Here is a 72,089-nt window from a genome sequence, read left to right on the forward strand (position 1 = left end):
CCAGAGAAGCTTCTGTTGGACAGGATAGACAACCATGGATGACAACCACAGCCACTCCCACAATGAAGTAAGAGCCCCAGGACTGTGCAAGGGAAATGGCAAAGAAACACTGGGCAGGGGTCTGCAGGTTTCATTTGTGGTAGTCGTGAAACATAGGCTCTAGACAGACTCCATCAAGACACAGAGCAGCTGCCTCCGGTGACAACATTCCTTGGCTACAAGCTCAAGATCTGCCAAGTCTCAAGCTACAACTTCATATGATATCCAGTACAGTGGAGAGGCATTGTCAGTGGATGGTTAGCCCCAAGGCTGAATATGGGAAACTTCAGAAGTCCACAGATAGCAGGATAGTCTTGCAGGATACAAGACTTGTAAGGTTCACCAGGCCAAGGGGGAAGGCACCAATGAAGGTCTTCCATGGTTGCTGGAGATAAAGTAGAGGATACCCAGTGAATGGCTTGGGTTATGTAGGTTCCTTCAGCTACAATCCTCCAGGTCTACACAGTTCAGACGTTTTGGTTTGGAATCAGGACTCCAATGAACATCCTCCAGTATCGCTCTAGGCCATTTCTCTCTCGTTCTTATCCAAAATCCATGCTACGGGCCCCCCAGCCCGCCAATGAAAAGAATCTACACCATTCAAATAGGTAATGGTTGTCTTATCAAGGACAGTCTCCTACGCCAATTCTGCCCAGCAAACGACATCCCTTGGGAGAAATGAGAATTGGGACCGGATATTCCCAAACCACATTCCAACCAGTTTCAGTCACTCAAAGCACTGACCAGGAACCCCAGAATCATTCTCCTGAAAGTTCATAAATTCATGTCTCTATTTGTGCGTTTCCAGCCATACAGGTTAAGAAGGGGGGCAAAAGCAAAATGGCCAAAAAACAGATATTTAAATGTAGGGAATGGCCATTTTAAGTATGCAGTAAAAAGGATTCAGTCCTGAGTAAGTGAAAGCAGCAGGAAAAAACTGCTTTGCACATATTTTCACTCCTCATGTTGCTCTAGGACCAACTCAGAAGCAATTTGCTTTGCATCACTAGAGCCATATGAAAGGCTACTTTAGAACTTGTCTGCAAGAGGTTCACTCTCATCTTCATCCCAACCTGAAGCCAAACATAGGGCCCTCACTTCAACTCGCATGATGAAGGCCCTTAATCTTTTCATATGAAAGTCTCTGGGAGCCTCTTTGGCATTACCAAGGTCCACAAAATAGTTAACCTCATCAAGACTTGCAACAACTCTGTAAAACCACTTCCGCTTATTATGTAAATCCCCAAGCCTTACAGATTTCATTACAAGGAACTCCTGTCCAGGACAAAAAGTGATATATGAGGAATTCTGGTGATAACAGTGCTTGGCCAAAGGTATACATGCCTGCAACCTATCATCTGCTGCACCATCGGTAGCGCCACCCTTTTCTTATAAACACTAACATATAGGCAAGCACATAAGGATCAAAGTTGCCATGTCATACTTATGGGCCCATCATGGCTTTTATGACCTGGTTAAATCTCTCAACTAGCTATTTATCTGTGTATGGTAGGCAGAGGAAATGTTATGGTAAACACCATACTCTTCCCACATATCATGCATATAGTTCGACATAGCACTTGTCTTCCTCTCAGGGAATCCAAACCTAGAAAAAGTACTAGTCAGGCCCAAAGCCACTGGCTTTGCAGTCACTCTTTTAAGGGGGGTTGCCTTAGGATGTCGTGTGATGTGGTCAACAACCACCACCATAATAAACCTATTGCCTGGGGCTGAAAGACTGTCAAGAGAAACCAACAATATCAATCCCTACCTTCTCCAATGATATCCCTACAACAGGGCGACTTATCACAGGTGCCGGGATGTTCACACCTGCTTTACTAGATAGTTGGATAGTAGTATACATTCACCAACAGCCTTTCATTTGAACTCCCATCTTGGCTAGATAGAAATACAAGGATAACCTCTCTTTGGTCTTCCTACTTCCAAGATGACCTGCAAGTGGGACCTCATGAACCAGTTATAAGAGGAAGTGTCTCAAAGACGGGGGAACCGAAAACCTTGTATGATCACCAGCTGGGACTCTGTGGCTTCATTATAAAGTTGCCCATCTTCCCAATACATCATCTGCTTTTTATGGGGGATGCCCTCCTACTGGGAAAAGGTCTGCCTTCTAAGACCTTCAACGGTGGGACACTCTTTTGACCCTTACTAAATTCCTCAGAGGAGGTCCAACCCTCTGCAAACAAACTCTGCAGCTTTGGTTGGTCATCACTTTTCTGGTTCCCAATGAGTACTTCCTTTAGCTTCAGGTTTAGGAGTATGGTCTGGCCCCTCAACAACAGTTGGTACTGGCTTAATGACAGATGTCTTATTACCTTTCTTGACCATGGGTTTCCCCTTTGCGATAGTTAATTACCTTTTTAGGGGAAGTTCAGCTGTATATTAACAAGACCTAAGCTATTAAGGTAATTTTCTAACAGTACCCTCCCTAGTTCAGAACACTCACAGGTAAAGGCACAGTCATCCCACTTACCAAATGGGCTACAGAGCCGTTAGCCAGGTCACTGTGTCACAGAGGAGCCCTAGTAAGTGCCATGGCCACTGGTCATGGGGCTAGTCCTTCCTCATCTCCAGTGTCCCATTGGACGCAGTCCTGGCGCCTCTGGCACCAGGCTCATGTTAAAGTGTGCTCTGCACACTCTAGGCCTAGGGCGTGTGCAACTGGGATGGGCGTGGCCCAAGGAACAACAAAAGGCACGTGCTACAGTCCCAAAGAAGGACAAGGTGGAGTTTGTAGGCAAAAGCTATGGGAGGGGCCTGAAACAGCCTATTTAAGGCCAGCTCATCCATGTGCCCTCGCTTCTCGTTATTCTGCTTCCAAGCAGCGTAACGCTCTCTGCTGTACCTACCTGTGCCTCGCTGGATTACAGCATCATCTTCGAGATTTGCTGTGAACGCTTCTTACCAGCAGTCTTCTGCCTCATCTCCACGCGCGTCTTCTCTCCAGCGACTCCGTCGCTGCAGACGTGTCTTACCTGCTGCCAGTCGCCCCATCACTACCAGCCTCTACATCGCTGAGCGCGCCTCTTACCTACTACCAGCCTACACATCGCTGAGTGCGCCCCTTATCTGTCGCCAGCCGCTACATCGCTGAGCACGCATCTTACCAGTCGCCAGCTGCTGCATCACTGAGCATGCATCTTACCGGTCGCCAGCCGCTACATCGCTGAGCACGCATCTTACCTGTCGCCAGCCGCTACATCGCTGAGCACGCTTCTTACCTGTTGCCAGTCTCCACTTTTCTAGCGCTTCAGCTGCTGCTTCACTGAACGTGCCTCTTAACTGCAACTCATTGTGGCCTGTGCCAGACTCTTCTTGCCTCCATTCCATTACGGCCTGAGTTGAGTCTTCTTCCGAGCCAACATTCCACCACGGTCGGAGCCGGAGACGCCCTCTTGCCATCACGACTCTTCATCGAAGGCCCGGACACTGTTCTTCATCGTCGGCTTGCACCTACGAGGGAAAAGAACAAACGGGTTAGAATTTATACACGCTTACATGGCTGTATATATGCATGAGACATTGCAAGAATTACCGCTAGACGGAATACAGTCATTCCAACCATTATCTTACTAAAGACTTACCTCATACTTGGATTGATCGCAGCTGGCCTGGATCAACCTTCCCACGGACCAGTGAAGTTAACTCAGTCCGTTCTACGTCCCCCTGCTAGGAAAGGCAGGATGGATAGCTCAACATTACAAAACTACAGGTGAGCATCTAGGAGAAAGTGCTTTCCCACCATATTCTGGCACGAAAAGGCTGGGTGAGGTCACGGGGCCCCACTCCGTTCTCATTGCCTCTCCTCATCACACAGGGGCAACATCCATCTCCTGAGCCACAGGTCGACCCACTCTTGGAGGGGGAAGGTGATTTTGAGGAACCAGACCAAGAGAGGGCTCCAACCGTTCCCCAATGCCCCCACGGAAACCAGGTGAGCATTACAGTAAGTTAATCTTTAACCACGAAGGTGGAATCTACTGCTGTCCTTCAGGTACAAATATCTCTGATGCCAGCGCTTTCACAATCATCAAACAGCACACTATCCTTGAGGTAGGATTTTATAATATTAAGGATGGAAGTATAAGTGTCAGCTACCTGTTGCTTTCATGACCCAAGAGCCATTAAAGCAAGCTCAGTTATGACACCTGTGTATGCAGTCAGAGAGAGGATGGCTTCTTTGAGAATGTTTCCCTTTTTTCGAGAGAATTCCATGTTCACAGAGTGAACTCCCATTTTCCTTCAATTACATATGGGGTCCCCCTTCCACGGTCAGATGATTCTCAACCTACAGGTTCCAAAATACATGAAGAATGGAGTCTTACATTGACAAGACCCCTGTTTGGCACCAGATGCCCCAAAACCTTTATCAGCGCCAACATGTCATTTACTCCCTGTTTGTAGGCTTTATATGACTGATTATTTTCACTACTACCATCCTCCCTCTTTGACTTTCGTTCTTCCACTCTTCATGTTTCTGTGAGTCTTCTGTGTCCTTGTGGAATACCCTATGAAACACCCACAAGTAAGCAGCTATGGCAAATACCTTGGGAAGTAACTTCTTGGAGTCAGCCAACTGCTGCTTCCACTCTGGGGAATAAGAGTTAAACATGTACTCCAGCAAAAGAAAACTGATCATACCCTCAAAATTGGTTACCTTATGACCATTAACTCACTGAGACACATTCTTAAGGGAGTCATTCATGAAGGCAAGCCATGTTACAAAGGCATCACCATCCATTGCACCCTCACCTTGCTGGGTAAGGATTGCTTCCTCCTCTGCAATTGACCCAGATCAGACAGAAACAGTCTCAGTGCACTCCTGCAAGGTTTGTTTTTGCAGCAACTGCCCAATCCTGTCACATTAGGATTATGTCAATATCCTCCACCTACACCACATGTGTTATTCACCTGCATCATCTCCTTCTTCCCCTCAAACAGGCTGGATTTCCTTGCCTCGGTGGGGCCCTACGCCTAAGGCTCTGCCACCCCAGCCTTTGTGAGGGACTCAACATCAGGCCCTGCTTGCACTAGCCCCCATCTAGGGCCAGATCCACCATGCCAGTCATGCCTCCTCTCTTCATCTTCTTCTGAGACAATCCCCAATTACTTAGAATCGCAGACAAAGATTTCCATGGAGTCATCATCCTCCTCCAGCCAGCAAGGGGAAATTCATCTCCTTACCTTCTCCACTCATCTCATTCTCTCCCCTGCACCATAAGTGCAGCATTATGCCCCTTATCCTCATTTGTTATGAAGAGAACCCTACACAACTAGAGAACTAGGTACTGGAGAACAAACAACACCCAGAGAATGAATTCAACACATAGGGAACTTCCTCCAAAGACTAAGGCTACACAACAAGAATGAAAACCAGCACAACAAATAAGTGGGAGATGAAAACAAACATGCATGGAAAACTGTGAACGCAAAACCACTTATTTTAAAATGTTTATTCAGCAAAGGAAAGGGAACATGGAAGTTTATTTTTGGCTTTGATGTTTTATCGGGGAAACAAAAGTTAAAAGGGACAGGAGGAAAGGACAGTGGGTGGTTTCTGTTAACTTCTTTTGCTGGGGGACACTAAAAAAACACAAAAAAACACAGAGCAGAAAAAGGGGTAAAAAACACCAAATAGAGACAACAAAACCTCACCAAACTACATAGAGGCCTCCAGAGATGGTGAGGAAGGATAAGCCTTTGTTTTTCATAGCCTTGTATGTGATGCATGCTGTTTTGAAGGTAATATGGGGTTGGAGGATGTGTGCTTGTGCCTGGAGGTGGTGGATGTGTTGGTCATGGGGGCTAGGTACCTGTACCTGATGTGAGATGATATACTATAGGAAGTACTCAAGGAATCCCATCGACTACCCGGACCCCCTACCAGGGCTAAGGAAATGGATTGTCACTGTCAACCTACAGTGAATGCTGCTGCCTCTTTAAAGAAGCATCAGGCACTGTGAGTGAGACAAAACACGGATGACCTTGTAAACTGCAGTTCCACTTCATTGCAGCCTGGATAGTAAATTACAACTAACACTCTTACTAACACTGCTGTACTAGCAGTAGCATGCCACAGACTTTGGAAATTCAGCCACTGCAGCAATACATAGTCCAAGAAAGAATGCACAAGGAAGGTCTACTGAATGTGCATATGTCTTGCAAGATTGCCGCCAAGTCTGAAGTCAAATCAGACAATATCACAGCGCACCACAATAAAAACACATTGTCAACAGGTTAAACCAAACCAAGGACATCTCAAAACCAATACCATACTAGCGATCAGAAGTGTCCTCACTAACTACTTAGATAAAATGGCAAGGCGGAGAGGCTATTGGTAGTTGGGACATGACATTTGTGAGGTAACAAGTAATTGGTGAGCGAGTTGCAAGTGGAGAGAGGTAGAGGAAGCACCACAGAAATATGAAAGATGGAGAGGGAACTGCAGGAAGAAGAATGAGTAGAAAAAGAGAGCAGTGGAAAGAGAGAGAACAATAAGGGAGGGAGAAAGAAACATCATAGGGGGAGGTGGGGGTGATCCGAGAGCAGCAGAAATGGAAGTAGTGAAAGACGTGTTTGGAATAAATATTCAGGCGGAAGAGAGGGAGAACATCAAGAAGGCGTTTGGAGGAAATAATCAGAAGGAAAAGAGAGGAAAACACACAGGACGAGGTAAAGAGACACAAAGAGGATTGGTATCAGGAGTTTGGAAGAGGCATTAAACAGAGAAAGAGAGAGATGAGGGTGGAGAAGACAATCAGGAGGAGAAGAATAAGAATAACAGTGATGTGCCCCTCCTTGACTTTCTTTCTCTCATCCTGCTAATCATCCAAGTAGAAATATAGAGAAGGTGGGAAATAGAGAGATGGAGGATTTACCCCCACTTGATATAATTGAGCCTGGGAGGAGCGAAAGAACAAGCATGAAACAAAGCATCGAGGAGATGCATGTAGAGAGATGGTTTGGAGAGGAGAGAGCAGGCGGTGAAAAAGGGGTTTCCTTAGGCATGAGACTATTGCTGTTCATCATGGAGGAAATCAAGGAAGAGGCTTTGGGAAATCAGATGAGGACAGGAAGATAGTTAAAAAAGAAGATAATAAGCCTTCAGGTTGATATAGCCATCCAGCCTCTTGGTCAAATTTCTTTGGGCTCATTCATCATTTCATGGCATGATTTTCTATGCTTGTGCAGGTGTGGCAGGTGAACTCATTGATGGCTGAGGCCCAGGACCAAGGGCTTACTAATACACAGTAGGAGAAAAAGACATCCTATTGCTCAACCAAGTAGATAAGAAAGAAGTATGGGTACACATACAAAGGAACCTGGATTAAGACTAGATGAACACATGCCAGCGAAGAGCCAAATTGCTAACCCAGAGAAACACCATCCTGTTGTTTTTGTTAAAATGTTCTCTTTTGTTCCAAATCTGTACATAGCTCAATTGAACTTGACATTAAATACAAGAATAACCAGTAATTGGTCAACCAACCTTATAACCCATCCTTGGCAACCTTCATTCAACACATTTCTTTTTTCTCTATTCACACTAATGTTTGGACGTATACCACTTCTTTCTTTAAGGAAAAAAATATAATAATAATATCAGTCCTATATTAATGCATATTAATATTATTAAACTCCATATAATAGAAACGTTTTTCAGTCTGTTTATAATGACATTATCCTGCAAAACACCCCCTCATTCTTCCCGTGTTGATCTTCTATAAAACCTTATTGCTGAGAAAAAAATGAATGAGAGTTGATGTATACTCCCCATCACGTTGAGCCCTGCTCCTCTTCTCCAGGGGAGCTGCTGCTCTTGTCCCTGTGCACTTTGGTGAGATTAACCCATCCTTGGCTTCCTTCAACCTTCACCGCTGTTGTTGTTGAGTATATTATTATTGTATGCAGACCAGTTAATGTTCTCTTTCCATTTCTGACATGGTTATTTTATAAAAAATCTTCGTTCACCTGCTTGCTCCATCTGTATAATTGAATTTGTCTGTTGGGATATATAGGCAAGTGATCTTGTAAGTGCTGTGAGGTACATATGGAACTCCTCCTTCAGAATGTTAGAAGAATGGTTAGCAGCAGAAATTGTACATGCCGGTGAAATAGGCACATGCATTCTCTGACCAATAACAATTTCATGAGGAGTGAGCTGGTGGTCTCCTCCAGGGAAATTTCGCAAATCAAAGAGACCAAGAGGTAAGCAGTACAACCATGTCTTATCAAGCCACAGTGATAGCTTAGCCAAGCACTCTTTTGGTAAGCCATTCATTCTCTCAGCCACACCATTGCCATGTGGGCGGTAAAGGGTACATAGCTTGTGCCGTATTCCCAGAAGGGCAGTTATTTCCTCAATAAAATTATTGGCAAAATGCTGACCATTGTAGAGCAAATTTTCTCTTGGATCCCCCACCTGAGCTGAGTGGGCATCATTACAGGCGCATTGACCAGCCTCAAGCCAACATGAAAATGGACATACCACAGTAAGCATGTATCTATAAGAAGTACATCTATCTTGCATATCAACATAGTAATGTATATTCCTTGTATCACTCTCAAAGTGTAACCAGATAACATTGTTTCACAAACTATACAATTTTTCACAAATTCAGACACACATTCATGTAAATTTGGCACAAACCAATCCTCACTTATCCCTGCAGTCGCATGATCTTTTGATACGCAGGCAGTGAAGCTGTTCCAGGGCCACATTCAACAGCTTGTTTTGGCATTACCACCAAGGCGGTGCTGTCTTACCACCAAATCAAATATGTTGGAGAAAGAGAGCACCCCCTTTTCTTCCAAAGCTATTTTTCATAATTCAGTGCTTCTCCCTGTAATTCTATCATCTGCACTATAGGTGTTGCATTGAAGCCCTCTGGAAGTATATTTTCTTCTTTAGTTGTTTTCATCAAAACTATAAGTGGTATTTTTTCCTTCTCGCCAGGAAAAAGTATGTGTCCCTTCTGAAAAATATGCTACTACTTTTGCTGCTCTGTCTGTTCTTTCGTTACCCAATGACAATCTTGTCCCCCAGTATGGGCCTTGCACTGTATTATTGCCAATTCTACTGGGAGTAGAATGTATTTCCAATAAATTACTCAGAAGTGCTGCTTGTTGTACATGTGTGCCATCACTTCTCCTGAACCCTCTCGTTTCCCATCTTGCTAATCCTGAATGTACTGTAGATGTTACGTACCCAGAAGCAGAAAATATATTTACCACCTGTTCTTCTGACATGTTTGTAGCCTCAATTAATGCCACCAATTCTGCCACTTGGGCCGAGTAGTGTGCTGGCAGTCACATTTAGGAGAAAACTGTAAATTCCCCTTCCTTGTGTATTCCATGTTTGTGTCCTACTACTGCTGAACCAGAATGCCTTTGTCCTGAATATGGGTTGATACTTGAAAATCCATTAATAAAGATCATGTCCCCACCTCAATTACTTCTTCTTTTACCTGGGGAGTTCCCTTCGTTCCTGTCTGTGCATACCACGCAATCAAATTATTATCTCCCTCCTCTATTGGTTCTGCAATGAATTTTGCTGGGTTTACTGTCCTGAATTTTACAATTTCTATTACAGGGTTTGTCAGTATAACTTCAGAAACTGATACTCTCTGTGTTGTCAACGTTGATTTGGACCTTTCCAGTACTGTAAACATTGCATGCTCCAGGTACAAAATGACTGGGATGCGATTTTATTTTTGATGTATTCACAATTGTGAATGCAGTGGTATCCAATGCATGCTCACAAGGAAAGTGTCCCTGCATCACTAGGTCTAATTACCCACTGTAATATGTCAAAGGATTAGGTCCCTGTCCCTTCTTTTGTGCCAGAGCGGCTGTCATTACTTTACCGTCTGAGTGAGAAAACACATGAAACTTCTCTTTGCATTTGGGTGTGACCAATGCTGGTGCATGTGCCAGCTCATTTTTCAGCTCATCAAAATGTCATTCATCTCAGCTGTCCACTTTATGTGGCTTTTGTTTTTCTGTGCTTCCTTAAGTGCCTGGAGAGTGGCCTGGTATATATGGATTAATCAAAGACCCATGTTCTGCAGTAATTGCATAAACCTAAGAACTGTTGCATTTCTTTCACTGTCTTAGGTCTGGGTATTTTATGTATTGCTTCTACCCTTGCTGCTGTGATTCTTCTCCCATCTTCTCCCATCTGCTGATACAATCTACCCCAAGTAAGCCACCTCTGTTTGACAAAACTGCAATTTTTCTTTATCCTATGTATTCCCCTTGTCAGCCAGCAACATTAGTAGTGTCACTGAGTCCTCCCTGCACTCATCTTCTGTTATGCTACACACTAAAAGGTTATCCATGTATTGTGTCACCATACTTGCTACTTGAAATTGCTCAAATCCATTTGTATTACTATGTTGAATATGCTGGGCCCCTCACAGTACCCCTGGGGCATTGTTGTGTGTTTGAATCTCATCCCACGATACGTGAACACAGTGAGATACCTGGAGCCTGTATGCAGGGCAATGGAAAAGAAAGCATTCTTCGAATCCACTACTGTGAAGTAGCGTGCCTTTGCTGGGATGCTACAGAAAATTGTCGCCGGATTTGGATCTAGCAGAAATTCTGCTTTGATTAATTACATTGTTAAGAGAACAGAGATCTTGTATGAATCTCCAGGCCCCACCCTTTGATGTTTTAATTAGATAGAGTGCCATATTGCATGGTGATGTAGATTCCTGTGTGATACCTTGCTGCCATAAGGCATGCAGTGTCTCTCATATATACCCTCATCTCCTTTTCGTGAAAGGGGTATTGCTTCACTTGCAACAGCAGTGCTCCTTTCCGTTATCTTAATGTGCACTGCTCCCACCCCCTTCAAAATTCCCATATCATGGGGTCTTTTGGTTCATACATTCTTTGGAGCTTTTTCCAAATTCTCCTGCATGTATTTTGTCTCTTTCTCTTACTAACTGTATCATCTGGGGCACTGCTTTTTCCTTCATCTGTACTGGACAGGGTATGCTCAACTGAAAAACTATCTCCCCCACCTCTTCATCTTTTTTAGCAAACAAATCTATGTTGTTACTCCTGTCAGTCTTAGTGTGGGATCGATACACAGTATTGATCACCACTCCATGTTATTGGTATCTGTCGCAACCAGTATGACCATGGGCCTCTCATTATGAGTGTGGCGGTCCAGAAACAAGGGTACGTTTACGGCACCCTTGTTCCCAGACCTCCACACTACAAGCCTGACTACCGGGACCTTCACGCCCGGCAGCTCTCACCTTCCGAGAGCAGCAGTCCCGGTAGGCAGACTCGTCACGCAAGCACCGGCGTCATTAGAAATCGTGCTGGTGCTTCCATCTCCCCACCCCCATAGAGTCCCATATGGGAATGGGGAGTTACAAAGTCTGGCACCTGACTTCCTGTGCCACCGGGACTTGTAATGTCCCAGTGGCACTGGAAGTCAGGCCCCTAGATTCAGTGTTACGGGGTTACCGCCAACCTCATAATGAGGCCCATGTTGTAAATAGTGTCACGAGAACGCTGCGTACCTGTTCGTCCGGTTGGGTTCCTTGGTGATGAGGCCAGGCTGTCAGATGATCCGAGGGGACGTGAACGATGGCGCGGGGAACCAGCCCAACACCAGCCCGAATGGAACCGGATTGGAGGTGAACCGGCTCCCAAAGCCACGGGTTGGCTCACCCCTGATTTGCGTGGCATCAGGACAGTGCAAGCACTGGCAGGGGGAGCCTCTGAGTAGAAGGTTCAAGGTCCACAGGAGGCAGTGGGATCTCGGCGGAAGCTGATGAAGATCAGGAGACCAGAAGCTGAACAGTACCTCCAGGAGCGAAGACTAGGCAGCAAGAGGAGCAGGCCGGACAACGAGAAGAGCACGGGAACCAGAAGGAGCAGTGAGAACTCAGAGCCGGATGGAATCAGGGAGGACTGAGCCGGACAGGCGGGAAAGGAGGACAAGGACCAGAACCAAGGTAGGCCAGCGGGAACTCAGAATCAGGGAGGAAGCAGGAGGAAGGGAGCGAGGCAGAACAGGTAGGAGGGCAGGGTGCCCCAGGAAGAACAAGGGTAGGTGATGGTAACAGGATAACGGGAAGGCAACACAAGGCAGCGAAGACACGATCCGAACAAACCGTGTTGAGATGCGGTTTGAAAAAGGATCAGGGCTCCTTAAATAGGCCCACCAGCACCTGGGAGGCTTGAAACGCAAGCTGTGCCGTCTCCCAGGCATTGAATACCCCACTACGAGGCTTGAGCCGCATATCTCCCTGAATCGAGCATCCTGCGCACCGCGCATGCGCGGAGAGCGGAGAGCGGACGCCCGTGCATGCGCAAAGCAGTGCGCACAGGAGACCCGGAAGCGCCGAGACCCAGGACAACCCCGGACCCCGAAGCCGAAAGCGGGAATACAATCTCCAAGACGGGGAGCGCCGTAGTGGGTAAGGAGACCCATGGACAGGCGGCGTGACAGCCCATAACTTTTCTCACTACTACTTCCTCTAGGTATAGTGAGTGTGTGTGCCTAGTTTAATGATTGAGGGGCAACGTGGCCTGAATACAAATTCCTTTGATTGCCAAAAGACCTTCCCTGGACTCCTGAGACCCATACTAGCAGTTCTTGCACTCCATACAAGAACATCTCTGTGTGCGTGGGTATCTCTCTCAATGTGCTGTGTGCATAGTACACTTGTATCAATACTGCCACCCTGTCTGGGTACATCTCCAGTGTGGTGAAAATGCAATTGTGGTGTTCAATTTCCTTAACAAATCTCTTCCTAATATATTAATAGGTGTGTCTTTTTAATGCAATAATGATGATACAATAAGTTGCATCCCTATTGTTAGTGGTAAATGTTTTGTTAGAGGAACCGCTCTGATCATCCCCGAAAAGCCTTGCATGTCCAATTTCTTTTTGGATAATGGGAACCCCACCTCTTTTATACAGGATCTAGTTGCTCCAGTATCTATTAGAAAGGGAAAGTCCCTCTGTCCTATTTAAACTGCTACCTCGGGTGCCTCTTCTGGGTCTTCAGTTACTGCTAGGATAGGGCACACTAGTCCTTCCCACGGGCACCCCTATTAGGAAAATGTGTTGATCCAAGATGCAAATGGATTTCCACCCTCCACTGTGACCCCAGTGTAATGAGTCACCTCATTTTGTCCCAATATTGTCACCTTCTCTTGTGCATGTGTCTGCGCTGGTGCCTGCAGTGCACTTACTGTACCCTTCGATCCAGCTATCATTCCTCCATGCACTGATTCTTGTCCGTGTGTTGGTTCCACCTGTGTCTGTTTAGGTTGTCTTTGCATTTGTTGCTGCAGTATTATTTGCATCTGTTGAGGTTGTGTGGATGTCTACATATATTGCGGTTGTGGCTGCACTCATCCTTGCTGTCCTGTTTGCTGAATGAGTGGGCATGTTCAGGCATAGTGACAAAAATGTCCACAAACAAAACATTCTCCTCCAAACAGAGGCCCCTTACACCTCTATCCAAATCCCCTTTCCCTTGCATAATATCCCCTTCCTATCTGATATTGTCCCATGTACAGTTTTACTCCCAATGCATGTGCAAATCCAGACAGCACTTCCCCTTCCATGCTTATTTTGGCCAGTTTTTCTGCACTAGTTTGTTTTCCACATTTAGCGCATTGTCTAATATTTCCGTGTCTTTTTTCTGCTTTCTTTTACAATAATGTACAATTGTTACTTGTATCCCGGGCCATCCTTTTGCTTTTATCCCCACATGTTTATCTAAGGAAGCCGGTACGTATGTGGGGAGTCTCCTCACTAGAATGTGATAGAACAAAGGTATTTTATCGTCCCATGATTGTTTATACTCTTGCATGCACAATTCTTGTATTGATCGTATGTAATTGTAAGTGTAATTGTCTATTTGTAAAGCGCTTATGTACAAGTGAAGTGCTTCAAAGTGTTGCAAGGTCGGAAGACTGAGCAGAGTTTGGGAGGAAAGAGGAGAAAGGGGGTTAGCAGGGGAGAGGGAGAGAGAAAGAGGACGAGTAGAGGAAGGCCTTGAGGAGTTTCCGGAACTTGAGGAGATCTGGCTCAAGATTGAGAGAGGCAGGGCGGCTGTTCCAGAGGGAGGCATCTGCAGAGGATAAAGTTCTACCCTCAAATCTCTGTTTGGAGAAACAGCTCACTCGCAGAGAGTTGGAAGAGGCTGAGTGAGGGCTCTAGAAGGAGAGTATTTTGGGAGAAAGCATTGTAGGTAGTGCTGGCCCCAGCCCCATAAAGCCTTGTGGACTATGCAGAGGTACTTGAACTTGGTCTTTGCAGCCACTGGGAGCCAGTGGAGAGATGTTAGTGCCAGAGAGATGCAATCCATGGGCTTGAGGCCAAGTATAAGTCTTTTGGTTCTGTTCTGGATATGTGGAAGAGGTTTGAGAGTAGAAGTAGGATGGTTGAGAAAGAGACTGTTGCAGTAATCTACTCTAGCGAGAACGAGGGCTGGGAGACGGTGAGCCTCTGTGGGAAAATGAGAAAGGGTATAGTACCTTTCAGGAGGTGCAGCTGGTAGTGGGACTTTTTAGAGATGTTCGAGATGTGGCAAGAGAAGGAGAGAGTGGAGTCGAAGATGACCCCCAGATTTTTTGCCTCACTGGTGGATGAAGGTGCAGGACCAAGGGAGGCCGGCCAGAGTGCAAGTGGGAAGGTGGGAGCAGGGGTCCCAATGAGGAAAATCTGTGTCTTACTGGCATTAAGGCAGAGATCATTAGCAGCATACCAGGACTGAATTACGGACAGTCAGGGATGAGCGTCAAGGAGGAAGACGCCGAGAGTATCCTGAAAGAGATGTGTGTCATCTGCATAAAATTGAAAGCTGGAGGTGAAAGAAGAGATCATGTGGGCTAAAGGGGCCATGAAGACATTAAAGGACCAGGGGGATAGATTAGAGCCCTGGGGAACACCACAAGTAGAGAGAGTGATAGCAGAGAGAAAGGACCCAAGTTCCACCTGGGAAGGACGATCTGAGTGAAAGGATGCTAGCTACGCCAGGGAATACTCTGTGATGCCCAGGGTATCACCTAGATGGTAGATCAGGATGTTGTTGTTTACCGTATTGAAAGCAGAAGAGAGGTCAAGAAGGAGGCTGACAGAAGCAGAGTTAGAGTCAAGATTTGAGAGCAGGTCTTCACAGGTGTTTAGAAGTGTAGTTTCCATCCCTCTGGATTCTCTAAAGCCTGACCCATGGTCATGGAGACAGCCATCAGATTCAGTGTGGAGGGTAAGCTGAGGAATATGCAGCTTCTCCAAGAGTTTTCCCAGGAAAGGGGTGATAGAGATAGGTTGATAGTATGCCAGCATGGAATGGTCGGCAGAGGGTTCACATAAGAGTGCTTAAGAGAAGTGGGGAAAACTTCAGTGGCGAAGGAGAGGTTGCAGAGGTCTGCCAGGGCCAGAGCGAGAGAGTCAATGTTGTCCTTGATGGTTTTGAAGGGGCAGGGGTCCACCTGATTGGAAGAGGCTTTCATAGACAGGACTTGTCTGGAAACATCCTCAAGTATTCTGGGATCAGGGTTAGATGCCTGTGACGGAAATGTTCGAGGGAGAAAAGACTAAAGATAATTTTCCTGGAAATAACCTTTGGTCTTTTCTCCCCTGAGCATTTCTGAGCTGGCCCCGTCACCCCACCCCACCTACTTCGCTGTGTGCCGCTGACTCGCAGTGTCCCAGCAACGCCTGTTCCCTTTTACTTCTGTGATCGGGAACCAGCGCCACATGGTCCTTTCCTTTTTATTTTATTTTTTTACTTTTTGCGATCGCTGCTGGTGACACCCCCGCTTCCCCCTCTCACAATATAGTGAACAAGGGTGCGGGGGACACCCCTGCTGCCCCCGCAGCACTTATCACCGAATGAGGATTTGGTTGAATCTCCCATTCAGGATTTCTTTCCAGGCTTTTTGGACTTTTCCGTATTCTGCAACGTCCTCATCTGGCTTCATTTTGCATGCTAATATTTATCCCATATCTGATGTATCTGGATACAGCTCTCTCTGAGCTTTCCACACATTTGCTCAATAATTGTTAAAAGGTGCTCTGTCATGCATATTAGTGCTTAATTTTACCTCAGCATATCCTGCTTGCTACCAAATCCTGTCAATTTGTTCCCCTACCAAAACTGCCAATAAACTCTTGATGCCCCTATGGCCAATGGTATCCCTTCTGTCTCCTTCTCGAATACATATATCCACTTGCTGACACCTGACATTAGTGAAGGTAAACTGTAGACCAAATGATCCCTATCCATCGTCTGCCAGGGTACGTAATATACTCCCTTTTTGCCTTCTGTAGATGGGGCAACTGAGTTTGTGCTCTATGCTTATCCTCCCTCCATTGTCTTTTTGATACTGGCATCATTGCTTTTCTGCTTCAAAGCCTATTTACCCAGTTACCTGTTTATTCCTCTCTTTCTTCTTCTTCCCCTTCTTTCTTCCTCCTTCCTCTACCCACACTTGTTAAATCGCAAGGGTCAAATTCGTCCACCTGACTGTCATTGTCACTACTCAACACCCAGATTGATGCAGTATTATCACTGTCTGTCATATTTGGCCTGTCTTCTTCCATGTCCTGTCCCCAGTTATCAATTTTAAATTGCATACATCCTGCTGTCCAACCCTGCTGGTCCTCTCCTTTTCCTTGTTTCTTCCTTTTTTTCTCTATCTTCCTCTCCATTACCTTTTTTGCTTCTTTTAATATTGAGCCCAATTGCTGTTGTGTGCTTTCCTTAATGTCTGCTAAATAGTTCTTACTTTCTTTCTCTTTCTCATCCTTCAAATGAGGTTCTGACTCTGCCTTATTTTTCTTTGTCTTCTCCCTGTCTGGAGATGCCTGTCTAGGATTTGTATATCCTGTAGCCGGCTTTAATCATGGAAACAATCCACAAACAGGGGGTGGAGCACTAGCCTTCTCCTCTTCCCGATCTCCCTTCTTTTTCTCTACTTTAGTTTCTTTGTAAAGTTTCCAGAGATCTAAAATGGCCTGTCTCTTTTTAAGCTTAGCACCTTTATATGTTGCTAACAAATATGAATGCATACTGTCAATTATATCCTTCTGAAATGTTCCCTATCCGGGCCATTCCTGATAAGAGTTCCCCACTGTGTCATTCATCCACTGAAAGTGATATTTTAATAGTGCATCATAATATTGGGGCAATTTCTTGCACATATGATTAAGGGGTGAGTCCATCGAGTGGGATGACATTACTGCACACTTTTCCCCATTTGTAGAGTACTCTTTCTCCCCCTTTTATTCTTGGCCCTTCTTACTTATATCTCAAAACACTTTTACCCCTTTCTCACCCCTACGTACTAACTCACACACTTTTGTACTTACCATCTTTCTCGTTCACCCTATTTCATTCACACTGGGCTTCTCCGCAGACCCTGCCCTTTTACACCACTCACACACAATTGCCTTCTCCACAGGCCCATCCTGTTAATTTCAGTTAAAACACAAATGGCCTTTTCCAAAGGCCCACCACCTTAAAAAATTATGATCTATGTTAATGTGCCTAGGGTTCGGTTGCTCCTCCCTTCATTCAACCGTGCCCCTGCCCATGCTACATAGCTCCTCCAATATTTACATATTAGTTTGGCTCTGGCCCTTCTGTGATTTCCGCAGCCACAATTAACATGAAACACAATAAATCCACTTCATCACAAGAAAATACTGCTGCTATATCAAACACTGATACATATCTCCTTTGTCTTTCTCTACACAATTTTGATACTTCTTAGCCCGTAAATAAAAAATAACGCAACTATGCCAATTGCCTGCATTATGCGCAATTCTTGTCTAACAAGGTCCGTCACTTACTTCACAACCCTCTGCTCTAATGCAGATTCTGCCACCGCCCACTCACTCCCTGTCAGATAAAATGACCTGCAATCTACCCCTGCTACAGCCAATCGTTCTCCACTTCTGGAGGGTGCATTTTATACAACATAAAAATAATCCCTCCCCACAGTGTGTTAATGCACGGGTACTCCTGCATTTCTCTGGGAGCACGGCTGGAATTCCCACGTCAGGTCAGGAAAGCTGACTTCTCTATACGGGCCGCCAAAAATGTCCTGAGGGATGCATCAGAACTCACCAATCAAAATTACAAAGTTATCCAAAGTGTACACCAGGCAAGGAGTAACACAATTCATTCTGGCCCAGGCACAGCTGGGAAAGCAAAATTCACACAGAATGCGGAACAGCACTGCAGGCGCTGTGAAAGATACACCCCTAAAACAAGAGCTTATCATAAAAGCTAATTACCCTCAAACCATATTGCAACATTAGGTTAATCCTCCATGTGAGGCTAATTGGTAGAGCTACGTCATTCCCCGATAGTGGGACATACATCTTCCTGAAATTATTGGGTCCTGGAAACCTTTCCACACCACCCTTGACGACATCTGTGACGTCATAGTCCAACCCTTAACCCCACATCATAGTGCCAAAACATTGAGACATTCGAGATGACCAGCAGATCTTTATTCATCTGCTGCCGGTCATCTCCATCCGTTTCTCATGGGAAAGCAACCAATCATGAAAAAGGAGGTGCCTTGAACCATTGACAAGTTACCTTTTTAATGTTGCATTTTAGGAACTCTTCAAACCTCTTCCCAGGCTCACATGTGCAAGGGGCAATTTGAAACTGCTATGTTACATTTTGAAACCGTCAGTAGACCAGTTTCATTAACTAATAAGCCAAATTATAAAATGATTGTGGAGCCACTGCCTTTCACCAGCACCCATGAGCTTAGCTTCTTAAACTCGAAAGTATCAACGGCTGTTTGTTTCTTACTGTATGATCCTCGGGACATGTAACTTGCAATGTACTTCCAGCCTCTGAGGCTACCGAGCAAGTTAATGATATGTGAATTCATTTCTAGTGAAAAGCATGCTCTGAGGCCTGTTTACAGTGCCTCGGTCTAATGTTAACCCCCATATACTTACGTGTAACCCATCTTTATCGTCTATATCTCAGAAGATTGAAACTGCACTATGTCAGCCTAAAACTCTCTTCTGTATCATGAATTCACTACCCTCTTCTGAGACGCTTACTTCTAGGGTTAAACCCTCCCAAAAGTTGTGCAATGATCTTTCCTGATTGAAGCTATCCGCACAAGTATTGCCCAATCTCCAGCTATATTGACTCCGGATGTTATCAAGCCATCACCTGCTCTTCCCTCTGAACCTACTGCCAACTGGTCGACCTTCCCTCTCTTTACCGAGACGGAGGTTGTAGCTGCTATTCAAAGAATTAAATCATCCTCCCCTGAGGATGCCATTCCTGTCTCTATCATGAAGAAGATCGCCCCAGATTTACTGGTGGAAATCACATCGGTAATAAATAATTCTTGCCAATCAGGTCTGGTACCCTTGGAGTTGAAATCCGCAAGGGTCATCCATCTTCTTAAGGAGCCCTCACTCGACCCCACGGTCCCGGCTAATTTTCGCCCTATCTCTTTGCTCCCTTTTATGTCCAAACTCTTGGAATCTCTTATCACCCCCCTCTTATTCTCTTTCCTGGAATCTTCAAAGATCTTTAACCCTGCACAGGCAGGCTATAGACCAGGGAGAGGTACTGAAAGTGTGCTGGTTTCCGTGCAGGTCGACATGTCCAGGCTAGTTGACTCGGGTGGGGTTGGTGCCTTGATCCTGTTAGATCTGTCAGCCACATTCGATACAGTTGACCACCCTATCCTGCTGTCACACCTGGCTCAGATCGGTATATCCGGCCAAGTCCTTGCTTGTTTCACCTCTTTTCTCTCAGACCGCACACAAACTCTCGCTATGCCCCCTTTCCTTTCCTCGTCCTGTCCTCTCACTTGTGGTGTTCTGCAGGGTTCTTCACTTTCCCCGATCCTGTTTAACATCTACATCTACATCTGGGCACTGGTCTGCCTCATCCATGCCCACGGCCTCAACTGTTACCTTTAAGCCGACGACACTCAAATCTTTATCCGATTAGATCAAGATCGAGTTGAGGTGTCGTCGTGTCTTCATGACTGTTTGAGGGCCGTCGGCGATTGGATGGATCATAACTGGTTTAAGCTCAAAGGTGACAAGACCGAGGTACTGGTGGTGGGCTGTCCCCCGGCTCCCTCACTCTGGACCGCTGCTTTCTGGCCCATTTCGCTGGGTCCTCTACCCTGCCCAGTCAGCAAAGTAAAAAACCTGGGTCTCTTTCTCTCTGCTTCCCTTTCCATGTCCAACCAAGTGGCGGCTGTGTGCCAAGCCGCTCACTATCAGATCAGGGTCCTAAAGAAGGTTTTACCCATGATACCTGAAGCCATGTGCCCTCCTGTAGTCGCAGCGTTAGTTCTCTCTCGCTTGGATCATTGTAACTCTCTGTACCTGTCACAGATGATTGGCTTAATGCAGCGCATACAGAATCTAACGGTCAGTTTAGCCATGGGCACCCCGTATGGAGCTCACATCTCCCCGGTGCTTCACCAAATTCATTGGCTCCCGGTTGGTCAACGTGTTCATTTCAAGTCCCTGTGTCTTGTCCATCGGGCTGTTCATGGTCAAGGGGATGAGTTCCTGCAGACTAAATTTGCCCGCTATCTCCACGGACGCGACTTACGCTCTTCCACCGCAAATCTTCTTGCTGTTCCAAGATTCAATCGTGTGAGGGTTGGTGGTAGGGCTTTTTCTATAGCAGCACCTAAACTTTGGAACAACCTTCCTCTTGTATTGAGGACAATCTCCAATCACCTTGGTTTTAGAAGAGCACTCAAGACCTTTCTTTTCTAGCTCCCCATTTCTTGGTATCCTCTCCTACCTGACCAGCCTTCCTCTGTAGCGCCATGATGCCACTGGGCGACCGTGCACTCTACAAGTGCACATAACATAACATATGTTATGTGCTTAAATCACAATTATTCATGGCATTCTCCAGCCGGGTACATAGATACGTGTGGCTATCAGCGAAACCCTTCCCATCTTAGTGGGCTAATCCTGCAGCTGATAAGTTCATGCCTTTTTACCACGCTGAACTTGCATATTTACCACAGTACTATCAAATACTTTCTGATGTGCTGCTAGATCTGGAATGGGCCGCTTACTGTTCTCTGCTTACATATGGACTGGAAACGGGTTGTTCCAGCATTGTATTGTTGCCTGCCTTCTGCACGCCAATCCCGCGTGTTCGACATTGAATGCAATGCGCATACCTGGCTTTACTTATGTACTTATTAGCACACCTTTCAAAATATTTGCAAACGATTCCATTGCTTCCATTGTTCAAAAAAACAAACGTGAAGCGGTTTGTTTGGGGTATGTCATGATAGCCACGGCAGCATTCTGAGTTTCACACCTTGCCCATGATTTAGAGATGTGGGTTCCACTGTCTAGAATCTTCATCTACCGTTGGGCACTGGGTATATATGTGTTTCCATGCACCGAAGCATGTAGACAAGTGCAAAGGGCATGTTCAGGTAATACTGTCAATTTAGGAGTAGACATGAAATGTGTTGGAAACTGAACATGCTTGTCTGAATGAGGCGCACAGAAAGAAGTGTTGAACTGTCGAAAAGAAGCTGTATGGGCAGCCTCATGGGAAATGGGCTGTGGTATCAGTGGGACAATTCTTTGTGTCATCAGTGCTATCTATGCTTTCGTAGCAAGTGCTGCATGCGGCTTTTTGTTGCCAAGGCACGTTTTCCTAATCGTGCAAAAGCAGCCATTTGGTACTCTGCATAATGTTGCATGTATTAACTGTCTTGTGCTGAGTTCATCAAGGCACCCGAACGTCTAATCTAACCCCAAGGAGGCTCAGCTATCCAGTCACCCCAGGACTGCAAAATGAGAGCAAGATTGAAGTTGGAGGCAGGCAATACGCATCAGCGAACACACAGAGATAACAACGAGCTTAAAGCCCATCTGTGCAGCATGAATTAATGATTACATTCCAGCTAATGCCAAGACAAAACTGGATGTGATCCCCAAATGCCACAAATCTTTGTAACTTCAAAAGTCCAAATGTGAAAGCTGCCGAATGGGGGCCAGGGCAGATCTACAATAACTCCTCAGGGCCGACAACTCAATGGATGACAATTATGATGCACAAGACAAACCTAGCATGCTAATGAAATGCAAGAGCGGCTATAATAGTAGATCTGTGCGCAACCAACTTGCAACTCAGACAAGCTTATTCACAAATGTTTTTGAATCCTTTGTAGAGATGTCACTGTTCATTCATTCATTTATTTGTCATGTGTTAATGCGACTTTCACCATAATTATCGTCCCAACGTGCTTTTGGTTGAACGCCCTCGAACCGGAGTCCAAACATTTGGGAGACTTTGGGAGTACCATTATGTTGGATGACAAAAAACATCCGTTACCTGTCAATAATGCCCAGATGCCCCTGTGGGGGTGAACATGCGCTCTACATATACTCCTGTTATGTTATCCCTAGTTCCTTGTAATGTCAAAACAAGGTTCCCATCTTATGATTAAATGCTGTAGCATGGCCCACCCTCCAGTGCTTTAGAGTTAAATGCAGTGCCAACTACAAGCAAAAGGCCTAGGTGCCCGATTGTCCTCCTACAGGATGATCAGCGTGATTTTTCCAAGGTGCATTTTAGTGTGTTGCATTGCACACCCTCCAAGCCCATATGAATACTGTTGGAGAGATGTCACTGCTTAGAAGAGATGCCTCAAACTGTACTTAGATGGAAACCGTGGGCCCAATTCATGGAATTTTTTGCATGGTGCAAAGTGACTTTGCAGTGCTGATAAGTGACTTTTCACTGCCAACACAAACCCTGATTCATGGAACTGTGCAAAGTGAATTTTTGCAGTGCAACGTCTGTGAGAAGTCAGTGCATAGTCATTGTTGCCATACAAAATGACCTTGCATGGACTTTGCACTGCAAAAATACACTTTGCACAGTTCTATGAATCCGGGTTTGTGTCGGCAGTGCAAAGTCACTTTTCAGCAGTGCCAAGTCACTTTGCACTGTGCAAAACATTCCATGACATTCAAGCATACTACCTTTTGAAAGCTTCAATGATAACATGGCCATACTTTGCCTGGCAGAACAGTGTGATAAATATATGTGTCATCCCTTTTCTGGTGTCCCTCAAGTGTATCCTTTGTCTGTGTTTGGGCATTATTTGCTGCCAAATCGACAATGCATATGGTGTGTTTCACCCTATATCATCAGATCGCTGTACCTATTCAAAGTCTACTTTGATGAGGCATAGATTATTCTGGATGTACACTGTACAACAGCATGCATGTTTTGTGCCACCATTTCTCCATTATCATGCTACTTGCTCTGTAATAAGTTAGTTACAAACTGATGGCTAGCGAGTAGTTAAGGTTTGACCCTGTTTTCCAATGTAACATTTTTGATAGGTGGGATCACCCCCTGGTGCGTCCTTATCCCCACCCCTTTTTGATATGGGTTTGATTTCTTTTTTATATGGAATTTGATATCAATTCATTTTTTATATCAAAATATTTCAATATCAAATTTTATATCGATTTGATATCTGTTTTATATAAACGGATATATACAGTGTGTTTGTGTATTTCGAAACAGTTTTATATAAAGTTTATATCAAAATGATATAAAGTGTGTATTAAAATGTTTTGTAATATGGGAGAGTCTGTGTGTGCTGTTGCTTGGTCGAGGGCAAAGTGAGTTGTGTAAACTTAGACAGCGAGTGTTAGGGTTTGGTGACACAGCGATGGCGCAGGTGTGGGTTGGACCTTACTAACATCATCATTGTATTTAGATTTGATATAATTGTACAACAGCTTTTATATAAACTTTATATTATATGTATGTATCAAAAATATAAAAATAAAACAGTATGATATTAAAAATATATCTGATTTTTTATATCAAAAAATGTTGATATCAAACATGTTTTATATCAAAATTATATCAGATTTTTTTATATCGAAATGAAAATATTTTGACATCAAACATTTTTTGATATCAGCATGTTTACAAAAATTTGATAAAAAAATGTTTTGATATCAAAATTAAAAATAATTTTTACATAAAAATGTTACAAAAATGTGATATCAAAAACAAATGTGGATATAAAAATTAAAACTATAAAAAATATGTTTTGATATCAAAATAGTATCAATGTTTATATCAAAACAAAAAAAAATGTGCTATGAAAAAAATCGGAATTTCTATATAAAATGTAAATATATGCATATATCAAAATGAAATTCTTTTCATAAAAATTCAAAATTTCCCAGGCATGCCCTGACACACAATCATTGTGAACATATCATGTCAAAATCTGTGCTATGTTTTTTTTAATTAAACATTTGAGTTACAGGGCCTGTGAATATATAGTTTTATAACATATAACAAAATGAGCAGTGAAGATCTAATTCCAGGGTTCCCGACAACACAGGCAAACTCATGCAACATGCTGGGACACTGGATTCTACCATTCTCCCTGTTGTCTTGTATTGTATTGTATTGTATTTGGTTATTTATATAGCGCTCTTTCCCCCGTTGGTGACCGTAGTCAATGTGCTGGAGAATTGTAAAGGGTTTAGCTTATGAGAAGCATGTGTGCATTTTGCCGGTCTAGGACTTGGGTGGCTGGCTAGGCTCGACTAAGTGACCAAGATGATATTTTATAGTAAATGCTTTCTATCAAGTAGAGACTTGATGTATATCAGTCAAACATCTTCTAATCAAGAGTTAATTATAGAAAAGCTCCTCAAAAATCCTACTAGCCTTGTATAAAATGGATGTTGGCGATACTGTCTCAATTATTTTTAGAATGTTTCCTTTCTGTAGCATAGTTTTGTTTGTTTGTTCTACAAATATGTTTTCAGCAAGGCCTGATTTTCATGTAAATAATGTGTTTATGTAAATAATGTTGATTTTTTTCTTTTGTAATTAACTATGGTTAAAATGTTTTATGATAAATTGAAAAAAGTTGATTGATTTCAGCTAAATTTCAATAAAAAAATAAATAATAATAAATGACGCAAAGAGAGGCCAGGCACATGGGTGGGTGCTGTTGGTGGTTTGGGATGGATTGGTATTGTTGAGAGAGTCGATGTGTGGTGAGCTATACCGAGTTCCTTTCAGATGGCAGTCGCTGTATGCTAGTGGCAGAGGTGTTGAGGTATGTTAGGTGTTTCAGCTATATGCGTTGCTAGACCGGATGTGCATAGCGATACCAGCATTCTACAGTGCATGGTTGCTTGGCCATGCCTGCAGCCTGTGTCCACACTTGTGGTGTGAGGTATACGTACCGTAGGCTTCAAAATTATTCGGCTAGAGGTTTTACAATATAATAGGCCGAGAAGGAGGTTACACCTAAATTTGAGACTTGACACTTACAGGATCAGAGCGTGACGACTGTACATTTAAATATTATTCCCCTTTTCCCCGTTAAGGTGGGCTCTGAATAGAGCCATATTTTTTTTTTTGGGCAGATGCCTTACAGACACCTGTTATTTTGTTTTTTTAAAATATTTTTTGTTGTTACTTTACTCCTACAACCATTACAGAACCTTCTCCAAAGAAAGCCTCACATTCCAAAAGAACATGGCATTTCCCAAAGAAGATAACGCAACACAATCTGCTTCAAAATAAGCCGCATTACTGGGAACAATGTTCTTGTGGCTGGAAAAAAACATACCACTGCGTAACATAAAAGCATGCAGAACTGTTGTCCCATTTTCCTCTAGGTAGTAACCCAGAAAAAAGTAATTTTGCAGTTGGAAAGATGTTCATGACTGCTTGAACCAACTGTTCCAAATCTTCCAACAAAGTATGTGAACTCACAAAGCCCAAATGGCAAGCACTGTAGTGCAAAACTACCAAATGAGGAGTGGTCATCGTAGCCATCTCAGTGCAAACTTGGAGAATTGCTGCAACGTTGTGATCCGTCTCAGCGCTCCACACCACCTCCACTCCTCTCACTCTTCTCACATCGAAATGGTCTGCGACATGCCTACTTTTGGCATAGTGCTGTAAACCGTGGACAAAAATATCTCCAAGCACCAAAACCCTGACCCTCTGCACCTCTGCCATCTTCAGTATACACACCGTCTTTTGACACAGAAGAGCAATGTGAACATCTGATTGGCTGATGCCTACAGTCCCCTTTCCATGCTGGATTTGCTGTAGAAACCGGAATGTGACACACCCTACCTGTGGACAAGCGTTGTCTACATGCGGCACGTAACTCTTAGCCAGTCCTTATACCCTTTCCACATCACTCGCAAATCCATTGAAATATCAAAGGAGAATACTCCGACGAAAGATACATAATTAACGTATACTGTAACTTCACTGCTTTAAACACACAAAGTTACTAACTTCTTCTTTTTACAATCGCAGTGAAGACTGCTCTCCTGAAAATCAACAGCATCTACACTGCAAATGACATATCCAAAAAAACCTGGTCATTCTGCAAAAAAAGTAAGTACAGTACGACCTTTATATGCTAACTATTCCCCAAACAGAGACTGTGTGGGTTATGTATTTCATTTGCGCACCAAAGCAAACAGTGATTTCTGAACCATTCTACCCACAAATACCCATTTATTAAACAAAGAATAACAGGTAGAATGGCTCACAAATCCCAGTGTGTTTGCAACTCAAATAACATACAGAAGCCTTAGAATGTTAGTACTAGAATACAAATAGCTCCTTCAATTTTATGCCATTACGTTTACTGTTAATGCTTCTCCTCACCACTAGCCCACTTTGTACTCTCATCTGAAGCACATTGTAGTATACAAACAGAAAAATAACCTACCCAAATCATTGTAAGAGGCCAATGCACATTCACATACCACCACAAAGAGCATCCCCATCAAACTCATGCACGCATGCACACAGCACACATACATTGTGCAACAGACCAAACCATGCCTTCTTTTTTTCAACAGACTCCAAACAATGCCTACCAAAAAGCAAGTCTGTAGAAAGGAACGCAGAAGTGGAGCAAATAAAAATAAAAGTGTCCAACCTAAGCATCCATCTGTAGCAGAGTTTGTCGAGAACGTTGGAACAAACAGCTAATACAGTCGTTTAGCAAAACAAAGGAAGCTTCAACTACCGAAACTTTACCTCCTCCAACAATATGTTGCACGAAACACAAAACTCTTCACAAAAAATCAGCTACCAGTACTGCTAACAATGCTCCTATTAATCCTGCTATAGTAACAAGAACCTATAGTAAAAAAATATTTTAGCAAAAATGTTTCGCCACAGAGTCCTTCAGAATCTTATAAGAAGAGGACCGAAATCATCCTCAACCCTTAAAACCTACCATAGAAAATTAATACTACAAGCTCTTGCGGACAGTGCAATCCTTCTCAAAAAGAAGTTGTTTATATTAGTGTTAAATAGGCTGAAACCACTAACAAAACTAAGTACCAAACTACAAGAGAAACTTATCAATAAATGGAATGTGAAAAAAAATAACTTCTTACATATTTGTGGAGGTGAATGGAGTCACACAACAACCACAGAACCATATTTTAATGAAGAGGCATACAAACGAAATCAAACAAACACAATTGCCATCCATAGCAGTGGACGAGATTTTGAAAAAATCAATAATAGCATAATGGAACAAGAAACACTGCTTAGAGAAGTATCCCCTGAAAACTCAGAATTACCTCTCGATTCGACTGAGTATACAAATGGCCGTGCATGTCACTGTGTGCCATTCCTAACAAATCCTTCAAATCTTTACGTCAGTTCCTTTATCAGTATATGAAAGGTAAAGACAAAATTAAAATGAAAGTGCTGCAAAATATGGATATCTGTCCAGTGCGCAAATACACAGGACTACAAGGACATTCATTAGCCTGCATTTCTGGACCTATTTGCAAAAGCACCTTCCATTATATCAAAAGGATATCAATACATCATTCAAATGTAAGAAATCTAGTGTATAAAATATACTATGCTAAAAGTCCAACTTTAGAATTAGCCTATTTAAATAACACTCTTCTGCATGGTACACCCAAATATCTGCAAGAAGAAATGGACCGTATCCAGAGAAAATATTTTAGAAGTGAAAGCCACTTACAGAATGCAATAGTTGTAGAACAGACTAGCAACAATTCTGCACATAGCAACCTTCTATTACACACATACAAAAAAGAAATACTAAAATTTAAAAGTGCATCGGCTGAAATATCAAACCATGTGTGTTTGTGTTGCCGCATAACATTTTACAAAAGGAACACAAAAAATATAGACATAGCATACAAAATAGAAGACACTGAAGATTCCAAATGGTTTGAATTAGCTCTCTACCTTTTAGCCGAAAACAAATATCAAATAAGTGAACCCCTAATATGTTGCACTTACTGCACTGCAAAACTAGACAACAACCAAACTCCTTCACGTACTATAATTTGGAATTGTTCCCATACCAAAAACCCTGCAACAACTCAATTTGGATGAGAGCATCATAATTCAAACAGTTCACCCATTTCAAGCAATTATACACCTTCACCCAAAAACAGCAAAATGACCTCCCTCTGAATTGGTGAAAGGCATTTGTGGCAAAGTAGTTTATTTGCCATTAGATCTAACAGAAAATGTACACACTCTAGGAGTGCAATGTTCAATAGAGCATTCTTTAATTGTCTTGGTAAATGGTGTACCAACAAAAGACAAGAGACAAAAAAAATTGTCAACAACTGGTGGACTTACATAAAGTTAGACAAGCCTTGCAATATCTAAAAGACAATAACGAATACTACAAGGAAATAAATATTGAAGAAAGCTTAAGGGAACCAACTGAAATAATTGAAGAGTCATCAGAAACTGGACAATTTGAACCTCTGGATCCTGCTGCAGTATCCACTCTTTTGGACCAGTACACAATTCATCCATTGCATTCCAATGAAAGCATAAATGATGCACTAGAAACTTACCAAATGCGACAAACCAAAGGTTCACCAATGAGCATATGGGAAAAAAGTATAGAAGCAGATGCTTTTCCACTACTCTTTCCTACTGGCAAAGGTGGAAGATACGATGATAGACCCACTCAGATTACAGCATCAGAATACCGCTCATTACGAATGTATTCACAAGATCCCAGGTTTAGACAAAAAGTGGAATACATATTCCACCTACTCTTTGAAAGTGAACTAGCAACCCTATGTTACGGAGTTGCACACATTTTGAAATCTGGAACCCACTTTCAAAATATGTCAGCTACGCAATTAATACATAAAGTACAAGAAAAAGATGAGGTTTTACAATCAAGTATGACATATTTGTTTGCAAACATGCGTGATACAAAAGAATACTGGTTCCGACGGCACGGAGACGTACATTGTATGATCAGAAACCTTGGACCACCGACTTGGTTTGTTACACTAAGTTGTACAGAATATGCATGGGAAGATTTACATGAGTTCCTACGCATATCAAACAACAACAAAACCAACATACATTTATTAACACCTGGAGAACTTTGCTCTCTAGATCCAGTTAATGTGTCAAGATATTTCCATCATCGTTTCATTGCTTTGCTACACTTTATTTGCAATAAAACTGTTCCTCCCCAAGGAGAAGTTCAACACTTCTTTTGGTGAAAAGAATACCAAGCGAGAGGAGCACCACATATTCACATGCTTTTTTGAATCAAAGGTGCACCTAAATTTGGTCACGACACTAATGCCACTGTTTTGCAGTTCATCCAAAAATATGTCATTTGTGAAATCCCTTCACAACAGACACATAGTGACCTGTATGGGCAGATTTTACAATTTCAAAGACACAAATGTGGCAAATATTGTCGTCGCAAATACAAAAACAAAGGGAAATACTACACCAAATGCTGCTTTGGATGCCCTAGACCAGTTACAGAAACAGGTGAAGTGAACAACTTCATGTCTTCAGTATGACATAGTGTTAAAGGTAAATCACCTAAGAACACATATTACATAAAAAGAACAGAAGAATACAAATATATCAATGATTACAATGCAATCATTGCCCTCTTATGGAATGCAAACATATATGTGCAGTACATTGCAGACAATTCCACTGTTGTTGCACAGTATGTTACAGCCTACTTAACAAAAGCTCCAAGACCTTTGGGATGACCTATCATCAGACAAAACACTATCTCAGAAATTGTACAGCCTAGGCATACAAATGCTCTCTCATAGAGAATGCGGCGCCTATGAAGCGGCAGATCGTTTAACCGGTACTGCTTTGTACGGAAAATCAGACAACATAGTATGGCTAAGTCTTGGTCCTGCTAAATCTAGAAAAAGAGTTCTGAAATAATATGAGAACATAGAAACAATTGCCAGAAATGATCCCAAGAGCCAATACATTTTAAAAAACAATTTACTGGACACATACTATCCGAACAGGAGTACCACTTTGGAAAGCATGTGTCTATACCACATAGCTCAAAACTTTGCATACAAAAATAATATAAAACCTGATGAAAGAAAAGGCAGAGTCACAGATTGTGAATGCAGCTTAGTGAAACTTACCAAACGAAGCTTAATTAATCATGTTAAATTGTCATTAAAAACTCCTCAACAGAAATAACTATATTACATGTCTGTGCTACAACTTTTTAAACCATGGAGAAAAGAGGAAGTGATACTAGATAACTATAACTGCTATGAAGATTCTTTCAAAGCAAATGAAAGCGCTATCACCGATGTGAACTTTACGCAGTACAAAACAATGTTGCACAATGAACAGCAACATGAAGAAGAACGTCAGGCCCAACTAGATAAGGACTCTTCCGACAGAAGTCAACCTTCTGTAACAGGAAGCCAAGAACCACTAGGACAGCCACTAATAGCAAATGAGGCAGAATTAGCTATGACAGAAGTGGAAAACACCATGTGTCACTTTCAAGAAAATATAGAAGACTTAACTGTACAACAAGCAAAACTTAACAAAGATCAGCGCACCTTTTTTGAAGACATAACAAAACAAATTGCACATGGTGTATTACATGAAAATAAAGAATGTACCTGCCAAAATTACACACCAATACTGCTGTACATCAGTGGTGAAGCTGGATCTGGAAAAACATTCTTAATCAAAATCATCAGCAAGTTGCTTCAGCAATTGACAAACAACAAACTGTCAGCAGTTGTAACTGTCCCCACAGGTTTAGCTGCCTACAACGGTATACCGTCCTTTGATCGCGGGACTTTTCATCGCAGGGTTTTTTACTGCAAATTTATTTTTGAAAAAAAACTCATCATTTATTTTTTGGGGGGTGGTTAAAAAATTGTAAAAAATTGTGTAAGGGAATAAACAAAGAAATAAAGTGAATGGGGGATATGGGGGGGGGTAACCCCCCCACAAAAAAAAAAATTTGATGGGTTTTTTTTCGAAAATAAATTTGCGCTAACAAACTGCACGATCAAAAGTACCGCGATTAAATAACGGAGAACTCCTACAACAAAGGCGGTGTCACTTTACACCGATTACTACTTCTTCCAGTAGAACACCAAAACAATTAGACTATTACAAACTTTCTGCAGAAGCTGCAATGGAAGTACGCAGAGTATTAAAGCAAATGAAAATGCTACTAATAGATGAAGTGAGCATGGTCTCCAACCTAATATTTGCTTTGATTCACCTCAGATTGCAAGAAGTATTTAAAACAAACTACGAAGAACTCTTTGCAGGGAAACACATTATTGTTTTTGGAGATCTTCTACAATTGACACCAGTGAAAGGTGAACCTATTTTTAAAACCTTAGGACACAAATTCTGCTGTAAAACTGTTGGCAGCATAGGAAATGTTAACCTTTGGCAACATTTCCAATACAGAGAATTAACAGAAAACATGCAGCAATCTGCAGATCTCACTTATGCCAACATCTTAAAAAGTATTAGAGTTGGTGTACTATCGCAAGAAGCACAAGCAATATTGAAAAACCAGCACATTCATGCACTTTATGGCGATAATGCATGTGCTACAGATGTTATGGAACAATTAGCCCACAAAAATGTCAATTGTATGGCCTTAACGCCAACTCTTGCAAGCTGTCTCAAATTCAATGAAATAATGTTAAGTAAAGAAATGCAACCAATAATGGAAATTAGCGCCACAGACAAACTAGATGTACATGGTATGACACTACCCATGTGTGACCAAGCCACAACAAGACTAAATAATTTAGAAAAATCAATCTCAAACACAGCAGGCTTAGAAAAGATGTTAAAATTATCCTTAAATTGCAGAGTAATGCTTAAACGTAACCTTGACGTGGAGCAAGGGCTAGTTAATGGGGCACTGGGTACAGTTGTTGGCTTTCAATCATACCCACGTAACAACAAAATTCAGTTTGTCAACATTCGCTTTGACAAACTTTCAGAATTGAAAAGGATAGGGAGCTCAACTGCTCGATTCCTTCTGTTCAAAGACATGTATGTACGTAGAGAACAATGTTCTCTAATTCTTGCATATGCAGTCACCATTCATAAATCCCAAGGTGTTACCCTAGACAAAGCATTGATAGATATAGGAAACACAGTCTTTAAAGAAGGCATGAGCTACGTAGCACTATCACGCTTACATACACTTGACGGTCTATTTCTAATCAACTTTGATGCAAGTAAAGTGAACGCTGATATTCCTTGTATTTTAGAATACAATAGACTATGTTCACTGTATACCCCCCACCTGAAACAATATCCTGTTCCAGAAAAAGTAAAACGTGGTAAAAGAAAACTAACTGAAACAGAAATGCAACAGAATCTCACAGCAAATCCTTCAAAGAAAACAAAAGAAGGTAAAGGTTCATCAATTACCACAAGCAAAGAAGAACCTATTAGGGAAAGTAAACCAGGTACTTCTTCAAAGAAGGAAGAGAAACTCCGAAAAAAGCACTCAGAAACAGAACTAGCTGGTCCATTCAAATTTTCAAATGAAACTGGTGTAAGTTGCTATGCAAATGTAGCAATGAATATTCTATTTCAATTACCACCAATTGTTAACAATATTTACTTACACAGTACAGACCAATTGTGTTTGCAAATGTTAGTCTTTCATAGAGACGCAACAAACAATCCTGAGAACACGTACAATGTTCACTGAATAAGACAAGAATTGGACTACTGTGCTGGAATAGTGAGATTCACTATAAACTCACAAGAAGATCCACAAGAATTTCTAATGTACTTACTACAAGTACTGGAAAACAAATCATACCTATAAATGAAATCTTCCACATTTCATACATGTGGAAACATACATGCACTCTCTGTAGCAATGTGATACAAGAACAAATCCCAAATGAGCGATTTGTGGATGTATCCATACCTAATTGTGAATCCATTCCATTTCAGCAACTTGTACAGAATGCAAACCATGGCAGATTATGTATTATGTGCAATTCAGACAATCGCTCCACCTTACTGATACAAACACATAGTAAGTACATAATACTTATGCTGCTACGTTATAATGCAGATGGTACCATAAACAACTGCAAGCTGACTGGATTCACACATGGTCAAGTATCACTTTGAAAGTAAACCTTTACAACAGTAGGTATAATCTACCACGCTGGAGCTACAACCAATGCAGGTCACTACACTGCATACATTAAAAAGAAATGCGTATGGGTGGAATGTAATGATAGCACCATTACTCTAAAGCAGAGATTGCCAGCTAATCCTACAAATGCTTATTTAATCTTCTTAAATCCAACATTTAATAACTAATGTGTACTTCAACATTACCAAAAAATAAAGTGAAAGACTACAAACAGTTAGAATACGCCAACAGGTATCTAACTGCCCAAGAATGTATAACAACGACACAGATAAATGAATACCACAGAACCGTAACAACAAATGAACAGTTAGAATACTCCAACAGGTATCTAACTGTTGTTAAAAATCGGCAACAAGGCAACAAGCATAACTTTAATCAGAAAGAACAAGGAAACACTCAAGGAAAGCAAAGAAATAGTTTTTAGCATAGCAAATAAAGTTTTTTTTTTATCCGACAAGGATTTTTTTCCTCATGACCCAAGGATTAGAAAAACAAACACAGCAACTGAGCACAATGCAGATTACACTGGTTTGTAAACTAAATATGAGGGTAAAAAAAAAGCTAAACCGTCTATTATACAATGTACTAAGTCTTCATAAAATGCAAACACTAACATGCGTTTTTCTTTTATCACAGAAATTAAAAAAGGCTAGTTCCGCCAAGTACTACAGTCATGTAAGACATGTATGGATTCTGAACAAATTAAACAGTAAGTATAATTACAGTAATTTCATACATATACGAATCTACACAGCTAATCTATTGCAGTAATATGGTGCAGTGGCTGTAGGCTGGGCGTAGCATCTTTGATGTGTAACCTACAACCTACAGCTAAGCAAGCAAGACTCTAGGTCCTACCCACAAACATTGCTCCAAATCAAAACCATGGTGCTTCTATTTTGATTACTTCTAAGTTTAGTTTTGGGTGCATGGTCTGCAGCCATGCAGCCAAGGCACTAGAACGTGCACACAACCACCGCACCACACCACGCCCATGTTCACTTATAGCCTCACAGTTTATGACTTCAGTCTTGGGTGTATGGCCTTTGGCCATGCAACCAAGACTCTGGGTCCTGGCCAGAACCACCAAAGCATATTGCAACCATTGTGGCTTTTATTTTCACTACGTATAAAGTTGGTTTTGGGAGCATGGCCTTTGGCCTTTGGCCATGCTCCCAAAACGCTACGCCCTCCCCACAACCACCTGAATGATATTTCATAATACGAGTGTACTTATAGCTGTGATATGTTGCAGTCGTCGTGGCCACAGGCTACAGACTTGGGTGTAAGGCCATAGATGTTTCAATGTATGGGTATGCAGTATATAAAATCCATAGTGGGCTACAACTGCAGTGCATATAACTTTGTTCTCCAAAGACTCTACGTCCTGGCCACAACTTCCACACCATATCATACCCATTATGGCTTGTAACAACACTACATATAAATGTGCTGTTGGGTGCATGGCTTTGGTCATGCACCCATGACTGCAGGCCTTCCCCACAGCCACCTGAGTGATGTTCAATACTACAGGTGTAACTATAGCTGTGATATGCTGCAGTGGTTGTGGCCAGGTCCTAAGTCTTAGGTGTATGTCCATACATATTTCAATGTATGGGTGTGAAGTGGTTTGTAGCTCCAGTGCTTATATCTTTGTTCTTGGGTGCATGGCCTTTGGCCATGCAGCCAATACTCTACACACTCCCCACAACCATCTGATTGATAATGACTACTACAGGTGTACCCATTGCTGTGACATGCTGCGGTAGTTGTGCCCAGGGCCTAGAGTCTTGGAAGTATGGCCTACGGCCTACGGCCTACAGCTATGCACCCAAGACTCTAGGCCCTGGCCACAACCACAACAGAATTTTAAACCCATGGTAGCTTCTAAATCAGTAGCACACCCATACAACAAAACATTGCAACTGTAGCATGTACTCAATTTGTAGCCAAGACTCTAGGCCCTCCCACACCTACCAGATACATAGTCGATTGTATGGGTGTGATGTGTGAATATGATATGCTGCAGTGGCTGAGGGCAGTGTGTTCATACTTGGGTGTAAGGCATACAGCCTGCAGCCATGCACCCAAAACTCTGTGTCCTGCCCACAACCACTGCACTATGTAAAATCCATGTTGGCTATGAACTGTTGAGTTGACTAGTTTGTTCTCGGGTGCATGGCCTTCGGCCATGGACCGAAGACTACAGGCCCTCCCCACAACCACCTGAGTGATGTGTGGTAATACAGGTGTATCGATAGGTGTGGTATGCTTCAGTGGTTCTGGCCAGAGGCTAGACTCCTAGCTGTATGTCCATAGATATTACAATGTATGGGTTTGCAGTGGCTTATACCTCCAGTGCTTACAACTTTGTTCTTGGGTGCATGGCCTTAGGCCATGCACCCAAGACTGTACACACTCCCCACAACCATCTAATCGATAATCAACACTACAGGTGTATCCCTGTTCGCTCCGCGGACAGTGTCCTGATTGGCCAATCGTCTTGCGTGATGTTCGCGGACATCCAACGTGTTCGCTGATTGGACGGCGTGGAGCGTGAAGCGTGTCAGATTTTTCGGTAGCGCCCACCATCTTGGATTCGCGGACGTCCGCGGACAGCGCAGTGAAACTTTGTTCAAAATGTGTATTTTGTAGAGTGTGTTGGTGTGTAGGAGTGTTTGGGAGGGTGGGAGTGTATGAGATAGGATGAAAGTTGTGTTTTTTATGTGTTAGACGTTCTTTTTGTGTTTGATTTGTTTGCGGACATCATGGGTGTTCTGAAATGTTCTAAATAAACTGACTGGGGGGTGTTCTAAGGACTCAATATGTGTCTGTTTTGTTCGCAAGCTAAGTGAAACTGTTCTAAGAACACTCGCGGTGTCCGGGGAGTGTTCGTAGGGGGTGTCCTGAGGACGCTGTCCGTATTGTTCTCTGTCAAGTTGAATGTGTTCTAAGAACACCCGCGGTGTCCTGAAATGTTCGCAAATAAACAAAATGGGGGTGTTCTGAAGATGTTTTTGAGAACACTCCCGGTGTCCTGGAATGTTCGTAGGGGGTGTCCTGAGGACGCTGTCCGTATTGTTCTCTGTCAATTTGAATGTGTTCTAAGAACACCCGCAGTGTCCTGAAATGTTCGCAAATAAACAAAATGGGGGTGTTCTGAAGACGCTTCTAAGAACACTCGCAGTGTCCGGGGAGTGTTCATAGGGGGTGTCCTGAGGACGCTTTCCGTATTGTTCTCTGTCAAGTTGAATGTGTCCTAAGAACACTCCCGGTGTCCTGAAATGTTCGCAAATAAACAAAATGGGGGTGTTCTGAAGACGCTTCTAAGAACACTCGCGGTGTCCGGGGAGTGTTCGTAGGGGGTGTCCTGAGGACGCTGTCCGTATTGTTCTCTGTCAAGTTGAATGTGTCCTAAGAACACTCGCGGTGTCCTGAAATGTTCGCAAATAAACAAGATGGTGGTGTTCTGAAGAAGCTTCTAAGAACATTCCTGGTGTCCTAGAATGTTCGTAGGGGGTGTCCTGAGGACGCTGTCCGTATTGTTCTCTGTCGAGTTCAATGTGTCCTAAGAACACTCGCGGTGTCCTGAAATGTTCGCAAATAAACAAGATGGTGGTGTTCTGAAGACGCTTCTAAGAACACTTGCGGTGTCCGGGGAGTGTTCGTAGGGGGTGTCCTGAGGACGCTGTCCGTATTGTTCTCCGTCAAGTTGAATGTGTTCTAAGAACACCTGTGGTGTCTTGAAATGTTTGCAAATAAACAAAATGGGGGTGTTCTGAAGACGTTTTTGAGAACACTCCCGGTGTCCTGGAATGTTCACAGGGGGTGTCCTTAGGACGCTGTCCGTATTGTTCGTTGTTAAGTTGAAAGTGTTCTAAGAACTATCGCGTTGTTCTGAAATGTTCATAGGGGGTGTCCTGAAAACGGTGTCCGTATTGTTCGCTGGCAAGTTCAAAGTGTTCTAAGAACACTCACATTGTTCGTGGACATTAAAAGTTTCCCATAGATCATAGTTGAAATGTTTGACTCTATGGATGTGATATGCTGCGGTGGTTGTTGCCAGGGCATAGAGTCTTGGGTGCATGGCCATTTGGCCATGCACCCAAGACTCTATGCCCTGGCAACAACCACCGCAGCATATCACATTCATATTTGCTTATAACTTTGGGTGAAAAACAAATGTATAAGGAAGAAAGGTATTAGATACTATGGATGTGATATGCTGCTATGGTCGTCCTTATTATTGTATACTTACTGTTTGGTCTAATAATGGGAGTCCATGTTTTCATTCTGTGATAAAAGAAAATAGCATGTTAGTATTAGTATTTTGTAATGACTTATTACATTGTATAAGCAATATACTTTTATTTTTTTCGACCCTCATATTTAGTAGAGTACAAATCAGAGTACTGTGCAATTTGCTCAGTTTCTGTATTTGTTGCTAAAATCATTGGGTCTGTGGGAGAAAAAAAAAATCCATGTTGGATTAAAAAAAAACCTTTTTCTGTTATGCTACAGTTTATTTGTTTGTTTGTTTTCAATGTTCACTTGTTGTTTCTGGCTAATGCTTTATACTTTGCTTTGTTGTATTTTTTTTGGAGCAGTAACAGATTTTTCATTTGTTTTGATATTACAGAATTTTGGAGCAGTTAGATACCAATTGGCGTATTCTAACTGTCTATTTTTTTAATATATTTTAGTGGTTTTGATTTATCTATTTGGATATTGTTAAATTTTGGGACAGTTAGATACCAATTGGCGTATTCTAACTGTGTGTTTTTTGGCCTAATTTAGTGGTATTCATTTATCTGATTAGTTGTTGTAGAATCTTTGAGCTGTTAGATAGATTTTGGAGTATTCTAACAGTTTATATTATTTTAACACAAATTTATAATTTTGGGACAGTTAGATACCAATTGGCGCATTCTAACTGTGTATTGTTGGTCTAATTTAGTGGTATGCATTTATCTGATTAGTTGTTGTAGAATATTTGAGCAGTTAGATAGCTTTTGGAGTATTCTAACAGTTTATATTTTTTTAACACAAATTTACTTAAAGGTTGAAATACAATTTATTTATCAAATTTTGGTTGTAAGATTTGCTGGTAATCTCTGCTTTAGAGTAATGGTACTATCATTACATTCAAACCATCCGCATTTCTTTTTTATATATGCATTGTAGTGCCCTGAATTGGTTGTGGCTCCTGCGTGGTAGATTATACCTATTGTTGTGAAGGTTTTCTTACCAAGTGATATTTGACCATGTGTGAATCCAGTCAGCTTGCAGTTGTTTTTGGTACCATCTGCATTGTAACGTAGAAGCATTAGTATTACGTATTTACTATGTGTTTGTATTACTAACGAGGAGCGATTATCTGAATTGCAGGTAGAGCATAATCTACCATGGTTTGCATTTTGTACAAGTTGCTGAAATGGAATGGATTCACAATTTGGTATTGATATATATGTGAAGCATTCATTGGGGATTTCTTCTTGTGTCACATTGTTGCAGAGAGTGCATGTATGTTTCCACATATATGAAATCTGAAAGTATGTTTTTGTTTTCCAGTACTTGTAGTAAGTACATTAGAAATTCTTGTGGATCTTCCTGTGAGTTTATAGTGAATTTCACCATTCCAGCACAGTAGTCCAATTGTCGTCTTATTCCAAAAACACTATATGTGTTGTCAGGATTGTTTGCTGCATTTCTGTGAAGTACTAACATTTGCAAACACAATGGGTCTGTACTGTGTAAGTAAATGTTGTCAACAATTGGTGGTAATTGAAATAGAATATTCATTGCTACATTTGCATAGCAACTTACACCAACTATATTTGAGAATTTAAATGGTCCAGGTAGTTCTGTATCTAAGTGCTTTTTTTGGAGTTTGTCCTCCTTCTTTAAAGAAGTACCTGGTTTACTTTCTCTAATTGATTCTTTTTTGTTTGTGGTACTTGATGAAGTATTAGTTTCTTTTACTCTCTTTGGAGGATTTGCAGTGACGTCCTGTTGCATTTCTGTTTGATTTAGTTTTCTTTTACAACGTTTTAGTTTTTGTGGAACAGAATATGTGTTTAGATGGGGAGTGTATAGTGAGCGAAGTCTATTATATTCTAAAATGCAAGGAATATCAGCGTTTACTTTACTTGCATCAAAGTTGATTAGAAATAGACCGTCAAGTGTACGTAAGCATGATAGTGCTACGTAGCTCATGCCTTCTTTAAAGACTGTGTTACCAATATCTATCATTGCTTTGTCTAGGGTAAGACCTTGTGATTTATGAATCGTGACTGCGTATGCAAGAGTTAGAGAAAATTGTTCTCTGCGTACATACATATCTTTGAAGAGAAGGAATCTAGCTGTTGAGATTCCTATCCGTTTTACTTCTGAAAGTTTGTCAAAGAGTATATTGACAAACTGAATTTTGTTGTAACGTGGGGATGTTTGAAAGCCAACAACTGTACCCAGTGCTCCATTAACTAGTCCTTGGTCCACGTCAAGGTTACGTTTAAGCATTACTCTGCAATTTAAGGATAATTTTAACATCTTTTCTAAGCCTGCTCTGTTTGAGATTGATTTTTCTAAATTATTTAGTCTTGTTGTGGCTTGGTCACACATGGGTAGTGTCATACCATGTACATCTAGTTTGTCTGTGGCGCTAATTTCCATTATTGGTTGCATTTCTTTACTTAACATTATTTCATTGAATTTGAGACAGCTTGCAAGAGTTGGCGTTAAGGCCATACAATTGACATTTTTGTGGGCTAATTGTTCCATAACATCTGTAGCACATGCATTATCGCCATAAAGTGCATTAATGTGCCGGGTTTTCAATGTTGCTTCTGCTTCTTTAGAAAGTATACCAACTCTCAAACTTTTTAAAATGTTGGCATAAGTTAAATCTGCAGATTGGCGCATGTTTTCTGTTAATTCTCTGTATTGGAAATGTTGCCAAAGGTTGACATTTCCAATGCTGCCAACAGTTTTACGGCAGAGTTTGTGCCCTAATGTTTTAAAAATAGGTTCACCTTTTACTGGTGTTAATTGAAGCAGATCTCCAAAAACAATAATGTGTTTTCCTGCAAAGAGCTCTTCATAGTCTGTTTTGAGTACTTCTTGTAATCTGAGGTGAATCAAAGCTAACATCAGGTTGGAGACCATGCTCACTTCATCTATTAGTAGCATTTTCATTTGTTTCAATACTCTGCGTAATTCCATTGCAGCTTCTGCATAAAGTTTGTAATAGTCTAATTTGTTCTGGTGTTCTACTGGTAATAGTAGTAATTGGTGTAATGTAACAACACCTATGTTGTAGGCAGCTAAACCTGTGGGGGCAGTGACAACAGCTGACAGTTTGTTGTTTGTCAATTGTTGAAGGAACTTACTAATGATTTTGATTAGGAATGTTTTGCCAGAACCAGCTTCACCACTGATGTACAGTAGTATAGGTTTATAATTATGGCAGGAACATTCTTTATTTTCATGTTTTACACCATGTGCAATTTGTTTTGTTACTTCTTGAAAAATGCTACTTTGCTCATTGTTTAGTTTTGATTGTAGTATAGTTAAGTCTTCCTTATCTTCATACTGACACATGGTGTTTTCTACTTCTATCATAGCTAATTCTGCCTCATTTGTTATTAGTGGTTCTCCGAGTGGTTCTTGGCTTCCTGTTACAGAAGGTTGACTACTGTCAGGAGTATCCTTATCTAGTTGGGCTTGGAGTTCTTCTTCATGTTGCTGTTCATTGTGCAACATTGTTTTGTACTGTGTAAAGTTTACATCAGTTATAGTGCTTTCATTTGCTTTGAAAGCATCCTCATATGAGTCATAGTTATCTAGTAATTGTTCTTCTTGTCTCCATGGTTTGAAGAGTTGTAGCAGGGACATGTAATATACTTCTTTATGTTGAGGAGTCTTCAATGACAATTTGATATGATTAATTAAATTTGGTTTAGTGAGTTTAACTAAGCTGCCTTCACAGTCTGTCACTCTATATTTACCTTTTTTTTATCAGGTTTCATATTATTTTTGTATGTGTAGTTTTGGGCTATTTGGTATAGACACATGTTTTCCAAAGTATTACTTCTGTTTGGGTAGTATGTGTCCAATATATTGTTTTTTAAAATGTCGTGGCTGTTGGGATCATGTTTGGCTATTGTTTCTATATCTTCATATGATTTTAGAACTCTTTTTCTAGATTTAGCTGGACCAAGATTTAGCCATACTATATTTTCAGATTTACCATACAATGAAGTACCAGTTAAACGATCAGCTGCTTCATAAGATCCACATTCTCTATGGGTGAGCATTTTTATGCCCAAGCTGTATAATTTCTGAGATACTGTTTTATCTCATGACAGGTCATTCCAGAGGCCTTGGAGCTCTGTCTTTTCTGCTTTAGTTAAGTATACTGTGACATATCGTGCAACTGCAGTAGAATTGTCTGCAATGTACTGCACATCTATGTTTGCATTCCATAAGTGGGCAATGATTGCATTATAATCATTGATATATTTTTCTTCTTCTTATCTTTTTATGTAATATGTATTTTTAGGTGACTTACCTTTAACACTATGTCTAACTGAAGACATGAGGTTGTTTACTTGACCTGTATTTGTAACTGGTCTAGGGAAACCAAATCGGCATTTGGTGTAGTATTTACCTTTGTTTTTGTATTTGCGACGACAATATTTTCCACATTTGTGTCTTTGAAATTGTAAAATTTGTGCATGAAGATCACTATTTGTGGCTTCTGATGGAATTTCACAAGTGACATATTTTTCAATAAACTGTAAAACAGTGGCATCACTGTCTTGACCAAATTTAGGAGCATCTGTAATCCATAAAAGCATGTGGATATGTGGTGCTCCTCTGGCTTGGTATTCTTTTCTCCAAAAGAAGTGTTGCACTTCTCCAAGGGGAGGAGCAGTTTTATTACAAATAAATTGTAGCATAGCAATGAAGCGATGGTGAAAATATCTTGAAACATTAACAGGATCCAAAGAACAAAGTTCTCCAGGTGTTAGAATATATATGTTTGTTTTGTTTTTATTTGATATGCGTAGGAAATCATGTAAATCTTCCCATGCATATTCTGCACAACTTAATGTAACAAACCAAGTGGGTGGGCCAAGGTTTCTGATCATACAACGTACATCTCCATGACGTCGAAACCAGTACTCTTTAGTACCACGCATATCTGCTAATAGATTTGTAATATTTGATTGTAAAACCTCATCCTTTTGTAGCACTTTCTCTAATAATTGTGTAGCTGTCATATTTTGAAAGTGTGATCCTGATTTTAATATGTGTGCAACTCCGTAACATAAAGTTGCTAGTTCACTTTCAAAGAGTAGGTGGAATATGTATTTCACATTTTGTCTAAATCTGGGATCTTCAGAATACATCCGTAATGAGCGGTATTCTGAAGCTGATATTTGAATAGGTCTATCATCATACCTTCCTCCTTTGCCAGTAGGAAAGATTAGAGGAAAAGCACGTGCTTCTATACTTTTTTCCTATATACTGATTGGCGATCCTTTTGTTTGACGCATTTGGTAAGTTTCCAGTACATCTTGTACAGTGTCATTACAGTGCAAAGGATGAATTGTATAATGGTCTAAAGTATTTGATATTGTAGCAGGATCTAGTAGCTCAAATTGACCAGCTTCTTGTGTTTCTTGAATTATTTCAGTTGTATCTTTAAAGTTTTCTTCAATATTAATTTCTTTGTAATATTCATTATTCTCTTTAAGATATTGGAAGGCTTGTCTAACTTTATATAAATCTACGAGCTGTTGCCATATTTGTTTGCCTTTTGTAGGTACTCCATTTACTAATATAATTAAAGATTGCTGCATTGGACTTTGCACTCCTAGAGTATGCACATTTTCTTTTATATTTAATGGTAAATAAACTACTTTTCCACAAATGCCTTTTACCAATTCAGAGGGAGGTCAATTTGCTGTTTTTGGTTTAAGGCGTATTATTGCTTGAAATGGGTGTACTGTTTGAATTATGATGCTCTCATATAAATTAAGTTGTTGTAGAGGTTTTGGTACTGGGTATAATTCCAAATTATTTGTGATAGAATGTGAAGGAGTTTGGTTGTTGTCAAGTTTTGTAGTGCAATAACTGCAAAGTATTAAGGGCTCAGTTATTTCATATTTGTTTTCTGCTACAAGGAAGAGAGCTAATTCAAACCATTTAGAATCTTCATTGTCTTCTATTTTGTATGATAGGTCCACAGTTTTTGTGTTACTTTTATAAAAAATTCTACGGCAACATACACATACATGGTTTGGTACTTCAGCTGATGTACTTTTAAATTTTAGTATTTCTTTTTTGTATGTGTTTAGCAAAAGGTTGCATGTGTAGAATTGTTGCTTAATTGGTTTAAAGCTATTTCATTCTGTAAATGGCTTTCACTTCCAACATATTTTTTCTGGATATAGTGAATTTCTTCAAGTAGGTCTTTTGCTGTACCATGTAGAAGGATGTTATTTAACTTTGCTAGTGCTAAAGCAGGACTTTTAGCATAGTACAGTTTATAGACTAGACTTCTTATAGTTGAATGATGTATTGATATCCTTTTGATATCATGGAAAGTGGTTTTACAAGTAGGTCCTGTAATGCAGGCCAATGAATGTCCTTGTAGTCCTGTGTACTTGCGCACTGGACAGGTATCTATATTTTGCAGTAATTTAATTTTGATTTTGTCTTTGCTTTTTACATATTTATTGAGGAATTGGCGTAAAGATTTGAAACATTGTTTGGGAATGTTACACATTGACCTGCATGGCCATTTGTACACTAGACGTTCTGATTCAGTTGAATGCAGGGGTAATTCTAAGTTTTCAAGGCATATTTTTGTAAGGAGTACTTCTTGTTCCATTATGGTATTATTCACTTTTTCATAACCTCTACCACTGCTATTTATGGCAATTGTATTCGTTTGCTTTTGTTTGTACGCTTCTTCATTAAAATATGGTTCTGTGCTCGTAGTGTGATTCCATTCACCTCCGCAGATACTTAAGAAGTTCTTTCTGTTGACATTTCGCTTATTGAGAAGTCTTTGTTGTAATTTAGTTATTATTTTTGTTAGTGGTTTCATTTTGTTTAACAGTAAAATAAATAAATTTCTTTTGAGAAGAATTGCACTGTCCATCAATGCTTCTAAGATTAATTTCCTACGATAGGTTTTAAGCTTTGAACCTGATTTCTCTCCTGTTTTATAAGATTTTGAAGGACTTTGTGACAGTATATTTTGGCTAAAATACTTTTCTTGGTATGCTTACTTTGCACTATATTAAAATTTGAAGAAGTAGTTTTATCTGTACTGATAGCTGATTTTCTGTTAATTGTTTTTTGGTTTGTTTTACATTTTGATAGAGGAAGCAAAGTTGTTGTACTTGAAACTTTTTATGTTTCACTAAATGATTGTATTAGCTGTTTTGTTTCAACTTTTTTTACAAATTCTCCTAGAGATGGATGCTTATGTTGGACACCTTTATTTTCATTTGCTCTACTTTTGCGTTGCTTTCTACGGACTTGACTTTTGGTAGGCATTCTTTAGGGTCTGTTGAAAAAAATAAAGAAGATATGGGTTGGGGTGTTCTGGAATGTATGTGTACTGTGTTCATGAGTGTTTGAGTAAGATGATAAAGATGTATGTAATGGTGTGTGATTGTGCATTGGGAACTAAAACTAGTAGGGATAGGTATTCTTGAATTTATGTGTTACTAAACTGGGGTTCAGATGACAAAAAAAGTAAGCTAGTGGTGTGGAAAAGTACAAATAGTAAATCTAATGTATACAATTAAAACAGTTGTTTGTTCTATAATATGAAAATTGTAGTGGTTCAGTTGGCTAATTTGTGTGTCCAAAAATAGAAATTTGTGGGCCATTCTGGCTGTAAATCGCTGTTTAAGACATGGACATTTTTGGACAAAATGGTACAAAATCTCTATTTTTAGAAACCGAAATAGCTCGTATTAATGTTATAGTATATTTGATTAATAATACAAATATTATGGTGATATTTTACTTACTTTTTTAAAAAATTAACAGGTAACTTCTTAGTTTTTCTTTCTTCTTCGAATTTGGCTGCTTCCTTTCAGGAAACTGGTCTTCACTGCAATTGTAAAAGCTTCAATTTAGTAACTTTGTTTGTATATAGCACTGTTTTTAATTAAGATATTGATTTTTTTAATTGAAATCCTCAGTGCCTTCTGTAAAATCATTAAACTAATTTTTTTACATAAGATACATTGCATCAGTTCAGTACATATGATATGTTCTTAATGAACAAATTGTATTGAATGACTAAATGACTAACTGTAGCAAAAAAAAATATCTTTACTATGTCTTGTGAAATTTATAATATATTAGTGAATACCACTATTTCTGTAAGTAAACTGTTCTAGGTAATAGGGCATCAATGTCATGTCTAATTTAAAATAATTAAGTAAATAAATAAATAAAAACAAAAAATATGAAATTGTATAAGTATTTTTATAAAGGTTTAAACATAGATTGTGTTTGCATGCAATTTTGTTTGAATATATGTAGTCTATATATTTCATTTAAAAAATGTTAGTTTAACATGATTTGAGTGTGTGTGTATAAATAAAGTAAATAGTATAAAGGTTTATAAGTGATAGTTGATTTTAGGAAATTGAAAAAAGTACAGTAAATTCATTTTACAGATTTTACAAGGTAAAAGTCTGTTTGAAAATGTGTTCATCTACTATACAGAAAATATGCATACCTGAAGTTTGTGTTCATGCATATGGATATGCATGGAGCTGCAAATAGAAATCTTGAAGACTTGTACAGTATTTCTGGTAGATGCTGCTTGCCAATGATATGACACTTGTACTCAGAGAGATTCAGAGTACATTTGCAGTGCTGATCTATGATGATGCAGTTAGATGTAGAGATATTGAATGTGATTGGTGCATGGTCATGTGATTTTTGAGGTACATCCAATGAGGGAATGGCAGAGAGAGTGTAGTGGAAATGGTAGAAGGGCTGTTCATGTTACGATATGTCCGCGGACATGGCGGTAGTTCGCGGACATCGGGAGTTACATCCGGGGATTTTTGGGTTCAGAAGTCATGCAAATGAGAATAAGCACTGAAAGGGATTGGTCAGGAAAGTTTGGTGGGTGTGTTGTGCCCGGAGAGATTTTCTCAGATACTCTTTTTGCTGAGAGAACAAAAGATAGCTATGGCTGTGTGTTTCAGAAAACAGATTGTTTGGATTTTAGGAGATTCGTGGATACATTGGTTGAAGGTGCATGCAGAAAGCTGTGGAGTAGCTGTAGATCTTGGATTCCCAAATGTGGAAGTACACTGGCATGGAGTACGTGGAATGAAGTGGTTGGACTTGCTACCTCTCTGTGCTACTTTGGAGACAGAGCAACATCCAGACATAATTGTAATTCATTGTGGAGGGAACAGTTTAGGACATGTGACTGGAATTTATTTGCAATTTTCTATGAAAGAAGGATTTAGGAAGGTTATGGACATGTTTCCTAATTCTCAAGTGATATTTTCACGGATTGCGCAGAGACAAATGTGGCTTCGTTCTTCTTCATTTGGTCCACAAATGGAAAAAGCAAGGCGCAATGTTAATAAGGCTGTTTGTGCCTTTCTAAGAGATTTTGGCATGTCTTTTTTTCACAATGAAAATATTATGTTTTGTAGTACATACATTTTTCGCAGAGATGGAGTCCATTTTACTTATGCTGGCAATCAGATTTTTCTGAGAAATGTACAAAATGCATTGCAACCTTTTTTGGAATTACAACAACGATTTTGAAGTAGATGTTAAGCATTTACAATTTTTGACTTACAAACACCACCCAAAGGCTCTTTTCAGAGCCACCACTTCTTTCCAGAGAAAATTACAATGTTCGTGATGGAGTAGCAACCCAATTTTTTTAATGTTCGCGAACTGTCCGCGGACTTCTAAAAAATACAAAGAGCCATGCTTCATTTATTTTACTCCTATTTTTTAACTGGGAAAGGCGGCTCTGAAAAGAGCCTTATTTTTTTTGAGTTTTGTAATTTTGTATTTTTTTTGGTTTTTCAGACACGACACACTAGGAGAGGAGGGTAAAGGAGGGTAAAGGGGGGACACCAACCACAGGGATAAGAAAGGGCGAGCTGAGAGAGGAAGATGTAGAGTGGGTTTTATTTGGGTAGTGAGCAGGTCTTCTCGTGCTCTGAGAAGATAGTCTCAAAAGCACTCCGAAGTCGCTCCCCCCTGCAGAGTACTGTGTCACAGTACATACATACAACTGTGACCCTCGAAAGGTAAGGGTCATCAGCATTCTGTATGGCCTGTGAGGCAGCTTGAGGATGACGCTGTCCCACTGAGGTGGTCCTTGTGGTGACAGGATCAGAAACAGAGGATGAAGTAGAGGAAATCAACCTGCTACGTTCTTCGCAAGGTACAAGCCTGTGAATAGCCCCAGAGTGAAATGACCTCATGTGTCGCATCATAGTAGTAGTCCCAAAGCTGTACTTACCGTGCTTCCCGCAACTGAGTATCATTTTGCACTGATTGCAGGTAACACGATTCGCACGAGCCTTAGGAACATTACCATGAATGGTAAATAACCGCCACACCCAAGACTCACGCCTAGTGCGGGTAGTAGGGTTTTCCTCTACCTCATTCTCATCATCCTCTTCTTCATCCTCCGCATCCTCACTCCTGTTCCCCTCTTCAGGCCCTTGGGGAGGTGGTGGTTGTTGGGGGTGTGGGGGTGGTGCTGAAGCAGGTGCAGCACCAAGTGGCAGTTCAGCAGCCAAGGATGCCATCTCGATGATGGTGTAGTCTGCAGGTGGCAGCAAAAATCACTGTGTTCTGAAGAATAGCCAGAAACACAATGGGAATAAGCTCTTGGGCGTGGTCTTATATAGGGGTGCCTGTGCGCGGTTCGCGGACATGCGCACTGTCCGCGGACAGATCGAACACAAAAAAAGGATCGGAAAGTTTCAAAAGGTATATAGAAACTCAAGATTGCTATGTGGGACTTGTGCCATGGTGAGATTTTATTGGAAAATATTATGGATTAACTGAAAATGTACTTTTAAATTGTTCGGGGACACGAACAGTGTCCGCATTTCAGGACACACGATGAGCATGGGCGCGGTCATATGATCCGTTCGCGAACTAGTCCACGAAGGAAGCGCCTGTTCGCAGGACACCAAGTGCACGGAGATTGGTTAGCGCATGCGCATTGATGTCCTACGGACACTGTTCGGGTTCTAAAGTAATTAAAAGTGTGTCACACATGAAACGAACATTTCAGGACACCGCGTGTGTTCTTACAACAGTTTAAACTTGGTAGCGAACAGTAAGGACAGATATAGTGTTCTTCCGGACACGTGTAATTTTGTTTATGTACGAACATTTCAGGACACCAATTGTGTTCTTAGAACAGTTTCAATTGGGTAGCTAACACTACGAACAGGTATAGTGTTCTTCAGGACACCTCCATTTTCATTTACGTACGAACATTTCAGGACACCAATAGCGTTCTTAGAACAGTTTGAACTTGCTAGCGAACAGTACCGGACAGGTATAGTGTTCTTTAGGACACTTTAATTTTTGTTTGTTTACGAACAATTCAGGACACCGCGTGTGTTCTTAGTACAGTTTCATGTTGCTAGCGAACACTACGAACAGTTGTACTGTTGTTCAGGACACATCATTTTCGTTTATTTACGAACATTTCAGGACACCAATTGTGTTCTTAGGACAGTTTTAAGTTGATAGCGAACATTACGGACAGATAGACAGGCCGATTCATGGAATAATTAGCGCGGCGCAAGTGGCCAAAAACGTGCGATTCGCAGTGGAATAGCGAAAATCGCAGTGGAATAGCGAAAATCGCACGAAAAGCAGCGCACATCGATTCATGGAAGGCCGTGCGCGAGAAAACCATCGGACGTGCGATAAGAAAGTGCGCGGCGCACGTTGGCGCACAGGCCATCTAACGGCATGCGCCAGGTCACAGCGAAAATCGCACAGTCCACAGCGAAAATCGCACATAGCGCGGCGCACGCAACAAAAGTAGGCGGAACACGGGCGTAACACTCGGAATGGGGAACAACTTGCCAAAATGTGGGCGTCACGGGGGAAGCACAGGGTAAAAGTGCGCAGAACGCCTACACGCTCGCCTACAACACGTATTCATGGAATAGAATAGGTCAAAAAAGCGCACGCTCAAACCAGCGCACAGGCACAAACACGACCGCCACAAGAAAGCAGGCGGTAGCGTCTCAGCGGCTGTAAGAAATGTTCGCCAAAAGGTGCGCCAACAAATAGCACCCATATACTGCCATGATGAATGTCCTTTACTGTGGCCCTCCAGGACAAATGACGTGCAAAGGGGTACCCACAAACACGGACACGCTGAAAAAAAATACGTGTGCGTGGGAAGTCTCACACGCGATTTGGCCGTGTACGTGGATTTCAGGGGTGCGCGGGAAGGTCCACACACGATTACAGCAGGGTACGTGCATTTCAGGGGTGCGCGGGAATTTCCACACGCGAATAGCCTGGCCGCGTGTATTTCAGGGGTGCGCGGGAAGTCCCACACGCGATTACAGCAGGGTACGTGTATTTCAGGGGTGCGCGGGAAGTTCCACACGCGAATAGCCTGGCCGCGTGTATTTCAGGGGTGCGCGGGAAGTCCCACACGCGATTACAGCAGGGTACGTGTATTTCAGGGGTGCGCGGGAAGTTCCACACGCGAATAGCCTGGACGCGTGTATTTCAGGGGTGCGCGGGAAGTTCCACACGCGAATAGCCTGGACGCGTGTATTTCAGGGGTGCGCGGGAATTTCCACACGCGAATAGGCTGGGCGCGTGTATTACAGGGGTGCGCGGGAAGTCCCACACGCGATTACAGCAGGGTACGTGTATTTCAGGGGTGCGCGGGAATTTCCACACGCGAATAGCCTGGGTGCGTGTATTTCAGGGGTGCGCGGGAATTATCACACGCGATTTGGCTTGGTACGTGTATTACAGGGGTGCGCGCGAAGTTCCACACGCGAATAGCCTGGCCGCGTGTATTTCAGGGGTGCGCGGGAAGTCCCACACGCGATTACAGCAGGGTACGTGTATTTCAGGGGTGCGCGGGAAGTTCCACACGCGAATAGCCTGGCCGCGTGTATTTCAGGGGTGCGCGGGAAGTTCCACACGCGAATAGGCTGGGCGCGTGTATTTCAGGGGTGCGCGGGAAGTTCCACACGCGAATAGCCTGGGTGCATGTATTTCAGGGGTGCGCGGGAATTTCCACACGCGAATAGGCTGGGCGCGTGTATTACAGGGGTGCGCGGGAAGTCCCACACACGATTACAGCAGGGTACATGTATTTCAGGGGTGCGCGGGAATTTCCACACGCGAATAGCCTGTGCGCGTGTATTTCAGGGGTGCGCGGGAATTATCACACGCGATTTGGCTTGGTACGTGTATTACAGGGGTGCGTGCGAAGTTACACACGCGATTAGGCTGGTTGGGTCCTGTCACCCTCGACGGCCCCTGCAGGCAGCCCACAAAACAGGGGACTACCCTGCACACCTGCTCATGTCTCCCACCACCCCCACCCCCCCAGTCACCAGGGGTACCCTCCACCAGGCCCCCACTCATGTCTCCCACCACCCCCACCCACAGTCACCAGGGGCACCCTCCACCAGGCCCCCAACCATGTCTCCCACCACCCCCACCCCCCACCATCCAGGGGCACCCTCCACCAGGCCCCCAACCATGTCTCCCACCACCCCCACCCCCCACCATCCAGGGGCACCCTCCACCAGGCCCCCACTCATGTCTCCCACCACCCCCACCCCCCACCATCCAGGGGCACCCTCCACCAGGCCCCCACTCATGTCACCCACCACCCCCACCCCCCCGCCATCAGGGGCACCCTCCACCAGGCCCCCACTCATGTCACCCACCACCCCCAGCAGTGCAGGGGCAGCCTCCACCAGGCCCCCACCCCTGCCTCCCACCACCCCCACCCCCCCGCCACCAGGGGCACCCTCCACCAGGCCCCCACTCATGTCACCCACCACCCCCACCCCCCCGCCACCAGGGGCACCCTCCACCAGGCCCCCACTCATGTCACCCACCACCCCCACCCCCCCAGTCACCAGGGTCAGCCTCCACCAGGCCCCCACTCATGTCCCCTATCACCCCCACCCCCCCGCCACCAGGGGCACCCTCCACCAGGCCCCCACTCATGTCACCCACCACCCCCACCCCCCCGACATCAGGGGCACCCTCCACCAGGCCCCCACTCATGTCACCCACCACCCCCACCCCCCCAGTCACCAAGGGCTCCCTCCACCAGGCCCCAACCATGTCTCCCACCACCCCCACCCCCCACCATCCAGGGGCACCCTCCACCAGGCCCCCACCCCTGCCTCCCACCACCCCCACCCCCCCGCCACCAGGGGCACCCTCCACCAGGCCCCCACTCATGTCACCCACCACCCCCACCCCCCCGCCACCAGGGGCACCCTCCACCAGGCCCCCACTCATGTCACCCACCACCCCCACCCCCCCAGTCACCAGGGTCAGCCTCCACCAGGCCCCCACTCATGTCCCCTATCACCCCCACCCCCCCGCCACCAGGGGCACCCTCCACCAGGCCCCCACTCATGTCACCCACTACCCCCACCCCCCCGACATCAGGGGCACCCTCCACCAGGCCCCCACTCATGTCACCCACCACCCCCACCCCCCCAGTCACCAAGGGCTCCCTCCACCAGGCCCCAACCATGTCTCCCACCACCCCCACCCCCCACCATCCAGGGGCACCCTCCACCAGGCCCCCAACCATGTCTCCCACCACCCCCACCCCCCACCATCCAGGGGCACCCTCCACCAGGCCCCCACTCATGTCACCCACCACCCCCACCCCCCGCCATCAGGGGCACCCTCCACCAGGCCCCCACTCATGTCACCCACCACCCCCACCCCCCAGTCACCAGGGGCACCCTCCACCAGGCCCCCAACCATGTCTCCCACCACCCCCACCCCCCACCATCCAGGGGCACCCTCCACCAGGCCCCCACTCATGTCACCCACCACCCCCACCCCCCCGCCATCAGGGGCACCCTCCACCAGGCCCCCACTCATGTCACCCACCACCCCCACCCCCCAGCAGTGCAGGGGCAGCCTCCACCAGGCCCCCACCCATGCCTCCCACCACCCCCACCCCCCCGCCACCAGGGGCAGCCTCCACCAGGCCCCCACTCATGTCACCCACCACCCCCACCCCCCCCGCCATCAGGGGCACCCTCCACCAGGCCCCCACTCATGTCACCCACCACCCCCACCCCCCCAGTCACCAGGGGCACCCTCCACCAGGCCCCCACTCATGTCACCCACCACCCCCACCCCCCAGTCACCAGGGGCACCCTCCACCAGGCCCCCACTCATGTCTCCCACCACCCCCACCCCCCAGCAGTGCAGGGGCAGCCTCCACCAGGCCCCCACCCATGTCTCCCACCACCCCCACCCCCCAGCACTGTGGTGAACCTGCCAGCAGGCCCCCACACATGTCCCCCTGGCCCCAGGTCCTGACGATACACAATCATGGCAGTAATGGCCAGCATACCCAGCACAAACACCCAGGCAAGGATTGCATCCACCCACATAGTGAATGCAATCACATGACACAACCCCAATGCCAAGTATGCAAAAGAACACATGTCCGTCACACACACATACACAATGGGTGCAAGTGAATGTCAAAACCCATATCATGACATGTAACAAACCAATGAGAAAATAACACAAGTGTAAGAAAATATAAAAAATGTATTAAATACCAAAAATAAGTGAACTTTTCAAACATACAACGATGTGGCTAAGTAAATAAATGGTCCATGTCCGAGAACAAAAGTGATAAACAAAAAAACAAAGGAATAAAAAATTAAAAAGAATGTGTCCAAAGCAATATCATGTCATAGGAAATTAATGAAAAACCATTACGTCATGGTGAAAACAATAAGAAATTAAAAAAATGTATCTCCCAAAAAAACAAACTATATACAGGAATGTTCCAGGGTCCATGAGCCCAACACCAAAAATGAAACCTACCACTAACTAATGAAAAATATATGTACAAAAAAGTGGCCATTGTCCGAGCGGTCCAAAATAATAAAAATAAATAAAGGAAACCTAGCACTAACTAACTAAATAACTATATACAAAGGCAGCGGGCAAGTCCTGCGGCTCACTTGGTGATGTTGCTGGCCAGGGCATCATCGAACTCCATGTCGATGTCCTGGAGGCGGGACTCTGTCCTGGCCCCGAGGTCTCGCAGGGACAACCCCATGTCCACCTCAAACTCCCTGCAAACTTCCTCGAGGCACTCAGCCCGCCTCAATGCCCGACGCATGGAGAACTCCGCCCTGACCATGGCGAGCCGCTCCTCTTCCGCCCGCTGCCACTCCGCACCTATCCGCTGGCCAAACTCCTCCCACACGGAACACACCACCATCCCAGGGTTGCCCTGCCCTCCGGCCGATGCCTGCCCCTCTGATCTTGATGGCCCCGAGCCATGATGCCTCCCACGTCGAGCCCGCTGCTGCCTCCGACGCCACTGCCTCTGCCAGCACGACAGCATCCAGGCTGATGGAAACCACCGACGCCGTCGTGCACGTGCCCTGCCCGATGATGCCGTCACATCTTCCATCTGCTGGGGTCCACTTGCTGTGTTGTCCACCCCTGCTGGACCTCCGACTCCCAACTGTGGCAGGGATGGGATCCCCACCGAGCTGGCTGCATTGGTCGGGGCAGGTCCACAGGGGGCCCTGGTGGCATCTGGGCCGGAAGACGGCAAGGAGAACGACCGGTGGATAGCCTGCACAGAGGAGGAGAGGGCCGTCAGATTGGCCAACACATGCAGGAAACCCCCGAACAAGGCCGATCCCAATTGGGCCACGTCGGCACGGTGCACTTCGTGATGACGTGCGTGCTCCTCCCGGGAAGCACGCACGTCATCACGAATCACAGCCGTGCGCATCGCGACCCCAATCAGGACCTTCTCCACGCGGCCAGGGGTTACCACGTCCGCAGGTGGAGGGGAGTCAGGTGACATGGACATCCCCTCTACCTGCGGACGGGCCTGGGACGGGGCATCCCTGCTGGTGCATGGTGGTGCACTCACAGGGTCAGGGACAGTGACATGCACAGGCCCCTCCACGGTGACCTGTGCTGCCTCCTGCCCCTGTCCCTGGACTGCACCACTTGCACCAGCAGGGATGCTCCCACCAGGCCCCATGTGTGCACCAGTGTCGGCCTCCTCCTCCTCTGTGCAAACCACCAACCTGGATGGCTCCTCACCGTCTCCCGCCGTAGCAGGCCCCTGTGGGGGCTCACCCACCCCTTCCGCTGCAGCCGTGGGGGCATCCCCGCCGCCTTGCTCCACAGCGCCGTCTCCGCCCTCTTCTTCACTAGCCGCTGCGTAGAGGGAGACAAAGGACACAAGCATCAGGCTACTGTACAATGGTCCCCTAGACAGGAAGCAATAGCAGATGAGCACCACTGTCAAAGTACACTTCCATCATGTCCCTCCACAACACATGGGTCAGTCCAGGCAAAACACACACAGTAACAGGCACGGTGCATGCCATGGACATTTCCATGCATGTCCAATGGACTCTAGAAACATTCAATGATATGTAACTCACATGCATCATGGCTCATGCATATCACATGCACACACTTCACCTCAGTCACATCCATCTGGCCCCAAACACACCGAACACAGGCGAAACAAGGGTAAATTCGGTGCGTCACTGAATCTGTGCATTGTCACACACATGTGTCATGCATCCATGGCATGCACAAGTCACAGACACGCAGGTCAGGCACACAGACATGGCTACCATATATGTACCTGGCATCAGCACCCATCCTTCACCCCCATCCATGTCCAGGTACAGAGACTGGCATGCTCTCATGTCCAAAATCTGCATAGGGCTCCCCATGCCACATTTCAACACATGCAACAACCATGTGGGTCACACATCACTGGTCGCACATGCATTACCATGATGTCCCTGCACACATACATGCATACATGGCCCATGGCACACATACAGGCAAGTATCATAGAACCAGCACACCGCAACATGCCCTGTCTCACACAGTAATGCTTGGACACATACCGCTCAACTCCAGACGGGCCTCCCTCTCAAGGACCTGGGCGTGGAGCGCTGGGCGTACGCGTTCCAGGACCCTCTTCTGGATGGAACTCATGCGGCCCCGGCCCCCCTCCACGAGGCGCCGGGCCTTCACAAGGGTCCTGGACCTCAAGTCCTCCCAGCGCTTCTTGATCTTCTGGACGTTGCGGGTTGCCACCCCCTCCGCGTTGATGGCAACCACACAGTCGGCCCAGATCCTCTCCCGTCCTTCCTTGCTGGCACGGGACGATCCAAAGAGGGCATCATACTGCCCCAGGACATGCTCCACCAGGACACCAACTTCGGTGGCAGTGAAGCTGGTGCCCCTCTGCCCCTCTGGCCTGGGGTTGCCACTGGTGCCAGTTGTGGAAGTGCCCGACATGGCAACCCCAGAGGCAGGTGTGGGTGGGCAACTGGGTCCTGGGGCTGGGCTGTGGAGCGATGTAATCCCAGTTGGGAGTCTTCAGTTCCAGCAGGGGTGGACACAGCAACTGGACCCCTGCAGATGGCTGATGTGCAGGCACCAAATGGCAGGGCACGGTGGCAGCAGGCAGGCAGGCAGGCAGGCAGCAGCAGATAGCACGTGGGAGGCTGCTCGGGGCACTGGGGGGCAGTAACTCGGCCTTCTGGGCAGGAGCGTGGTGTTCCGTGTGTTTTCGGGTGGCCAGCTTGATACGGAGTGATTTGGCACGTGAAAATCCTGCACGTCAGCGTGAAATCCGAGGAAAGGCCCTTAGCGCGTAAGCGCGTCAGCACGCATACGCGATTCTATTGGACCAGAGTCCCTCAGCGCGTAAGCGCGTCTGACGTGACCCGCACGGGCGTTCCCCACTCAGCACGTGATGACGGAACACACGTGGAAATACTGCACGTCAGAGTGTCATCGCGCGATTGGCCTATGTACGTGTATTTAATGGGTGCGCGGCCACTTACACACGCAAGTACGTCAGCGAACCTGTATCCCGTGGTGCGTGTGAATTTCCACACGCTATTGGACTGGGAACTGGATTCCAGGGGTGCGCGGGTCACACGCTGTATCCCGTGGTGCGTGTGAATTTCCACACGCTATTGGACTGGGAACTGGATTCCAGGGGTGCACGGGTCACACGCTGTATCCCGTGGTGCGTGTGAATTTCCACACGCTATTGGACTGGGAACTGGATTCCAGGGGTGCGCGGGTCACACGCTGTATCCCGTGGTGCGTGTGAATTTCCACACGCTATTGGACTGGGAACTGGATTCCAGGGGTGCGCGGGTCACACGCTCGCCTAGAACACGCGCAAAGCATAAAATTGCGGACTTTAACAATAACAAGCTCAGACGCCAGGATGAACATACCGTTCCTAGCAGCAGTGGCAGTGGGCTACCAAAGGAGGAGGAGGAGGATAGTCAGGGCCAGAATATTCACACCCAGAACCAGCCTTTTCGGGATGCCTGATGACCAGGTGTATGGGAGGTACAGGTTTCCACCACACATCATACTGGACCTGGTGAGTGAGTGGGAGGATGACCTCACATCACCCACCCTGTGCTCCCAAGCACTCAGCCCCCTGGAGAAGGTCCTCAATGTACTGCACTTCTTAGCCACTGGATCATTTCAGCGGACAAGTGCCATAGTGGGTGGGGTGTCACAGGCCACCCAGTCACGCTGCCTACACCAGGTCTTGAACATCATGACTGCTCGCCCATCAGTCCGCAGGCACATATACCTGCCCAGAACACCTGCAGAAAGGCATGCTGCCGCCCTGGATTTTTACGGAGTGGCACGATTCCCCAAAGTGCTAGATGCCATCGACTGCACCCATGTGGCTCTACGTCCCCCCAGGGCATCAGAGCACATCTATAGGAACCGCAAGCACTGGCATTCCATCAACGTGCAGGTAGTATGTAATGCCAAGGGAATCATCACCTCAGTATATGCCAACTATCCCGGGTCCACCCACGACAGCTTCATTTACCGAATGTCCACCCTATGCCGGGACATAGATGCTGGGCGGCATGGCGATACATGGCTGCTTGGTGAGTATGTATGCCACTGCACATGCATGCATGTTGGATACTGAGCAAGGTCACAACCACACCAATGATACCAATCACCACCTCCACAGGGGACAGTGCCTACCCTCTCAGCCCCCACATGATGACGCCAATTCGGAACCCCACCACGCCACCCCAGGTAAGATATAACACAGCCCACATTACAACCAGGGGCATAGTGGAGCGCACATTCGGAGTGCTAAAGTCACGCTTTCGCTCCCTTGACCGTTCTGGCGGGCAGCTGTTATACGCTCCCCCAGTAGTGTGCAGGATCATAGTGGCAGCATGTGTCCTGCACAACGTTGCAACACGCCGGGGCCTGGCCGCGGACATGGTGGTGGCCCCACATCCCCAACCACATGCACAGCCGCTGCGCATGGGAGGGGAAAGGGCACGGGGGGAGGCAGCCCGTACACAGCTAGTGGCTAATTACTTCACATAGAAATCACACCCCTGTGGAGTGCACACTGCCCTGGCACATTCCATCTGACAATCAATGATGACTCAACCTGACACTGATCCTGAATGTCTGGAGAATGAACCGGGAATACCATGTCAGCCTGAGATTGTTCACCTGGAAGTGTCACAATGTGTGCATCCGTACCCACACAGACACCACCAATGCAGTTTTGTGAAGTTACACATTGAAGCAGCTAAAATGAATACCCACTTGCAAAATGCAACAAGAGGACAGTGCCATGTCAGCCAACCCAACCCCAGCACCGCCACACGACACACCGTGCCATGTCATGCTAATTGCAGGTAAACAAAGTAATCCCCACAACATGACATCAGTCTCACTATGTACAGTGGCACTATTAGAAACCTGCAACACCTGAAATGCTCACAGCAATGCCGGACCAACAACATACTTGAGCACGTAGTACCATTAACATTACATCACAAATGTTACATATTAGTAGTCTCACCACCTGGAAATGCCTGCACTCCCACCACTACCAACTGTGCAGTGTTGTCGCCATGTAGAGTTGTAGGTGCACTGCTGCCAACATGGTCCCCATCTCCAGACTAGAGGTCCTTGTGTGGACATGAGGAAGGGACCTGCAAATTGGGAGGTAGACACAGAAGAAGAGTTACACATCAATGCAACATGCAGTGTACAACACAACAGCAATATGCACTATGAATGTATACACAGTATTGACTACAGACTGGCCACACAGCTCATGGGAGTCCAACGTCACTGTGTAATTCACTGTCACTTGGGCACAACCTTTGCAAGCCCATGGAAACGGGAAGCAGGAGGGGTGTGTGTGACTCAAACCCAAGCATCTGAACCAAATACATTACAAGCCTGCATGTGCCCAGCCACAATGCAGCGTATGCCCACAGGAACCACGGAAGCCAACAGATCGAAGCCAACAGATCGAAGCCAACAGATCGAAGCCAACAGATCGTCCCAAAAAAATTGGGAATAAAAGAAATCAAAATAAAAATAAAAATAAGAAACAATCAAAAATGGCCATTGATGGGCCCGGGGGGGTTGGGGAGGCCACCCAGGAGGTCCGAGGACAGGATGCACACCAGAACCCACCTGCGTGGATCCTGGGAAGATAAAACACCTCCATGGGCTCATGGCCCACACGGCTACCCTATTGTGGGAGTATCACTGCTGTCGCTATTATCACCCTGTGCAGCTGCATCCGGAGGTGGTTGCACTATGGGAGGCAGCCCACGCAAGGCCCTAGTCTGCTCCTCCATGGCTGCAAGCATGCGGGTGTGGTAGGTCTGGTTCTGGAGGATGAGTGTGCGGAGGTCCCCATGCAACAACTCACGGGATGCCCGGACCTCCGCCCTCGTTGCCTGCATCTCAGCTGAGAGCGTACGGGTGAGACGCTCCAGCTGCTGTTCTGTCCTTTGGTGTGTTGAAGCCTCAAGCTCAACAAGAGTCGTCCTGAGGTGTAGGAGCTCCTGCCTCAGGGCTTCCCTGTGGCCCTGGGACTCAATGGAGATGGCCTCCTGCAGAGTCGCCAGTGCCGCCCGCCTGTCCCTGTTGGACCCCAACATGTCCTCCCTGTGTGACTGGCAGATGGAGTCGGTTGCCTGCTCTAGTCGCTCCATCAGCCTTTCTGGGGGGACAATGGAAGTGGCCACCCTATCCATGGCCTGAGCCATCATCTCGGATGATGCAGCCTGTTGGGTAGCCATACCTTCAATGGATTGCTCCCATGCGGTATTGCCGGGTGGCGTACGGCCACCACGTCGGCGGGCACCACACCTGTCTGGGGCAAGGCGAACTGCGCCTTGCTGTGCCGGCACTGCCTGAGGCTGCAGGACTGCATACCCCCTCTGATCTGCTGGCCCAGGAACAGGATCAGATGTCGCGGAGTGTGACCCTGCATCCGTAACCACCGAAGGCGTAGCTGCCAACACTGACATCCCCATGGAGGGTACTGACCCTGGTGCAGGTGGGTGAGACAGAACAGAATCCCTCCCTGGAACACTCACCTGCGACGGCACGTAGGTCTCATCCGAATCAACACCTGAGTACAGCTCGGGGGAGGTGCAGCCAGAGACACCCCTTGAGAGCACGACCTGCAGCACTTGTGGGTTCTCCCCCACCACCACACCACGTCCCTCACTGGTGGTTGGTCGGCCCTGGGACACATCCTGGGTCTGCACCATCTCCACAACCCCAGCAGTATCAGGTGCGTCTTCCCCTGCAAAGACATGTAAACAAAGAAATGGAAACAGGCATTAGCACCATGGCACACATTGAGGGCTGAGAAGCAAGAGAACCAGTACTTGATTGACACATGTCCCACATGACTAAAACCCTCCCATGCATGCACCCTCACTGCGTATGAAGTGCAGGCAAATGGCACACACTGATGACACCAAGATGGAAGATGAACACATTTTCTGCATGCTGCCTGGCAGTGGCATCACACATTGGCCTGTGATTGGCAGGTGAAACACACATGCCATCACACAGATGGCATGTACCATTGCTATTGAGTGAAGATGGAGAGGAGGGCAGCACCTATTCATTCAGTCCAGTTCCCGCATGTAATAGCTTTTCTAATTCTAACAGGTCAGATTTTTCACCTGGAGCTGCCAGTCTGAAATGGTCAAATTGCACAGGGACATGTGTGTACAAATGATATCCAGGTAACAAAGTCACTCCACTTTACCATACCCATGTCAGACATGTGACTAGTGGACAGCGACATGCCTAGTGAAAGTGGTGGAATGCAAACAAACTGACTGAATGAACAGTGAAAAAGAAGCAAATATGTTGTGTCAAGGTGACACTTCAAGGGCAACTGGCGTGCAGTTGTGCTAGATGTCTACTGTTGGCAGAAGGGATACTGCTATGGCCAAATGCAGCTGCGCAGGAAGGATTGCATGAAGCACATGGCTGACCCATACGACTCAGGCGCACACACTCTCACCTGGCACCCGAACAGAAGCCCTCACACACACACCATGCACATGGATGACACACACATGCATGTGCACTCACCGGACAATGCCTCGTAATCAGCCAGATCTCCCACGCCTTGGATCTGTTCCTCCGTGACGTAGGTCCCAGCGACTGACTCATGTGGAGTGAGTTCCATGTCTACTACTGGAGACCCACCTCCAGTCACTAGAGTTGCGGCATGACTTGAGGCCAGCTTACTCTTTGCCCTGCGCTTTAGGTCATTCCAGCGCTTATAGCAATCATTGGCTGTGCGCCTCACGATTCCAAGGGCACTTACGATGTCCGCAACGGTCTGCCAGTGTGCCTGGCGTTGTGCAGGTGTGGTCTTGGATCCTGCAACAATGACCATCTCGTTGTCATGTCCGGACACATACTCGACAAGTGCATTCAGTTCGTCATCCGTGAAGCTGGGCTTCCTGGACGGGCCGGACTGTGTAGCCGTGTCTGGGGCATCAGCCTGTGCCGGACGAGCACTCTTCCTCTTCCGCTAGGAAGGTGGTGGTGATCCTGAGTGTCCTGCGCCGCTCTGGACACTAGGGGCAGGAGCCCTGGTGGACTCTGTATCAGGAGTGTGGGATTGCACACTCAGCATGGGAGTTGGTGCAGGCATTGGCTCTAGTGTGATGGTGTCAGGGGGAATGTCAGCAGCATGGACTAGGACCGACACTGTCCTGGCTGGGTGTGTGAGGGCTGGGGTGGATGGAGCCGCAGCTGCCCCTGCAGCCTCTCCGCCCTGCCTCCTTGGTGCAGCAGATGACCTTGCTGCCCCAGATCCACGTGGCATGATGGCATCAACGTGCACCAGCGCACGTGTCGTAGCCCTGCTGACCTGGAAGTCAGCCATGGAGTCAGCCAGGTCTGGTGCCACAATGGGCTGGTCCAACAAGGGCTGAGCATGGATGGTGTCAGCCACTTCAGCCTCAATGGGAGGGGGGGAGGGGGGGGGAGGGGGGGATGATGGGTGCCCTTGACTGGTCCTCCACACATGGGGGGACAGGCTCACCCTGCAAGTTACGACCACGTCCCCTACCGGATCCACCACGGCCACCACTTGTGGCTCTTCCACCTTTGCCACCCTTACAGAATCCTCGCCTCCCAGCCATGGCACTGATATTAATGTGCGTATGGGAGTGGCTGTAGACAATTGTCCTGGGCAATTGGGGGTCAAAGGGGTTGGGTACCAGATGGTAATTGTACCCTAGTGCTCTAGCACGGCTGATTGTAACCCCTGGGGAAAGATGACGGGTCACGCAACGCACAGGAGGCCCAAAAAAGGGAGATGACGTGCACGCAACCCCTCCTAGACCACGTGTGCAGAAAGAAAAACCTGCACTACGCTGTGGCACCCAGTAACACAAGAATGAACGTATGCGTGTCACACGCAGCCTAGAATGACCTCTGAAGGGGTAGGCTACACACGGGGCAAGCACAGAAGTTGGATACGTGCGTGACTCACCGTCTGCCAGGTAAAAGAGCGTGAAAAATGAGCGCGTTTGGCTGGCTAAAGCCCCGCCAAAAGAAGATGTGTACGCTGTCTGAGAAGACAGGACAACAGTAGAAGGGGACACTGTTTGAGGGAACAGGCCCAGGTAAACCACTAAAAGAGAAAAAAGAGAAAAAGCTGTCAGAGGTAACAGGGAATACGAACTGGAAACGCCGTGAAGTAAATCGCGTGTGAAACGACAAGAAGTACAGAATTCACCCACTCGCTCTCCACGAAAAGCACGTACAAGGAAATGGTGTTCTACATGTACCTTATATACTGGCCCACACGTACAGCGTCACTTACGCGGCGTGTACGTTCACCAATCACACGCTTTGTCACTCCTGCGTGTAGATCCATTTTCACCAATCACATGCTTTGTCACTTCTGCGTGTAGATCCATTTTCACCAATCACACGCTTTGTCACTTCTGCGTGTAGATCCATTTTCACCAATCACACGCTTTGTCACTTCTGCGTGTAGATCCATTTTCACCAATCACACGCTTTGACACTGGGACGTGTCACGCAACAATTTCCTGCACGTGCAGGTGACTATAGGCGCGCATATGCTGTTGACGGGTTTACGCGCTAAGGGCCTTTGCTGACGTGTGGGATTTCACTCCCTATCAGGCTGTCCATGCGTTCACACACGAGAGACCACGCTCCTGGCCAGGAGGCCAAATTACTGCCCCCCAGAGCCCTGAGCACGCTCCCACCTGCTGCTGCCTGACTGCCTGCTGGCCACGTGCCCCACAGTGCTGGTGGGTGGGGGTGTTGGGAGACATGGGTGGGGGCCTGGTGGAGGGTGCCCCTGGATGGTGGGGGTGGTGGGAGACATGAGTGGGGGCCTGGTGGAGGCTGCCCCTGGTGGCGGGGGGGGGGGGTGGGGGTGGTGGGAGACATGGGTGGGGGCCTGGTGGTGGGTGCCCCTGGTAGCAGGGGGTAGGGGGTGGTGGGAGACATGGGTGGGGGCCTGGTGGAGGCTGCCCCTGCACTGCTGGGGGTTGGGGGTGGTGGGAGGCATGGGTGGGGGCCTGGTGGAGGCTGCCGCTGCACTGCTGGGGGGTGGGGGTGCAGGGGGACATGAGCAGGTGTGCAGGGTAGTCCCCTGTTTTGTAGGCTGCCTGCAGGGGCCGTGGAGGGTGTACAGGGAACACCTGTGAGGACCCACCCAGCCTAATCGCGTGTGACTTCCCACGCACCCCTGTAATACACGTACCCAGCCAAATCGCGTGTGATGATTCCCACGCACCCCTGTAATACACGTACCCAGCCAAATCGCGTGTGATAATTCCTGCGCACCCCTGTAATACACGTACCTGGCCAAATCACATCCCTGTAATACACGTACCCAGCCGAATCGCGTGTAAAACTTCCCGTGTACCCCTGTAATACACGTACACAGCCAAATCGCATGTGATAATTCCCGCGTACCCCTGTGATACACGTGCCCTGGCTAATCGCGTGTGAAACTTCCCGCCTACCCCTGTAATACACGTACCCTGGGCAATCTCGTGTTCAACTTCCCGCGTACCCCTGTAATACACGTACCCTGGCTAATCGCATGTAAAACTTCCCGCATACCCCTGTAATACACGTACCCTGGCCAATCGCGTGTTAAACTTCCCGCGTACCCCTGTAATACACGTACCCTGGCTAATCGCGTGTTAAACTTCCCGCGTACCCCTGTAATACACGTACCCTGGCTAATCGCATGTTAAACTTCCCACATACCCCTGTAATACACGTACCCTGGCCAATCGCGTGTTAAACTTCCCGCGTACCCCTGTAATACACCTACCCTGGCTAATCGCGTGTATAACTTCACGCGTACCCCTGATATGCACGTTACCCGCTTTGCGTTCCTTGTTTGGCAGCCCTGTAAACTGGTCCAGGGTTAGCGCAGCCCTTTGCGATGATTTTGGGATTTTGATGGCTTTTCCTTGCGCGAGGGCGTTCTTGGGGGCGTTACTGGCGCTGCTGCAGGGTCGCTGCGATACTCTGCGCCACGGCTGGTTTGAGAGCCTAAAATCCATGAATACGCTGTGCGCGGAAATCGGTTTTAGCGCACGTGCCTGGCGCAGTCAATCGCACGCGGACACTCTGCGCCAGCCGCTTGCGACACTTTTCTGCGAAATTCTATGAATTACCCTGATAGTGTTCTTTAGAACACTTTAATTTTTGTTTCTTTACGAACATTTCAGGACACCACGTGTGTTCTTAGAACAGTTTCAACTTGCTAGCGAACAGTACGAACAGGTGTGGTGTTCTTCAGGACACCTCCATTTTCGTTTATGTACGAACATTTCAGAACACTCGGACTGTACGTGGACTCAAACAGAAAGGCACTTTCAATGCACTTATTAGGGTATATTTCTTGCAATGATTCTTGACACTTTTTTCGCAACATAATAAGAATCCCTTCTACACATATTTCATGAGAAGTATATACACATGTGATGTCATCAGTGATGTCATCAATGACATTTGTGATGTCATCTTTGATGTCCTGGGTATTAGTCTTAGCAGTGCACGGTGGTGGCGCGAGTTATGGTTGCTTAGCTTACCATAACTGGCGAATTTCAAGGGTTTTTCAGTTTTACTTGGAACCATAACGTCCCTTTAACAAAGTTTTTTCACTGAATTACATAGGTTTTTAGTAGCGCAATTTAACCATAATGTCCCTTTAACAAAGTTTTTTTTACTGAAAATATATATATATATATTCACAGTATGCAAGACTCTAATAAGAAAGTATTTATAATTTTAGTATTTAACATTGCAAGATTATTAATATTGCATCTTCATCATATCTGCTGCACACTATGCCTATGTTACTAGATGTGTACCTTGGTATATTGGAAAAAACTTCATAATACAATGCTATTTGGATTAATGCATTACTTAATGCACTACGTACCTCATGATATTTAGTCCAATGATCCTTGACACTTTTTTTTATCAACATTACAATAAGAATTAATTGTGCAGACTTTTCATGAAAGGTAAATGCACATGTGATGTCATCAGTGATGTCATCAATGACATTTGTGATGTCATCTTTGATGTCCTAGGTGTTAGTCTTAGCAGTGCACGGTGGTGGCACGAGTTATGGTTGCTTAGCTTACCATAACTGGTGAATTTCAGGGGTTTTTCGTTTTACTTGGAACCATAACGTCCCTTTAGCAAAGTTTTTTTACTGAATTTCATAGGTTTTTAGTAGCACAACTTAACCATAACGTCCCTTAACAATGTTTTTTTACTGAATTTCATAAGTTTTTAGTAGCGCAACTTAACCATAACATCCCTTTAACAAAGTTTTTTTTATTGAATATACATTTTCATAGTTTAAATTTGCTAGATGTTTATTAGGATTCCCTTACCTTATATTCATGTAACATAGAACATACTGAACACCCCGCTAATGATTTTGATGTACGCAGACGGTCGCGGACGACATCAACACTACCCAAACACTCAGGGCGTATCTGAAATTGTTCTATCATACCATATAAACACTGCACAAGTTCAAAAAGCAGCACATAAACACATTATATGTAATAATAAATAAGCATTGGAACCTACACCTCTAACACATCAACTATCCATTTAAATACCATATGTAATAAAATGGATTATACCATAACAAAAAAGATATGCCTCCAACATATTTACCGCACAGAAACTGCAGAGCTAGAAGCAACAGTAGACCTACACAACACTACGAATACAATTTACCAGAAACTAGTCAGTAAACTTCATTTTTCTTATATATTTCTAAACCTTTTGTATGAGGTACAGTACTATTAATATATTGTTGTTTTTCACCCAGAAATGTGCAGTACTTTGGAGTGGTTTGAAGAAAATTTTCCACGTGAGGAAATGTCTGAAGACAGTGATAATAATGGTAGACACTTCTCTATATAAGCAAATTAATAATCATTACTTTATGTGTACTTAACATATATATATATTTATTTTTAACAGACCATACAAACATTGAAAATATTACACCAAAAGACACATTTGAAAAGACTCTGCAACGCATGAAACAGAATATAGACATGCTCAAGGAAAATTTTAATGGTTTGAAACAGTTAGTGGAGGACCACATAAAAGAAACAATTAAATACCATTGACCCACCTGTGCCTGTGCCCCCTCTCCATGTCCCAGTGAACTATCCCCAAACCCTCAACACCAAGATAAACGTTTTGATGAGACTTCCATCCCTTCATCCCTTCCGATCCATCCTCTCCAAACCCCTAAATCCCCTGTATTTGTATCATTTCTACTTCCCCCTCTCTTTCATAAATTGTGTATATGTATATAATAAGAAAAAATGTTGTTTCTTTTAATGAAATTCTTTGTGTGTTATTTTTTTTTAAAGCATTTAAAATGTCAGCGGACAACGCGCCTGTCCGGCCTGTCCGTAATTAACAAAATGTGGATGTCCTAAGGACACTACACCTGTCCGTACCATTCGCAACCAAGATGGAACAGTTCTTAGAACACACCAGGTGTCCGGGATGTCCGTAAATGAACAAAATGGGGGTGTCCTAAGGACACTACACCTGTTCGTACCATTTGCAACCAAGATGGAACTGTTCGTAGAACACAAATGCTGTCCGAGATATCCGTAAGTGAACAAAATGGATGAATCCTAAGGACACTATACCTGTCCGTACCGTCCGCTGCCAAGTTGAAACTGTCCTAAGAACACGCGCAGTGTCCGGGATGTCTGTCGTCAAACAAAATGGAGGTGTCCTAAGGACATTATTCCTATCTGTACTGCCTGTAGTACCACACTCGTAAGTCCTGCGAACATCGCTCCTGTCCGTAACTGTCTGTCTCACTTGTGTCGCACTTTTAATTCGCTTCAGGATCTGAACACTGTCCGTATAACCGTTCCTGTGCATTTGGTGTCCTGCAGGCATCGGTTCCCTTCGCGGACGTGTTCCCGATGTCATCATTTGACTGCTCCCATGCTTAGCGTGTGTCCTAATTTGTGGACTCTGTCCGGTTCCCAAACATTTTAAAAGAACTTATTCAGACAATCCAAATTATTCACAGTAGAAAATCACCATTTCACATGTCCCAGACAATGGCCCTGGCTTTCCACATACTTTTGTAACTTTTTGAAACTTTTTGGGTGTTCGATATGTTCGCGAGGCGCACCCCTACACCCCTATAAAAGGCCACACCCCACAGCTGATCTTCATTGTACTTCTGGCTATTGCAGATTGACCTTTGTTGCCTTTGCTGCTCTTGCTGAGATTATCTAATCAACCCTAATGGCTTCCTTGGCTGCTGTTGCTACATCTGCCTCAGTACCACCCCCAAACCCTCCACCACCACCACCTCCCCAAGGGCCTGCAGAGGGGAACACGCGTGAGGATGTAGAGAAGGAGGATGAAGAGGATAAAGAGAATGAGGTCGAGGAACTTGCTACTACCAGCACTCGCCGGGAGTCTTGGGTGTGGTGGTTGTTTACCGTTTATGGTAACGTACCAAAAGCACATGCAAACAAGGTCACCTGTAACCGGTGCAAATTGGTGCTGAGTCGTGGGAGATGTGGTTCGTACAGCTTTGGTACGACATCCATGAAGCGACACCTAACTTCGTTGTACAGTGTGGACATTCGCAAGGTTGTACCTTGTGATAAAGTTAGTAGGTTTAGTTCCTCTACAGCATCCTCTGTTTCCACTCCTCTCACCACAAGAGACACTCCAGTGGGAGAGCGCATCCCTCCAACTGCTTCACACGCCATTTGCGATGCTGTTGACTCTTACCTTTCGAGGGTCACAATATTGTGTATGTACTGCAACGCAGTACTCTGCAGGGGGGAGAGTCTTCGAAGTGCTTTTGAGACTACGGTCACGGACCACCAGAAGACCTGCTACCTACCTAAGTAAGGCCCACCCTACATCTTCCTCTATCCAACTTCACTTTCTTATCCCTGTGGTTGGTGTCCCTTCCTTACCCTCCTTTCCCCTCCTCTCCTAGTGTGTTGTGTGTAAAAAAACAAAAAAAATATAAAACAACAAAATCCAAAAAAATGGCTCTTTTCAGAGCCGCCTTTCACAGTTTAAAAATAGAAGTGTCAAATAAACAGTGCAGGGCCGTGCACAGTTTTTGAAAGTCTGCAGACAGTCCTAGTACATATACACATTTTAGGGTGCTGCCCTAGCAAAACCAATACACTTTTCTCTGGGAAGAAGTGGTGGCTCTGAAAAGAACCTTTTGGTGGTGTTTTTGTGTGTTTGAAAAACTTGAAATCATCAACATCTTCTGCAAAATAGGTCACTCTAATTCCAGAAAAGGTTGCAATGCATTTTGTACATTTCTCAGAAAAATCTGATTGCCAGCATAAGAAAGATGGACTCCATCTCTCCGAAAAAAGTATTTGTGCTACGAAAAATAATATTTTCATTGTGAAAAGAGGACATGCCAACATCTCTTAGAAAGGTACAAACAGCCTTATTGACATTGCGCCTTGCTTTCTCCATTTGTGCACCAAATAAAGAAGAACGCAGCCACTTTTGTCTTCGCGCAATATGAGAAAAAATTACTTGGGAATTTGGAAACATGTCCACGACCTTCTCAAGTCCTTCTTTCATTGCAAATTGCAAAGAAATTCCAGACACATGTCCTAAACTGTTCCCTCCACAATTAATTATAATTATGTCCGGATGATGCTCTGTCTCTAAAGTAGCACAGAGAGGTACCAAGTCCAGCCACTTCATTCCACGCACTCCATGCCAATGCACTTCCAAATGAGGGAATCCAAGATGTGCAGCTACTCCACAACGTTCTGCATGCACCTCAAACCAATGTATCCATGAGTCTCCCAAAATCCAGATAATCTGTTTTGGGAAACACACAGCCATAGCTATCTGTTCCTCTCAGGAAAAATACGTTCTGACAAAATCTCTCCTTACACAACACACCCACTAAAGTTTGCTGACCAATCCCTAGCTCCGGTCAGTCTCATTTGTATGCCTCTCCTCCGCAGAATCCCCATATGTAATACGCGCTGTACGCAGACTACTGCCATATCTGCGGACATATTGAAGATCTGAGCATGGTGAATGCACATTTAAATAGTGTGCCCCATTTCCCCTTTGAGGTGGGCTCTGAAAGAGCTGTTTCTTTTGGTTTTTTTGCAGATGCCTGACAGACACCTGTAATTTTGTATTTTTAGGGGGTTTTTTTCTTCTTATTTTACAACTAAATTCTTCACATAACCTGTTCCAAAGCAACCCTTACATTCCAAAACAACATGGCATTTCCCAAAAAAGATAAAGAAATACCATCTTCTTCAAAATAAACAGCATTACTCGAATCAATATTCTCATTATCATAGAAAAACATACCAGCTCTAAGCATGAAAGCACACATGCCTCGATTGATTGCACACCTAGCAATGTTTTGCCGAGGACAAAAAACAGAACTATTGTCCCATATTACCCTAGGTAGTAATCCAGAATTAAATTACTTTTGCATTTGGAAGGATGTTCCTTACTGCTTGAACCAACTGTTCCAAATCTGCCAACAAAGTAGGGGCACTCATGTAGCCCAAATGGAAAGCACCATAGTGCAAAACTACCAGATGGGGATGGTTCATCCTACGCATATCTTCACAAACTTGTAGAATTCCCTCTACATTGCAATAAAGCACAGCGCTCCACACCACCTCCACTCCTTTAACATCGAAATTGTTTGCCACATGCCTGCATTGAGCATACTGCTGTAAACCATGGACAAACATATCTCCGAGCACCAACCCCCTGACTTTCTCCACCTCTGTCATCTTCACTACACACACTCTCTTTCTACACAAATCCACAACATCAACATCTGTTTGGCTGATTCCTACAGTCCCTTTTTCATACTGGATTTGCTGGAAAACCCAAAATGTGGCACGCCCTACCTGCAGACAGCCGCGGTGTCCGTGCGGCACATAACTCTTATCCAGCCCTTTTACCCTTTCCACATCACTCTCGGTGCCATTCCCTCATTGGATACAGTTAAGCAGTCACACAACCATCCACATCCAAGACCTCTACATCTAACTCCATCATCAGAGTTCCGCACTTCAAATGTACTGTTGATCACTCTGAGTACAAGTCTCATATCATTGGAAAGCACCTACTACAAAAACTACTTTACAAGTCTCCAAGATTTCTTGGAGCTCCATGCATATCCACATGCATGAATACAAACTACAGGTATGCATATTTTATTCAGAGTACATGTACAACTCTCATGAATGCATATAAACAGAGTAATGCCACTAAACCTGTATAGCCTATACATACATGCAAACCCTCCCGATTATAGCATGAGACTCCCGATTTTTCATTGAAAAATCGCACTATTTTTTACTGTCTCCCACCTAAATTAATGCTAATCCCAATGCAATCCTATGGTAACATAAATGTTCCCGATTGCTGTGGTGAAATATCCCTCTCAGGGGCTCCCGATGGTTGTCATGTCTACCTATAAAATGAATTTATTGAAATGTTTCCCATCTACTATAATCAACTGTCTCTTCCAAACATGTCTGCTATCTACAACACACCTTTAAAAAACCAATTGAATTTCATACACTTAAAATTCTACTCATTTGCATAGCATGTTGAACTAACATATTGTAAATAAAATATAAATGCTGCACATAGTTAAATGAAATGCATGCATACACTATGTTCAGATACAAGAATACTACCACAAAAAACATAAAAATCAACGTCTACATTAACATCAGTGCTATAAACACACAACATTACTAACTTCTTTCTTTTACAATTGCAGTGAAGACAACTCTCCTGAAAACCAGCAGCATCTGAACTACAAACAACATATCCGAAGAAACTTGCTCATTCCACAAGTACAATACTACCTTAATATTCTTACTGTTCCTCAAAGACACTGTGGGGTTCATTTATGTAATTTGCGCACCAAAAAAAACAGCGATTTCTGAACCATTCTGCCCACAAATCCCCATTTATTAAACTGAGATTAGCAGGCAGAATGGAACACAAATACCAGTTTTTTTGGAACACAAATAACATACTCAACCCTTAGAATGTTAGTACTGCAAAAAAAAGGAATTGTTTTAATTTTATACCATTATGTTTACTATTAATGCTTCTCCTCACCACTAGCTCACTTTCTACTCTCCTCTGAACTACAGTTCAGTAACACACAAATAGAAGAATAGCCTTCCCAACTCATTGTAACTGCCCAATGCACAATCACACACCACCACATACATATTTCCCATCAT

The sequence above is a fragment of the Ambystoma mexicanum genome, chromosome 6p, assembly GCF_040938575.1.
Source record: "Ambystoma mexicanum isolate Mex_15411 chromosome 6p, UKY_AmexF1_1, whole genome shotgun sequence".
Classification (NCBI taxonomy): domain Eukaryota; kingdom Metazoa; phylum Chordata; class Amphibia; order Caudata; family Ambystomatidae; genus Ambystoma; species Ambystoma mexicanum.